The sequence below is a fragment of the Camellia sinensis genome, chromosome 8 (genome assembly GCF_055761805.1).
Source record: "Camellia sinensis isolate YWXY chromosome 8, ASM5576180v1, whole genome shotgun sequence".
Taxonomy (NCBI): domain Eukaryota; kingdom Viridiplantae; phylum Streptophyta; class Magnoliopsida; order Ericales; family Theaceae; genus Camellia; species Camellia sinensis.
Window position 1 is genome coordinate 140,102,159 of NC_138968.1, and position 72,089 is coordinate 140,174,247.

At 36.9% G+C, this 72,089-nt stretch overlaps 1 protein-coding gene, 1 long non-coding RNA gene and 1 pseudogene across 2 annotated transcripts; 2 read left to right on the forward strand and 1 right to left on the reverse strand.

Moving 5' to 3' along the window:
- Positions 1-11,010: 11,010 nt before the first annotated feature.
- LOC145798123 (putative LRR receptor-like serine/threonine-protein kinase At3g47570 pseudogene) lies at positions 11,011-11,590 on the forward strand (annotated as a pseudogene).
- Positions 11,591-21,763: 10,173 nt separating this feature from the next.
- Positions 21,764-22,252, forward strand: LOC145798124 (uncharacterized). The gene has a single exon (XM_082885603.1). The coding sequence runs from the start codon at positions 21,764-21,766 to the stop codon at positions 22,250-22,252; it is 489 nt and encodes a 162-aa protein (XP_082741729.1).
- A 28,589-nt stretch (positions 22,253-50,841) lies between these two features.
- Positions 50,842-53,403, reverse strand: LOC145796688 (uncharacterized). The gene is made up of 3 exons (XR_014337180.1): positions 52,660-53,403; positions 51,832-51,984; positions 50,842-51,101 (listed from the first exon to the last, which is right to left on the reverse strand). It is a non-coding gene; the product is annotated as an uncharacterized LOC145796688 (long non-coding RNA).
- Positions 53,404-72,089: the final 18,686 nt, after the last annotated feature.

The window sequence follows — 72,089 nt, forward strand, 5'->3', positions numbered from 1 at the left end:
TAAAAAATTAAAAAGACCCAAATAGACTATAGATTATTATTATTATTATTTTATGGGAAATGTGGATTAGTAATGAATAACAAAAAATAGAAGTTAATTTAAAAAGCTATTTCACAGTTTATTTAATAAACACTATTTAGCAACTTAAATTTATAATTTAGCAGTTGCACCAAACAGATTAACAACTTCAGATTAAAATTATAATATATAATCTGTTAAGTTATAATTTATAATCTGTTTTAACAGCCGCACCAAATACCCCCAATATCTTTTTCATTTTCAATGTTTTGTTCTAAGTTAGAACTTCTAACAATGAAATTTTTTTTACAATACCCCTCATTTTCATATGCATCTTTATTTTTATGAGAAGGTAGTTCTTGAAAATACAAACCAAAACAAAAAAAAAACAAAAAAAAAAAGAAAGAAAAATATTAAAACTTTATCAAAAAAATAATTTCAACAAAACAATTTATCGAATAATAATAATTATTATTTTATTATTTTATAATTAGAATGTACTGTCCACATCATAAAATTTTCAACCTCAAACTGATCTATACGAGGCTGACATGACGAGGATCTCTTACTTTTGAGTTTAGATTTACCAATGTTGAAAATTGTAATTTCGTAGTTAAATTTCAATTTATCTGAACCGTTCATCTCATATAATAAATTAAAAAGAACATGAAAAAAAATTAGATTGATCAAATATAAATACTTATATGATCAAATCACATATATATTATAACATATTGATGGTTCATTCTTAAGAGCATATAAGTCATATAGATCAAAATGATCTAATAATATGACAATCGATATTGGATCAATTTAATGTTTTGCATGAATAATTTTTTTAATTTTATAAAACAAACGATTTAGATCACCAAAATTAGTTTAAATTAATTCGATTATAAATTAACTTTCTTGTGAAATTGAGATATTTAATTTTAACAATTTTTTTTCTCCGTTGTGTTATACTTTCCACACCCAAAATTGATTGAAAAGACAATAAAACCAGCGAAATCGTCGACACATTAGCTACGATTTTTTTTCTCCTTTGTGTTATACTTTCCACAACCAAAATTGATTGAAAAGAAAATTAAACTAGCTATGTCGTTGACACTTTGGATACGGTTTTTTTTTTTTTGGAAAAATATTTGACAGCTCTAGAGGAAGAGGTCTAGAAAGCTTTAATGAGGGTGGGCCCCACAATGATGTGATGTTTAAGCTTGCTTTTATATATCTATACTATATATATAAGCAAATGTAGTTGTTAAGTCGAAAGACTCTAAAACTTGAATCCTAAATTCTTATAATTTTGAAAAAAAAAAAAATTATTACGTGGCACTTCCCTTTATCTCCCTTTCCACTCTTCAAGCCTTCTCACTCCTAATAATACTTATCCCAAAATAATAAAATATTCATCTATATCCATCACTCACAATAATATCTATCTCACTCTCAATCTCAATTTAAAACAAAAAAAAAAAAAGAAAAACAAATCGACAACTCCTACAACTTCCACACACACATTTCTCTATTCAGTTGATTCCAGTCATCTTTTATTTTGTCATAATAACTCATCTTCTCCATTGTTACATTTTGCAAGTTTGATTATTTGCAAAAAAATCATTACAAGGTCAGTATAATATTATTTTTTACTTTATATGCATTTTTTCAGTGTTTGTTACTTTGTGTGTATATATATTTTTAAATTTTTTTAGTTCATCTGCATATCTTTTCATTTTCTTCATTTTTATGCTCATAAAATTATTTCTTACTTTATATGTATTTTTTCAATATTTATTACTTTTGTGTATATATATATATATTTCTTTTTTCCATTATTTTTCAGTTTATCTACATATTTTTTCATCTTCTTCATTATTACATTTCGCACGATTTGGGCTTGCTTACTTTTTAATTTGTAATTTGCTTTTGTTTTTCAATTTAATCAGATTCGAAACTCATCAAGTCTTGAATTTAATTTAATTTACTTTATCTCATGTCTATCACAGCATCACACCTGTTAATAGCTTTACGTAAACTCTCGAAATCAAGAAGATCAGCTCTGCATAAAGTTAATCTCACTTTTGCTCCTTCAAGTTCTCTCAAATAAGAGTTCTTCGGATCATCTACAACCAATATGCACCCACTTAACAACACAAACACACACAACAACTTCAAACCTTAAATACAATTTCTCAATTTTAAAATTTTTGAAAACAAAATTATATTTGGCTTAAAGTGATTGGTACATGTAACAATATTTAATTTTAAAATTTAATATCTTTAAATTTTATCTTTAAAATTTTAAAATCTTTAAATTTTATCTAAACATATCTAATTTAAAATTTTGGATTTTTGTTACAATATTAGAAAAAAAATGACTCAAATCTATTAGTGTATTATCTAAATTTTGAATTATTACACATGGCATAATATTACTGGATTTAACATTTAAATTTTAAAATTAATTAAAATATTTAACTATATGATTTGTGGAATTCCAATACTTTTTTTTTTCTGAATTTTCCAATTTTTTTTTTAAATTTTTACAAAATTTAAGTTGCTAAGTATTGATTTTTTATTGGCTATCTATGATTTTATCCAAAATTATTGGTTAATGATTGACCACTATTAAATTCTTTTTGGCTATAATGATAACAATTGACTACCATCAATTTTAAAATTTTCTATCAATGTATTTTAAAAAAAAAAAATTATCATCAAGCATGCAATTTAAAAATTAAATATATTTTATTCTATTACAACTTTATTAAAAAAATAAATTTATTTTGCTACTATTCAAGAAAATATATATGCCTTTATTTCGATATAACAAAAATTAAATTATCTTCTACTCATACATAATCTCTCATAAATATCTTATCTTTTTAAAAATTTTGATTATCAACAACTGAATTCTCACATTTCTCTCTCTTTTTTTTTTTTTTTTTTTAAGGATGTTTATTTTACTTTTATCTTTTTTCAAATTAGATTTGATATCTATCTTCTTACCTATATATTTATATCTATCTATCTATCTATCTATACTATCTATAAAAGCAAATGTAGTGGAAGCTCACAGGCTATCAATTATTTAATCCTAAATTCTCATAATTTTGAGAGATTACAAAAATGAGGTGACACTTCTTCCTCTCTCACCCTGTTTTTTCTAGCCAAAATAGAGGAGAGACAAAAATCCACATGAAATATGTAAGAAAAAATATATATTTATCACTTTAGATAAATTAAAAATTTTAAAACTCTCTTATCACCTCTTTCCTTTATCTCAATTAAAGTAACCTCCTTTCACATGACTTCCTCTCTCACATGTCTCTCTTCCCTCCTTATATATAGTTACATTTTTGTTTCAATCTCACACTGCTTCTTATAAAAAAAAATAAAAATATGACTATATCTCTCTCCCAAAAAACTTGCCTTTATTTGTCACCATCACCTCCATGGTCATTTCATAAGAAAGTGAGATTGGTATTGCCTAGATGGCCATTCCGTAAGAAAGTTAGAGATTGATATATATGATACAACAGAGGTTGCCATTGCTTTATTTTTATTTATTTTTTAAGCCCCTTTTCAAGTTTTTGAGTTATATGTTTCACTTATTATGTAGACAAAACAATTGCTTTACATAGAATTTTTGTATGTTTGTATTTCATATCAATAAAGCAATCTGTCAATTTTTTTTTTCCTTTTTTTTGTATATGTTTTTCTTTTTCTTATATTTGAGAAAATTTAGTATTTTACAAGTTACAATAATGCTGAAGTTCAAACAATATACCTAAGTCACAAGGAGAACAAACAACAATAAATGAGAAGGATAATCGAGAATTACTGGAACGATCAAATAGATGGCTTTTATAGAGGAATTAGAAAGTTTTACCATGAGGAAGAAATTGTAGTTTGGAAGCACATATGGCCAACGAGTCTTAAAACAATATGTCAATAAGAAACTTATCAAAGACTACTATGTAAAGAGGACACTTCTGTTTTTGTTGCCCTTTTCTTTCTTTCCATTTTTGTGTTTATTTTTTGTTTTTGTTTTTGTGTTTTTTTTTGTGTGTGTGTGTGTGTGTATAACTAGAATCTTGAATCATAAAAATGGTGTGTATGGGATGGAGAGTTTTTCTATTTGAGTGTTCACGGTTGTTAATTTTATTTCAATTTTTTTTTTGGCACAATTTTTTCATAGTCCAATAGATATGAGCACACCATTGTTTTTTCTTTCTTGCTAAAGTTTTAGCTTGAGGTCATGTGTGACAAATGGCTAAAACATTAATCTTAGATGATGATGATAATAATAATAATAATAATAATAATAATAATAATAATAATAATAATAATAATAAATAATAATAAAAACTAAGGACGAAATAAGAAAGACAAAATTACTTATATTAATGTGTGATTTTGGTACATATGAAAAAATAAAAATAAAATATTTATAAGATGTTCAGTCCCTTCCTTTCCTTTTATCATCTTATATATTATAAGAATGTAGTATAAAACATGAAAGGCCTTCAAACCCTTAATACTAACTCTTCACTTTCTTTCCTACTGGAATTCTCTCAAGTCCCCTTTACTAATTTTCCTAATTTCTATTTTTTTTAAATAAATGTAAAAAAAAAAATTGATATACAAATAGATAAAGTTAACAAATTTGATCTATCTCGCTTCTGTTAAAATCTTTCGTAATTAAAAAATTTGATCCTATATGTTCAGTTAAAATCTTTATTTTATCTCTCAATATCTAATTTTAAATTTTATTTTTTTTAAAGTCTATCTAAACAAATCTAATTTAAAATTTTGATTTTTTTTATTTGAATTTTTATTTTTTTACAAGAGCTTCAAGCATTAAATAGAAATTTTCAATTTTAAAATTTTTAAAAATAAAAAATATATTTGGCATAAAGTGATAAAATAATTACAAACCCACAAATATTTATAACCGTATATATAAATCAAAAATAAATATAAACCCATAACAAATATAGATAGATAGATTTATGGCATTCAGTTTATTAGTAATTCTTTTTAGCATATATATGTTTTAGACGTTAGGGTTATTGAGAAACATCTTATTTATTGTTAGTATTATTTCATTAGTTAGAAATCAGGTTTATTATTTCAAGAAAAATAGATCAGTTGAATTATAATACCATTTTGTGCATATCTGCTTTTTAAATTATTGTCTTTACTTATGAAATTTGAGACGATTATCTTTATTCATTATGATTATAATTTTATGACAGAATTTAGAACTTGATGCATTATTAAAAAATTTATATACTATAAATCAGTCTCGTGCATAGCACGGATTTACCACTAGTATATATATATTGCTATGTCACATCACTAGAGTTGGGTTTAGAATCCCAGCTATAGAGCTCTGGATCATTACCCTTTTTTTTCTCTTTTGTGTTATACTTTTCACAAGCAAAATTGACTAAAAAGAAATTAAATCAGCAAAGTCTAGACGCTTTGGATACGTTTGTTTTGTTTTCCCACTTGGCAGGTGGGTGGGTTACACCATGACTATAACTATAACTATGGCTATGACCATGATCAATGAATGGGCAATGGTTTGTTTGGGCCCGTTGTACGATCAGCAAGTTACAATCTTATCTTAGATGTGGGTCAAGAATGGGATGTTCGGTGAAGATTGAGAATTTTTGTATTCTGTGGCACATTTATAAAATGAATTTAAATTACATATTGATATTTTTGATTAACTTTTAAATAAAATTTCTGAGTTTATAATATTTTTACTAAACGATTGATGTTAATCTGCTGTGAAAAATGACAATAACAAGAATGTAAAAAACTTGTCAATAAATTTATCTCAAAATGTGATGTGTGACTTAAATTTAGTTTTTGTATAACAAAATTTATAATTGACATGAATCTCCACTCACCTTTTTTTTTTGGCATAACTGTGAGGAAAGGGAGAGGCAAAGTGTGGAGGATGATAGCAAGATGGTGAAAGAATTTATAGCGACCCCGGTTTTTTTCCCATTTGATTATTGTATCCGGACTGTTCCGTAGATTCTGTCATTGTATAATGGTTGTTGTTGTTGTTCCTTATTTTCTCTTTTGGAATTATAGGATGTGTTGGGCAGGTTTGTTCAGGTTGGTTGGGTTTAGAAACCAAGTGTTGCTGTCCAGAATTTTGGTTATTCGCTCGAGCGAGGAGTTTGTCGCTCGAGCGAGATGTTGTTTTGGTTCTTCGCTCGAGCCGGGGTTTGGTAGCTCGAGCGAGAGTTTGCGTCTGGGTTGGACCTGTAGCTTTGCATTCTTGGCTCGAGCGAGCTTTTCTTCGCTCGAGCGAGTTAGTTTGTTCTTCGCTCGAGCAATAGTTCCTTCGCTCGAGCGTGAGTCTGGTTTCAGACCTGAGGGTTTGAGTTCTTCGCTCGATCGAGCTTTCTTTCGCTCGAGCGAGCTTTTGGGTTGTTGGCTCGAGCAAGGCTTCCTTGGCTCGAGCGTAGATTCTCTGTGTCTGGTCGCTCGAGCGACCAAGTCTTCGCTCGAGCGAGCCTGTCCAGTTTAAATACACAGCAACGGGATTTGATCAGTCTTTTTCATATTCTTTTGATTCCAAACCCTAGGTTCGACCTCTCTCTCTCCCTACTCACCTTCTCTCTTAGGTTTGATCTGTTTAGAGAGTGTTTCAACCCTAGTTGCTTTATTAAAAAGATAGAGGGAGTCGAGAGCTTTCATTTAATCTGAACATTTGGCAATTTGGAGCATTTTGGTCTTTGGGCACTCATCTCTGTCTTCACCATTTGGGTTGTTTTCTCTGAGGTAGGGATTTCCTACTCCAATTTATAGGTTACGTTCTAAGTTTTGGTATTTTAATATGTTGGGAATACTTTGGTAAATTTTGGGAAAAACCCTAGTTGAATTATTGAATTGATTTGTATAAGTAATTCATGGAATTGGGAAAAGATGGTTAAATTCATGGAATTGGGGAATTCATTGATTAAATGGCATAATTGGATAATTTGTATCATTTGTCTATTGAATTGTGGACATAGTTATTTTCAGTTTAGAAATAACTGTTTTGGGCTATCGGTGGAGGATAGTCGTGATTGTTGTAGACATTGCATGTGGATTAGGATTAACTAAAACTAATCACATTGGTTAAGTCATAAATTTTGACTATTGCATTGATAGAGAATATGTGTATTGATTGAGCATTGCATTTGCATATATTGTTTTGTGTGTGGGAGGAGATAGGGGATGTACTCCACGGTTTAGGGGAAGATAGGGGATGGACCTCTAAACCGGATTTTGTTTGGGAGGAGATAGGGGATGGACTCCATTAGCATCACTTTTATGTGTGCTTATTTATATAGAAGTGTTTTATTGATACAGCACTAAAATGTGTATCAATCTGGAAGTATGAAGTGTTTTGATTTATTTGAGCTTGAGTCTCATTTGTTTGTTGATGTTGGAAGGATGTGAATACGATATATGTAATTCACTGTTGTAAGTTTGGCCAGGTTCTAAGCCATGTTGATAAAACTGGGTAGTAAAACGTATCTTGGACAATAGTGTCTTGAGACTGTAAAATGAAGTAATTGATTATCCTGGTTAACCATCTGTTGAATGCTATTGCTTTATTCGTTACTTATATGTGGTTTAGTATATTTCTACTGGACTGTGGCTCACCCTTTATGGGAACATCATTTTCAGGTTCAGTGGATAAGCTACCTCCAAGGACTTAGCTTGGAAGGACTTGGATTCTGAAGACTATTTTTCTGTTGTTTGCTTTTATTTGTTAGTACATGTAAACACTCAAGCCTAGGGCTTTTCTTGTAATGAGTTAGAACTCGTATTTTTTTGTATCCAAGTATTGGCTTGGAAAGATGTAAGCCTGTAGGGCATTTTATTCGATTATTTAGTAATACTCTGATGAATGAATTAATAAAATGTCTTCTTTAAATAATGCATGTCAATGATATATAATGGGTTAATTTTTAGGGCGTTACAACTTGGTATCAGAGCGTACCGGGTTTGAATACTTTGGGTACGTGGGAAGTGATTAGTATCACATTGGGTTCGTCTCGTTTGATAGAGACTTAGTGTAATGTTATATGCTTACGTGATAACATGTTTATGTGATTATGTGAGTATGGAATGTAGTTTCTAGGATGTTGATTGGACCCTTGAGTTTCTAGTAGTCTTGTTGGAAAGGCACTTGATTTTCAGGCTTTTTTGGTTATTTTAGCCACAAAAAACAAAATAGGTTATTTTAGCCATAACAAACAAAACATCACATCCAACCTATAATCATTACATTCTTCTCTCACAAAAAAAGTCAAAAAAGCAAAAAAGCCAAAAAGCCCTTCCCAAACCAAGCTTTTTAGCCCAGGCTAAAATAGCCAAAAAAGCCAAAAAGCCAAAAAGCCAACCTACTTCCCAAACCAAGCCTGAGTAATTTCTCCCTCAATTAAATCTAACTTTAAGTCAACAAGTCAACTGAACAAAAGAGAGATACAGAGAGTTCAATGGGGATATGTTTGGTGTCGCTTGTTTTAGCCAACTTACGAATAAGTGCACATGATCGGCTTTCTAGGTGGAGAACCACCCATTTAATTAGACGTTTAATAATTGCCAAAAATCTGTATATATTATTTAACTATCTCTTAATTATTTATTTATTATTATTTTTTTACTTGTTAGCATTTTCCTAATTCAAATACTCTGTTTACTGTTCCCATAAGTTTGACATAGACTCTTGTCAATATAATGGAAACACTGAAGACAATATTATATACTATACTCACTCAAATTCAATAAGGGTGTCCAATCCTCATATGGGTTTAATATTAGTGTCGTCAATGTCATGGACTCTGTTTCAATTCATGCATGTTGTTGTTTTTGTTTTTGTTCTCATGGGGTGTTCGTGTTTGGGTGGTTCAGACTCTAGTACTCATCGTCATCATGTTCATGTAGCCGGGAATGAGACGGATCAGCTAGCCTTGCTCGCATTCAAGGCTGAAATAACCGGTGATCCCTTCGGGGCTCTAAACTAGTGGAATGAATCCATCCACTTCTGTCAATGGGCTGGCATAACATGTGGCCGACGACACCAGAGGGTGACTAAGTTGAAACTGGATCATCAAAAATTGACAGGCTCAATTTCGCCTCACATTGGAAATCTGAGCTTTCTTAGGGAACTGTGGTTGCGTAACAATAGCTTCACTCATCAAATCCCCCCTGAACTTGGCCATCTACGAAGACTACAAATATTGACACTACTCAATAATTCTATTGGTGGTGAAATTTCTGCCAATATATCTGCTTGCTCTAACCTTGTTGTCCTTGTGCTTTCTGGCAATAGTCTGGCTGGGAAAATTCCCGTGGAGCTTGGTTCTCTGTCTAAGCTGGAGCGGTTGACCATTTCAAAAAACAATCTAACAGGTGGCCTACCTCATACTTTAGGGAATCTGTCATCCCTTATTGAATTCTATGCAAGTTACAATAATATCAATGGGAGTATACCTGAAACCCTGGGCCGATTGACAAACTTAAACACTCTTGCATTGGGGGTTAACAAGTTGGTTGGTACTATTCCTTCCTCAATCTTTAATCTCTCTTCCATCACAGCTTTTAGTATAGGAATGAACCAAGTTCAAGGGAGACTTCCCTTAGATCTTGGAATTTCTTTTCCAACTCTTCAATGGCTTTCAGTTTCATTGAACTTGTTTACTGGATCCATTCCTATTTCAATATCAAATGCAACCAACCTGTATCACCTTGACTTGGGAGAAAATAAATTAATTGGAAGAGTGCCTCCTTTGGGAATGATGCACAATCTTTGGCGGTTAAACTTCGCATACAATCATCTTGGAACAGGGGAAGCTGGTGACTTGAATTTTCTTAGCTCATTGCCCAATGCCACCAATTTGAACTATTTGAGGCTGGACTCCAACAACTTTGGAGGGGTGTTGCCAGAATCAATTGGCAATTTGTCCACTAATCTTGGTATCCTTGTTTTGGATAACAATAAAATAGGTGGGAGCATCCCAACTGAGATGGCGAATTTGGTCAATTTGCTGGGTTTGGGAATGACAGATAATCATTTCATCGGTAACATTTTTGCTGATATTGGGAAGCTACAAAAGCTACAAATTTTGGATCTCTCAGGTAATAAATTCTATGGGAAAATTCCATTGTCTTTGAAAAATTTGACTTCACTAGTGTCTCTTCATTTAAATGCAAATAATTTGCATGGCAACATTCCTCCAAGTCTGGGAAAATGCCCCCTTGAAGATCTGTATCTTCATGGAAACAATCTTAGTGGTACCATACCCAAACAAGTTCTAACTCTCTCATCATTATTGAACTTGAACCTACATGATAACCATTTGGTTGGGTCCATACAACTAGAAATTGGGAATTTAATAAATCTTGAACAATTAGATGTTTCTTGGAACATGTTGTCTGGAAAAATTCCGAGCACTCTTGCTAATTGTGTAAAATTGAGATTTTTATCTGTAAGGAGCAATAATTTCTGGGGAACTCTTCCTTCATCTTTAAGTTTTTTGAGAGGTATTGAGGACTTAGACCTTTCTCACAATAATTTATCTGGAAAAATCCCAGACTATTTAGGGGGCTTTGTCTTCTTACAATTCTTAGATCTATCGTTCAATGATTTTTAGGGTGTAGTACCAGAAATAGGCATATTTAAAAATGCAACGGCTATTTCTATTAGGGGAAACAACAAGCTTTGTGGTGGTATACCTAAACTACATTTGCGCAATTGCAGTACCAAGGGATTCAAAAGGAAAAGATTCACACTCATCTTGAAAATAATAATCCCCACATCATTTGGGCTTCTGGGACTGTAATAGTGTTGTGTTTACTATATCTTTGTTGCTTTAGAAAGACAACAAAAGCACCCTCTTTGAGATTTTTAGGGAAGTCATATGTGAAATTGTCCTACCAAAGTCTACTCAAGGCAACTGATGGGTTCTCTCTAGCCAACATGATAGGCATAGGTAGTTTTGGTTCAGTCTACAAAGGAATTCTTGATCACGGTGAAAAAGTTGTTGCAGTGAAGGTACTAAACCTTCAATTCCGTGGAGCTTCCAAGAGTTTTGTTGCTGAGTGTGAGGCCTTGAGGCGCATCAAACATCGAAATCTTGTCAAGGTTTTCACAGCCTGTTCAAGTGTTGACTATAATGGTAATGATTTCAAAGCTCTGGTTTATGAGTTGATGGTCAATGGTAGCCTAGAGGATTGGTTACATGCAAATGAAAATGAAGATGAGGTGCATGTCGAATCAAGAAATTTAAACCTCCTACAAAGGTTAAATATTGCCGTTGATGTTGCTTTCGCACTCGATTATCTTCACCATCATTGCTCGGAACCAATAGTTCACTGTGATTTGAAGCCGAGCAATGTTCTTCTGAATGATGAAATGATTGGACATGTAGGCGATTTTGGGTTAGCTAGATTCCTTCCAGAAGGCACCTATAATTCTTCTGCAACTCAATCAAGTTCCATTGGCTTAAGAGGGTCAGTTGGTTATGCTGCTCCAGGTAAATGTATCTCTTAGGCCCTCTTTTGATATTCTTTTTCACCTTCATTTCCCAATGTACTTTAGAGTCTGATTTGCATATCCATCAAGTATACTCCTTTGATCAATGAAGTAAAGCAGATGGTTCTTTGGTTTTATTTCTCGCAACATCATTTGCCCTTCAAATGCATGAAAATCAATGTTTGGCAAATACTTTCCAATATGTTATTTAAAAGTATTTTTTTTTCTTTTCTGTTGCAAATAATTTAGTCTGAAAAATATGAAACTCAAAGGAATGCAGGTTCTTAATTTCATTAGTTTCTTGCTTATAATATACAACCTAATATACAATCCCATTTTTTAGAGGATTTTCCATACATCTCCTATCTTGTTGTCTACAAATCATAATCCATATAATTGTATTTACGTTTATTTTTGCATTCAATGGAAATGTACCAATATTGAGAAATCTTAGTATTTTTCTTGGTGCAAAATGTGAAAGCATAACAAAGTACAATATCTAACTTTTGTTCATCTCCTATGTGTGTAGTCATAGGATAACATAAAGAGAAGATTAGAAATCCTTTTTTGCTAATTTCAATTATCCTATCTATTTCTTTTAAGTTAATAAGTTTGATGAATACAAATCTAATTGGATAAAGTTAAACTGTCACCCAAGCTTCAACTGCTTATTTCTTAAGAAGATATTGAACCATCAACTGTTTGGTTTCATAAATATCACTGGGAAACAATCAAACTTGTTTCAAGTTGGGCCTTTCTCATGACACAAGCAGACAAACCAAATATTGTTATCCCACCAAGAAGAGACATAATTCTTTCCTATATTATTTTAAACAGTAAAGTTTTTTATGCTGTAAACTTATTTTCTAGAAAGAGTTATCTGTAGAAGGTACATTACTATTACTATTATTTGATATGCTTCTGGCCAAGCATCTTTACAATTGTATTTACTTTGAATGATGCATTAATTGCAGAGTATGGTATGGGAAATGAGGTGACGACATCTGGTGATGTATACAGCTATGGTATCCTCTTATTGGAAATGTTTACGGGGAAGAGACCTATTGATAACATGTTTAGTGATAGTCTAAGTCTCCATAACTTTGCTAAGATGGCTTTACCTGAACAAGTAGCGAGCGTTGTTGATCCAACACTAATTCAACAAAGAGAAATTGGGGAGGGAAGCTCAAGCACTGAAAACACTCAGAATCAGAGCTCTATTGGCAGTCATAAAATTTATGAGTGCTTGATTTCAATACTTAATATTGGAATCGCATGTTCACAAGAGCTACCAAGAGATAGACCAACCATTAATCATGTTGTTACTCAGTTGCTTGTGATCAAGAACAACTTTCTTGGAACTGATGGAGTTCATGGAGGAAGAAGAGCTAGAATTACAGTGTGATTATGAGTAGGTATGACCTTGTCACTTTCTTAGTAACTAAAGAATATACCTGCATTTATTACTGAAACTGTCGCAATTCTACACTAGGCCGACAAACTTTAGTTTGTCTTGTGGCATATAAATCATAACACCTTAGACATGCTATACTTCACCCAAATGACCACATTCCTTTTTTCTTTGGTTTTTTATTTTCTGTCTGTCAAAACTATGGTTCTTCTGCAAACTTGAGCAAATAATTCAGCTAGATTCACATTACAAATATGACTAAGAATAATACATAAGCAAAAATCAATCAATATTAAGCAACGTCTATTGCCAAAATCTTATTCCACGAGACTGGAGCCTCAGCTCTCATAACTTCAGAGTTGCAAAGTTCTTTCCCCTATAATCCCGTCCAACTTAATCTGGAAAACAAAATCAGTTAGAAATTGGAAGCATTTGAATGTCTTGACACAACTATGGTGGTCAGTGCACTTTGGCTATACACATAACGAAATTAATGGAAATGTAACTTCAAGTTTTTTAATCTACATATTGCTAGCCTTGAAAAATATACCAACTGATGGAGTATTGTGCAACTACTTTGTTTTAATCCCTTGCAAAGCCTTTGAGGCTTATCTATTCCTAAGGAAGGCAGCGTTGTTTAGATTGCACTAGTTGCTGAAAAAGAAAGACAAAAGGCAAACTGACATTTTGTTGCATGTATTATGGGTTACACTCATTCCATGGATTTTGCATTCAATTAAGCTTGAAACACGACACTAGATAAGGGCAAGTGTTGTTCTTTACTTCTATGTTTTTTCATTTTCCTTTTATGATCTTATGAGTAATTTGTTAACAATAACATATTTGTAAACATTTTTTCAGTAAGGTACCAAAAAAAACTGATTTTCAAGTTGCTTCAGCTTCTTTTTTGTGTCTTATTTTAATTGTTTATCATTTCTCATCATACTATTTGAAGTTTTACTTAGTCATTTTTCTCTTCTCCTAGGTACTTGAGGTCTGATTGGAGTTCAAGATCTTTGTTGACTCAGCAACTACGTTATATTATCTTATGCTTTAATTTCTTTTTGGTTTTTTTCCCCCCTTCTTATATGTTTTTAGTTTGTCTCAAGCATGTACTTTTCTCATCTAAATGTACTTCAGGAAGGCTATGGCTTGCAATGGCTATCTATCTTGTTTTATACTCTAAAATAGGTTCATGTGACTTGCAATGGTTCCTGTTGTTGTTGCTATAGAACTTATAATCTTTGTTATGTTTGTTCGAATGTATAAGAGAATGGGATTAGATTATATATTCTGGCCAATCTTGAGGTCTGATTGGACTTGAAGATATTTGTCCACTCCACAACTATGTGATGCTGAAAATTATTGTTTTGGCCGCGTGTTACATACATGATCCTATCTTTTAATTTCTTTTCTTTATTTATTTATTTTTTTAATGATTTTATGTTAGTCTCAAGAAGACATTCAACTTTTCTCATTTAAATGTACTTTTAAGAAGGCTATGACTTGCAATAGCTATTCTAACATTTACTCTAAAACAGGTTCCATAATTATAGATATGACTTGCAATGGTCTAAACAAGATGCAACCGTAAAACTTCTTATAATCTATATATATGTGGTGTGATATAAACTAAGATATGGTTTTATGTATTATGTTTGCTTGTAATAATTAGAGAAATGTGAAGAATACTATCTAAACTGGATTAGCTGGGATGAAGAACATTTTATTTTGCTTTTCTTATGATTTTGTTGTCTTAAAGCTGTTATAGACTTGATTGTTTGCTGTCTGTTTTTTTAGTTGGTAAGAGTAGTTTGTTTGCTTGCAAGTTTCACGACCAGTTGATGTATCCTTTTTAAACTCTCTACTTGTTTGAAGTTTATATACTTTGGGCTAAATAGCCTAGATTTCCTTTTCAAATTTATTGAATTTATTAAATACTTACATAATTGCATTCAAGTGCATTGATATTCATAATATGGTAAATCTGACATTACATTGGTTCTTATAGTTCATTTGGATTAAAAGGTTTGGTGACTAAAACAACATAGTTACATTTTATATATCGAGTGTTTTTACATAATTGCATAAATTTAATCAAAACCAATTACATTGGTGCACAAGCAAATACCAATTACCTTAGATCAACAATTTAATGTCACCACACTAGTAATCCCATACATACATTATCCTAGTCAACCTAATCTAATAATCAAACAAAACTATAAGTTTAAAAGATTAAAGGAATAAAAACTGCTTGTTACTATTAGGATTTGGAATGAAAACTTCCAGCTTTGGGCACTAGTACTTAGTTCCAATGAAAGTAAGTTTTGTTTACTCTCCAAAACTAGAGAATTCACACCCAACAACAGATCTATTAACTTAAAAACTAGAGAAATCGATTAGGTTAATTACAAGAATCATCCTCTAAAGTCTAAAGTCTAAAAATCATTTTAGAATATATATATTGGTAGTTCCTGTATATATATATATGTTCAAGTTCTAATTTTTTTAATATGAGTATAATAGTGTTTTTAACAATTGATACCACAAGAGCCATTGTTTATGGGATAAAGACTTGACTTATGGCAACCTGCTGCCATCTTTTTTTCTCTTTGGATTATAACGAGATAAGGCTTCCAATCTAACTAAAATTTATTGACTAATGTCAACTTACATGAAAATACTATTAACACTACGCCAAAATTGGGCTTTAGCGGCGGTTTTTTACCGCCGTTAAAGGCTATAAAATCGCCGTTAAAGCCTTTAACGGCGGTATTAACCGTGTCGAAAAAAGTACAACCGTCATAAAAAGGTAAATTACCGTTGTTAAAAGTCGACCAAAAACGGGGGTTCTTTACCGCCGTAAATAGGTTCGAATTTTTCAAAAAATAATTCTTTCTTCTTGCACTGCCCAAGTCTTGAACCCTCAACCTCTCATCCACCCACACCAACCACTCCACCATAGCTACTTTTCATGAAATATATTTCCTAAATAAATATTTAAACATTACTTTTACTTCATTGTAGATGGTCATGTTCAATCCTAGCCGCGCGTGGTCACCACTCACCGGAGCTCCGCCGAAAAAGACCGCCATCATTAACAGCGGTAATGAGAGGGCTTTAGCGGCGGTTTCATTACCACCGTTTAAAAATGGCTTTAGCGGCGGTTTTTTAACGGCGGTTTCATTACCGCCGTTAAAGGGTCATTACCGGCGGTTTTGTTAATGGCGGTAACGAAAACCGCCGTTAAAGATACATTAACGGCGGTATTAATGGCGGTATTCGTTACCGCCTTTAATAGTATCTTTAACGGCGGTTTTCGTTACCGCCGTTAAAAAAACCGCCGTTAATGCCCTGTTTTGGCGTAGTGTAATATAGAATTTTTTAACAAAATGATATAGTAGTGACAATTTTTTGTATAACTAAATGTTATTTTAATAGAGTTTTTTAATTTAAAATGATAAGTCACACTACAATCCTGTCATTTTAAATACAAATTCTGTAAATTTTTCATGTTTGTATACAAATTGTGTAAACTTCTAGAAAAATCCCAAATTAAGTGGGTTGGGTGGGATGACCATGAATGGGCAATAATGGATTTGGGGGCTTTAGTTATAATGACTCAAGACATTTAGGGTCTTTTATTGGATATGAATGGATATGAGAGGTGATTGTTGAAATGTTAGGGAAGAGAGGTTGTTGTTGTATTCACGAGGCATAGTAGTTTGTTCTGCGGTCTAGTGTGGGCTTTTTTTTTTGAGATTATTTTGATGATTTAAATCGTTTAAATTGTAGGATTTTTCAAGTAAATTATTCATGAAAAAATAGATTAATCGAACACTTGTAGTCACATAACAACATCACATGTATTCAAAAAAAAATTAACTGCAAGCAGAGGTGGAACTAAGATGACTGTGCAAGTAGAGATTAAATTTAAATTTACCTTACAACAAAAAATAAGAAGAAGATAGTTTGCAAGCAAATTTAAATTAATTTTTTTAAATATACTCAGGGGTGTAATTGATATTTTTTTGGATAGTTCAAGGGGTAAAGTGAAGTTTCAAATTAAATTTTGGTGTCATAGTAGCAACTTCCATTTGATTATTGATGTAGGTGGGCCTATAGGAGCTTTTGGCCCACCACTTATGGCCCAATCCATGATTCAAATACCAAAGCCCAACTTTCCTGGAACCCGACGTTACACTAAGAACCAATGACATTTAGACACTTGTCAAGAGTAGAACCAGCCACATCAACAGACAAAGATCCTGCAGAGTTATTGCACCACACATCAGCCATTAATGAGTTCTCCTACAGCATTTATTACGATAACCCCTTCACGTCGGAACAAAACAGCCTCACCACGAACAAAGCAAGCTAGAACATAGACTTTCGGCCAACATGACAGCTCGGAGTGGACAAGGAAATGATGAACAAAGGACATAAGCAGGTTTCTAAGACAAAGAGAAGGTTAAGTTCTCTATCACCACCCTATCTCTACATTCCATCACCCTTACTTATCTAACTTGCTCGTTGGAGGGTTCGCGGGGGGACTCCCTATTCCCCGTTGAACTCTTGTGTAGGTTTCTTTGTGGGCTCAACACTCGCAACGGTTTGGGAAGCGTGGATCAATCCGACCCGTTCCATCTGGAGCACGCAGTATCATCAGTTGGCGTCGTCTATGGGAACCTTTTCGCTCCGTGTGGCAACTATGCTCATTGTCGTCGGAGACCCATTCCCGATAATCCCTACCTGCCACCCACCAACGTGGATGGTCACAACTAGATCCATGGCTTCTCAACACAACGTTGCTGACCCCCAAGCCGACCCTTCTAACCCAAACAACCTACCACAGTATTTCACAGAACTCACCAATAGCATTAACCACCTAGCTGAACAAAACCAAGCTCTGATCAATGCTTTGCTTCAAAGAGACCTTCCTATGCCTCCTCTACCACCTCAAGATATCCCATCCAACCGAGAATGAGCCTCGAGCCATCCCATCCAACAATCCCACCCATCCAACTTGGAGGGCTTGCAACCCCCTCCCCAAGATATGAACACGCCACCTCGGGCCACACATCCATCAGTCTAAGCACTTGCCCCCGAGGGAGAGGCCAGTAGTGTCCAGCCTCCTTTACATTCCAGTGGTGACAATGCTCCTCTTTAGGATTTCGAGCCATAAAACTCCAACTTCAAGGAGTCATGCAGAACATACAGAATAAGCCCTCTACCACAGCCAACTCACCATTCGTTGCCTCCATTAGGGATAAACCCCTATCTCCTAAGTTCAAAATGCCCTCAGTCGACTCTTTCGACGGTACAACGGACCCAGTCGACCACTTGGAGACTTACAGGACCCTCATGGTCCTTCATACATTCCCTGATGAGATCAAGTGTCGGGCTTTCCCCATAACGCTTAAGGGGTCAGCCCGACTGTGGTTTAGTCTGCTGCCGACAGACTTTGTCTCTACTTTTCAGCACCTAAGTGACTCCTTTCTCAGCCACTTCATTGGTGCCCAGCGCCAGCGGCATCCGGCAACTTAACTCCTCAACATCCATCAGACGGAGGGGGAGTCGCTGCGCAGCTTCGTCACCCGCTTTAACCCCGAAGCCTTGCAGGTGGCAAAAAATGATGACAAGGTCATTCTCACGGCTTTCATGGCCGATCTACGATCATCCGATTTCCTTTTCTCCCTCTCCAAAAACCCTCCAACCTCCATGGCAACCCTCCTCTCCAAAGCCCAAAAATACATGAATGCCAAAGATTCCTTAGCCGCTCGACAATATTCCACAACCAAAAACCCGACCCCCAGAGAGAAGAGAAAGGACTCTGAAACCAGAACCACCCAGTACACACAACAAACACCTCAGTATACCGACCGACCTGCTCGAGCCGTCCAGTCGGCACCTACCCAACCGCCCGGCCGGTTCAAATGGTACACTTCCCTCAATTCCCCCATGGAACAAGTCTTGAACATAATCCAACGAGATTATCCTTTCAAATGGCCACAACCATCGCGGTCTCCTTTCAACTGGCGAGACCAGTACAAATACTGTCGTTTCCATCAGGACCACGACCACAATACCGAGGAGTGTGTTAACCTTAAAGGCCCGGTTGAGAGCTTGATACGCCAGGGGCGCCTCAGTTGGTTCACGACAGCTCGTCCTCAGCAACGACCAAGGACTGAACAACCACTGACACACCCCTCATCGACAACCCGCACAACCTAACCAAGGCAATGATCGACCCCCACAACAACCCCGAGCACAAGGCAGCCCTGCCCCCCCAGCTGGAGAGATTAGAGTTATTGCCGGCGGGCTAGCATGTGGAAGACCATCCTGTTCGGCCCAACGAGCAGAACTCAGAAAAATCAAGCAAGGCTCCAATAAAGAGGTCACGACATTGGATCGGCTCTTCAAACACCCCAAGCAGTGGATAGAGCCTATCACCTTTACAGAGGCAGATTGCACAGGCATCCGTTACCCCCATGATGACCCCCTCGTCATCTCTGCTCTCCTGTCCAATTACAAAGTCAGACGGGTGCTTGTTGACAACAGTAGCTCTTCAGACATTATCTTCCTAAACGCCTATCGCCAGCTCAAGGTCGGGGAAGAAAGTTTGTCCCCTCTTCAAACCCCACTGGTCGGCTTCATTGGAGATCGGGTGACCTCCGTAGGCTCTATCAATCTTCCCATCACCATTGGAGAATACCCACGGCAGACCACTAAGTTGCTCACTTTCCTCGTCGTCGACTATCCCTCTGCTTATAACATTATCCTCAGCCGCACCGCCTTTAACGCTTTTCAAGCTATCACTTCCACGTACTATCTGGCCATGAAATTCCTTACCGACCTCAGAGTCGGCATCGTGATGGGGGAGCAGACTATGACCAGAGAATATTACGTTGCTTCACTCAAAGAGGTCAAGCTAAAGGAGACTATGATCATCAAAGGACTCGATGTCAGAGACGAAGATGAGTTAGTCAGAGGGGAACCAGTGGAAGAACTTGTTGAAGTCCCCATCGACCCCACCAACCCAACAAAAATAGCCAAGATCGGCAGCTAACTATTCCCCCAAGCTAAGGCCGACCTTACAACCCTCCTAATCGAGCACAATGATGTGTTTGCCTGGGCCCATTCCGACATGTCGGGTATCGATCCCTCCTTCATCACTCATCGTCTCAACATCGAGCCCCATTTCCGACTGTTCCGCTAGAAGTAGTGTATCTTTCACCTGGAACGCAACGCTCTTATTGTTTCTGAGGTAGATAAACTACTAGAGGCATGGTTTGTCAAAAACGTGGACTATCCCAAATGGCTATCAAATGTGGTCCTGGTTCGTAAAAACAACGGTAAATGGCGACTCTGTGTCGACTACTCCGACCTCAATCGAGCTTGCCCCAAAGATAGTTATCCCCTTCCTCGCATAAATCTGTTTGTCGACGCCACGGCCGGACATCAAATGCTCAGTTTCATGGACGCCTTCTCTGGCTATAATCAAATTCTGATGCACCCGTCTGATTAAGAACACACCTTCTTCATCACTGACTGGGGAACCTACCACTATCGTGTCATGTCATTTGGGTTGAAAAATACCGGAGCAACTTACCAACGGTTAGTCAATGTCGTTTTTCATCACCAGATAGGTCGGAACATGGAAGTGTACGTCGATGACATGCTTGTCAAGAGCAAACTCTCCTCTGATCATCTAGTAGACTTGCGGGAGTCCTTCGACACCCTACGTAAGTATCAAATGAAGCTGAATCTGGAGAAATGCACCTTCGGCCTCGGATCTGGGAAATTCTTGGGTTTCATGGTCAGTCAACGGGGTATCGAGGCCAATCCCGAAAAGATCAAGGCCTTGATAGAAATGCAGTCACTCAGAACGGTTAAAGAGATTCAAAGGCTTACTGGCAGAGTCGCCGCCTTCAACCGTTTTATTTCCCGCGTAACAGACAAGTGCCTCCCATTTTTTAAAGTCCCTTAGTAGGCTTTTGAGTGGATGACCGAATCCGAAGAAGCCTTTCAACAATTGAAGTAGTGCATGGCCAACCCCCCTACTCTCTCAGGCACTCACGGGTGAGCCCTTTTTTCTCTACTTAGCCGTATCGAACACCGCAGTCAGTGCAGCCCTCATCAGAGAGGACGACCTAGTCCAGCGTCCGGTTTATTACATTAGTTAGCTCTCAAGAGAGTAGAACAGAACTACCCATTATTGGAAAAAATGGCCTTGGCCTTGGTCATGGCCTCAAGACGACTTTGACCTTACTTCTAAGCCCACTCCATAGTGGTCCTCACTGACCAACCTTTGAAGAAGATAATGCAACAACCAGAGTTGTCCGGCAGACTTATGCAATGGTCTGTCGAACTCAGCCAGTTTGAAATCTCCTATCGACCTCGAACAATGATCAAAGGACAGGCTGTTATCGATTTTATCTTGGAATTCACCAATCCCACTCCAACCACGGCCCCCCCGCCCAAGCAGTTCAACACTGAGGCGGAAGATCCCCACTCTTGGACCCTCAATGTCGATGGATCATCCCGCAAAGAAGGTAATGGGGTTGGTCTCATCCTCACCGCCCTCGAGGGTGGTTATTTCAAGTGTGCTCTCTGTTTCTTGTTCGACGCAAGCAATAATGAGGTCGAATATGAGGCCTTGATAGTAGGCCTTCGCCTAGCCAAAGACATTAGTGTAAGCCATATCCAGGTGTTCAGTGACTCTCAACTAATCGTCGGACAAATTACGAGGGAATTCAACGTAAAAGGAAGACACAATGCGAGCTTACAGTGATATTGCACTTCCCCTTGTTCGCCTTTTCAATACTTTCCACATCAAACACATCCCTCGGTCAGAAAACTCCAAGGCAGATGAAATGGCTCAATTAGCTTCGACCAACCAGTTAGACCTCAGCCGTGGCATCTGCCTTGAATACTTGGCTTACCCAGCTATTTTGCCAAACCAGCAGGAGATCCACTTCCTCCAAAATGAACCTATCCCATGGGCGGCGGACATCCTTCTGTTTTTAACAAATGGGGAGTTGCCTGACAACAAGCAGCAGGCTGCCAAAGTTAGGGCCTGGTCGTCCAATTACATCATCATCAGTGGCCTCCTGTACACACGTGGATTTTCACGACCATACCTCAGATGCCTCAATCCTACTCAAGCGACCTACGTGATGAGGGAAGTCCACGAGGGTGTATGTGGTAATCATTCGGGTACAAGGTCACTAGCCCATAAAAACATTCGCACTAGTTACTTCTAGCCTACTCTCAACCAAGATGCCACTAAATTTGTGCTTAAGTGTGATAAATGCCAGCGCTTTGCCAACATCCCCCATGCTCCTCCTATAGAACTGATCACACTTTGCAGTCTTTGCCCATTCGCCAAATGGGGGATCGACTTAGTTGGCCCATTGACTACCGGTAAGGGCCAAACCAAGTTTGCTATCATCACCATTGATCACTTCACTAAATGGGTGGAAGCGGAACCCCTCGCCACAATCACCGAACGGAACGCAACCAGATTTATCTGGCAGTCGATCGTATGCCAATTTGGAATCCCTCAAGCCATCGTCTCAGACAACGGCAAGCAATTTGACAATGCCAAGTTCAAGAAATTCTGTGCAAAGCTTCACATTCAGCCATGTTTCTCTTCCCCAGGTCATCCCCAAGCTAATGGGCAAGTTGAGGTTACCAACCGCTCTCTCCTGAAGATCATCAAAACTAAGTTATAAGCCGCTAAGGGACTCTAGGCTAAGGAATTACCAAACGTACTCTGGGCCTATCGCACTACCGCCCGAACCCCCGCTGGGGAGACTCCCTTTCACTTAACATACGGCGCTGAGGCTGTCATCTCAGTGGAAATTGGTCTGCCAACCTTGAGGGTTTTGCACCCGAATCTAGAACTAATCGAAGAATTGCGTCGGACTGACTTAGACCTGATTGAAGAGCTCCGAGAAACCACTGCTGTCAGACGGGACCCATATCAATAGAAAATGAGAACACACTACAACTGCAAAGTCCGACCAAGGGAGTTCGCAGTTGGGGACCTAGTTTTGCACGAAGCAACTCTTGCCACCAAAAATCTTGCCGAGGGCAAGCGGGCAGCCAACTGGGAAGGACCATACGTTGTTAAGGCCAGACCTTGCCCGGGCACTTATTGACTCCAGGATATGAAAGGCCCTTCCCCCACCCGTGGAACGCCGAGCACTTGGAGCGTTGTTTCCAGTAAAGTGCCATGTCCTATTTTTGTATTGATCAATTGTTGTATGTTCTTTTTGACAATCTACACACTTGGTTATTTTTGTCCTTTTCATACATGGTGTAAATTTGTGATCAATAGGCTACGTCTTAAATGACAATGATTTTATATCTCTGTTATCTGCGTTGTGTTTCAATAATGACTTGTTAAATAGAGTTAATTATAGCCTCAGCTAGACTGAGCACGAAAAGCTCAACCAGACTTAGCTAATTAAAGCCTCAGCCAGACTGAGCACGAAGGGCTCAGCCAGATTGAGTTAATTAAAGCCTCAGCCGGACTGAGCACAAAAAGCTCAACTAGATGAAGAGCCTTCCCAGTCTTAGTTAGAACTTGAATGAAGAATTCGGCTGGTCCATTTTCGTAATTTAATGTTACAGCGTGGTTGCCATACTTAGTTAAAATACAGGCCCATACTATAACATTTTTTAAACATTTTTTACATTTTTAATTTAGTTAAAATCTAGGTCCATAGTCGTCCAAGCCAATCTTTCATTTTTAACATTTTTAACATTTTCACGTATGCCCATTTTTAACGATTTTTGCATCATGGTTTTCTCACAAGTTAGGCTGGCTGCCTATTTCTAAACTTTTTACATCACAATCTACTAGCAACTTTCACAATTTTTCATTAAATTCTGCTCTGCCATTTTCATTATTTCCAAATTTACAACTCACAAGACATAACGACAACAATAATACCAAAAAATTTTTGTTGTTTTATTTACACACTTATGATTTCATACACTTCGCTGCAGAAATTACACACACACACAAAAAAAAAAAAAAAAAACACACAAAACAAAACAACAAAAGTAAGATTTTTACACTCAACTGCACAGTTCACTCCTCCTCACTGAAGGCAAGATCCTCCTCTTCAATGCCTTCGTCAAGGGGGGTCTGGGCAGCGTCTTCTTTGCCTACCTTCACCAAGTTGAAATCCACGTCTGGGAACAGCTCCTGCGCCTTATGCTTAAAGTCATCCAGCCGCTGTCCCAGAACTCGCTCATTTCATGCTTGTAAAAGTCAGACCGCTGGAAGTTTTGGATAACTTCCTCTTCGCTTCTACCTCCAACGACCGCTCCCGACGGCCCAGCCCCCCCTTTCCCCTCTCTTACCAAGTTGCTAGCGATAGCGGCATCTATGGCCATCTAGAAGTCGGCGGACCCCTTGAATTGCTCTACGGCCGCCATGCACATGTCGGGGTACGCCGCCCTCTCAGATGCCAATTTCACCATCTCTTCTACCAGGGCCTTCTCTAATGCCACGATCTGACTATTGGCCTCTTCCTTGTCTTTGACCGCCTGATCCCGCAGATCTTCGTCACTGGTCATGGCCTCCTCCCACCTCTCGTTGGCGGTGGTGCAAGCTTGCTGGACTTCCTCTAGTCTCCTATTCTCGCCCGCCAACTCGAACTCAAGCGATATCGCCTTGTGGCGCTCCGCTTCTAGCTCTGACTTGGTTGCGAGGAGCTTGGCACTAGCTCGTTCTGTCGAGTAGCTCTGCACCAGCGCCAACACCTCTATGACCTTCACCCTTTGAGTATACTCCAACCCCTTCGCGCACGCACTTCAAGCGACCTTCCTCCACCTTGTTGTCACAACCCTTAGATTGTGCAACTGTAATTTTGACTGTTCCAATTAGGTCCTCAGCGGCTCCACCTCCATCTTCGAGAGCGCTACTTTGTTTATCAAGGCAGTCACCAGGGTCGCTGCCTCCATCTGGGCTGAGCAAAACCCCCTTAGGAGGTCGGCCTCTGTCAACCGCGCCATGGACCGTATGGTCGCATCCTCTACCACTCCAATAAGGCGGTTGGCTGTGACCCTGGCTTCCTCTCCTTCTACTGAGCCACCTGCTAGCGCACGTGTATGGTACAATGCAGTCGCTAGCGCGTCACTCGTCTTTGGTTTGCTGATCCCATTTTTCCCGTCACTGGGACTGGGGGTTATTTCTGGGGTAGGTACCATCATCATTGCCATTTGGACACTTGGGCCCAAATGTTCGCTCAGTACTTGGACGCTCGAACCCTTGTCCTCCTTCGGCACTTGGGCGATCTCCACTTCTGCAGATGTCTCCACCTTTCCCTCATTCATCTTCTCCACCATAGGGGCAACCTCCCCCCAACCTTTATCTTTTTCAAGGAAGGGGCGTCTTTTCCCCCCTGTACGCCTCTCCTATTCTTCCATGACTTCTTTAAAACTGCCTCCACCTTCTGCTTATCCCTCTCCTTCAACGGGTCTACTGGGGGCGGTAGTGAGGCAAACCCAATTAAATCTTTATCACCTAGCGGCTTGGGACGCGGTCAGACCCGCTCCTTCATCACCAGCTTAAGGGCAGGCCCTAATTGTGTCTCCTTATATTTATTTGCTCTGGCAAACAATCTTCTCTCCTCCTCTCCTCCTCCGCCTTCCTCTGCACCTCCAATTCTTCCCTCGCCGGATCCTCCTCCGATGGTTGCGGTCCGAATTTCAGGGCAAACAAGATTGAAGGAAGGACTAACTCATCCCACCTCACCCTCTTCTCCTCCCTCCACTCCTTCACCTTCTTCACCTTGTCTTCGGCTGCCACATCCAACTTTGGCTCAATCGATTTTGTGGGGACCTTCCATGTTATGCGAACTCCCCTCCCACCGTTCGCTGACACGAAAAACCATCTCGGTCTCCACCCCTTCACCGAGGACGGCAAGCCTGCCACTAGACCCTGGCCCGCCACAGCCTGCAAGGTCGCCCACGTCTCCTATTGACCAGAGGCCTTGTAGCAGGAGAAGAATTCCTCCACCGTCATGGCCGCCCCTCCGGTCGCCTACGCCCAGGCGGTCGCACAGGTCATTAATATCTTCCAGATGTTTGGCATCAACTGCCCTGGTGCCACTTCTAACCTGTTAAGCACGTCCACCATAATTTGGGGAAGTGGTAGCCTCAGACCCCCCCGCAGCGCCTTCTCGTATAGGCTAAACTTGTTCGACCGTACATCCGACGCCCTCTCCTTGGACGTGGGCAGCCTCAACCCTATTTTCGCCAGAATTTGGTACTTCCTCCATACCCCCTCCAACTTCTCTGCTGTAAACATGGATCTGTTTGGCTTGGTGTGCCAGTGGTCCAGCTCCACTTGGCTAATGGGCCTTGCGGCCGCAATCATCGTCGTCGGACGAGCCCACACCGCTTGACCAGCCCCCCTCCCCTTCCTTCGCTCCACCCGATGCTGTTCCGCCAATTCCACCGTGTCATCATCACCTAACGAGTCAAGCATTGCGGCTGGCACTTCCTCTCGGGCCATTTCTCCTATGTGTCTACGTATTGCTTCTGACGCTGGCACAAGGAAGTTCGCAAAGTGTTGCAGAGGTGTGTCACACGAGACAAATGAGTTCACTTCAGGTATGTGTTGGTTTTTGGCGATAAGGTAGGTAAAGCGAATAACTTCAAATGCCCACGGTTTGCCTATATTCCAAGGGCCACGATTAAATTTCGCCAGTTTGAAAATTTTCAAAAAACTCCCGCCATTGCCTTTTCACTGCCCTATATTACCCTGTCCTTTCACTTCTTACTAACGCGTCACCTCCCCCATTAAAGGATTATGCCACATGTACGCCCACGATCCACTACTTTCTTCCACGTGCCCCGCCGTTCCTCGAGTCCCGCGCACCGCTATTTTCCCTTCTCACTCGGTCACCCTTCACGGTCGGTCCGTCCACTCGGCCACCCTTCGTGGTCGGCCTCACCACTCGGTCACTCTTCGTGGTTGGCCCTTCCACTCGGTCACCCTTCGCGGTCGCCCCTCCTCGCGGTCAGCCTTCCCACTAGGTCACCCCTACCGGTCGACCTTCCCACTCGGTCACCCCTCGCGGTCGGCCTACCTCCCAGTCGGTCCTCTCTCTGTTGACCTCTCACAACCCCTGTTTTCTTCATTATTCCCTTCGTTGGACTGAAGCTGCACTTGGGAATAGGGGACTACTGACGTAGGTGGGTCTATAGGAGCTTTTGGCCCACCACTTATGGCCCAATCCATGATTCAAATACTAAAACCCAACTTTCTTGGAACCCAACGTTACACCAAGAACCAATGACATCTAGACACTTGTCCAGACTAGAACCAGCCACATTATCAGACAAAGATCCTGCAGAGTTATTGCACTACACATCAGCCATTAATGAGTTCCCATGCATCATTTATTACGATAACCCCTTCACGTCGGAACAGAACAACCTCACCATGAACAAGGCAAGCTAGAACATAGACTTTCAACCAACATGACAGCTCGGAGTGGACAAGAAAATGATGAACAAAGGATATAAGCAGGCTTCTAAGACAAAGAGAAGGTTAAGTTCTCTATCACCACCTTATCTCTACATTCCATCACTCTTACTTCTCTAACTTGCTCGTCGGAGGGTTCGCGGAGGGACTCCCCGTTCCCTGTTGAACTCTTGTGTAGGTTTCTCTGTGAGCTCAACACTCGGGCAACAGTTTGGCTAGCGTGGATCAATCCGACCCGTTCCATCTGGAGCATGCAATATCATCAATTATACATGGTAGCTAACGGTGAGGGTGAAATTAATATAAAATGGAATAGTTTAAGTATAAAATTATTATTAAAAAAATCTGGATTAAATTAATTTTTAAATGATAGTTTGGGGAGTAAAATGAAATTTCATTTGATTTTAAATTTAATAAAAAAAGTTTAAGGCTATGTTTAGATTATAGATTGTGATAGGAATTTGAAAACTAAAGAAAAAAGATATAGATTGTGGGGTGAAGATTAAACCGGTAGTGTGAGTTCTAGAATGAATTTAAACTATAGATTGATGGCATGTGCATGATCTTGATCATGATTATGACTTTTTTTCGGCAAGACTGATTGACTTCATTGTTGGGTTCTTGAATAAATGCAGTGAGAGATGGGATTGATCGAGAAACCTTTAAGCCTAATAGAGAGAGAAAAAATAAATAAATAAATAAAATAAAAATAAAAGGAAGAAGAAGTGATTTAGAACATTGAAGACAACACTATTCCCTAGATGAGTTTAATATTAGTTTCAACAATGTCATGGACTCTGTTTCAGTTCATGCATGTTGTTGTTGTTGTTTTTGTTCTCATGATGTGTTTAGATGGTTCAGGCTCTCCTAGTCGTCATGTTCGTGTAGCCAGGAATGAGACAGATCGGCTAGCAATGCTCGCATTCAAGGCTCAAATAACCAGTGATCCATTTGGAGCTCTAAATTTGTGGAATGAATTTGTCCACGTCTGTCAATGGGCTGGCATAACATGTGGCCGTCGCCACAAGAGGTTGACTGTGAATATTGACAAGCTCCATTTTGCCTCACGTTGGAAATCTGAGCTTCCTTAGGGAACTGTGGTTGCTTAACAATAGCTTCACTCATCAAATCCCTCCTGAACTCGGCCATCTACGAAGACTGTGAATATTGAAACTAGGCAATAATTCAATCACCGGTGAAATTCCCGCCAATATTTCTGTTTGCGCTAACCTTGTTGCTCGTGAATGTTATCGCAATAGGCTGGCCTGAAAAATTCCTGTGGAGCTTGGTTTTCTGTCTCTGCTCAATCAACTGTTTATTAACTTCAAGAAGCTAACAGGAGGCAAGATATTGTTTCCCATCATACTTTAAAGAGTAAAGTTTGTCATTCTCTAAACTTGTTTTCTACAAAGAATTATTTGTAGAAGGTACAGTACTATTTGTTTATATGATTCTGACCAAGCATCTTTACAATTGTATTTACTTTGTATTATACATGAATTATAGTGGAGGGAGGGGGTTGGTGGTTGGAGGTGGCAACTATGGAGGTCCAAGGTGGTGGTTGGTGTGGGATAGAGTTAGGGTTTTAAAGAATAAAGGTGTAATGAGACGTTGGGAAATTAGGGACGAGGGTATGGGTGGAATTATGGGGGGTGTAAAGAGATAAAATGAAAATTTTAAATTTTGAAGAGAAGATTAATTAGAAAATGGTTGTAAAGAGTTTGTATTTTGGTGCAATTAAAAGCTCCATAGGTATGCCTCCATGCCAATCAGCTTAAAAGTTTGTTAACTATGTTAGAAAAATGTGCTTACAAAAGGAAGTAAAGAAGTTGCTTCCGTATTTTACATCATTTCACTATGAACTGAGGTACACAGTCATTATAAAGATACTGAATGGAACCAAGCTTCATTGTAATTTGTATTTAGTCAAACAAGAAGTTGATTCCTTCAAAATCACCACACAAACCCACAGAATATCATATTGGGTGGGATATGCCAAAATCATTATTGTAAATAATAGCCATTTGTGGCTTCAAAGACCATTAAGAATGTCATTAAACATCAAAACCCACATAAAAAATTGTTGAACTTCACAGATAATCATTTAATTTTCCTGGCCCAACAAAACCCATTAAAAATTCAAGTGAAAACACAAGAATTCAGAGCTAACTTCACAAACAAATACATAATTGAAGTGTACTTTTGCAGACATGGATGATGGATATACATCAACAAGCATACACATGTAGATAAATACACATACAAATACAAATATACCAATATCCGAAAAAAGCAAAATTTCAGAGAGAGAAGTGTCCCAAATTTGAGCTTTGATGACCATGCCATCAATGTTGAGGCCTTTGGTAGCGAACTCAACCCCAATAGTGGACTTGGATTCCAGATTAAATTCGTTCCTCGTAAACCTCGAGAGAAGGTTCGATTTACCCACACCTGAATCACCAATCAAAACCAACTTGAACAAGTAATCATATTCATCTTCAGCTCTATAACCTGCCATCTCTCTCTCTCTCTCTCTCTCTCTCTCTCTCTCTCTCTCAATTTGCGTTGGTTTAAGGGCTGTTTGGTTTGATTTTGGGCCTTTCTTGCTGGGGCTAGGATCCAGTCCGGCTCATTAGGTCAACTTTTTGGGTCATTTTTCAATAATTTGAACTGTTCATATTTAGAGTTTGCTGAGTACATTATCCCTGTAAAAAATCATATCGATTGGATAGCAGATATTATGTATTTAGATCACTTTTTTATGAATTATTAATTTTCTGACCGTTTATTTTTTTTCAGATAAAAGTGATCCGAATACATAATATCAGTTATCCGATCGACGTTATTTTTACAGAAATAATATACTCAACAACTCGTAAATTATAAACCATTCTGATTATCAAAAAGGGGTCAAAAAATGAGCCTAATAAACTGAACTAGACCCGACTATCTAGATCTAAACTAGAGACCGTCAGTATCCTTTTTGAAATTTGTTGAAGTGGAAAATGGTAGGGACTTTTGTGGGGGTAGCTAGATTCTTGGAGTGACTGGTGTAAGGGGTGGTTTGAAATGTTCTATTTTTTATAAATAAATATATACAATAGTAGAAAAAATAGATAAAAAAGTAGAGAGAATATATTGATATATATTGATTGATGTGATCCAAATAAGTATATGTATATAAAAAAAAGTATATTTTTTTATTACATGCCAAACACCTGCTAAATCTTGGGATGAATGCTCCAAATAGTAATTACACCTAATAATTTGGGTCTTTTTAGTGAAATTTTATATTTTAAATATAATTATTTATTAAAATACTGTACTTATCAAATTATTTGTGAAATTCATCGCTCCTTAAAATATGAATAATTTACACTAAGTTTTTTTTGAAATTTGAAAAAAATATAATAAATTTTATAATTTTGACATAATTTTATTAAGTTTACTTAAACTATTAATTTATACAACATTTGACTTAATTTTTATTAATAATTTGTTAGTTATATAGACAAAAAATAATATTATTATTTCTTTTATATAAAAAAATATATCATATGTTGTTAATTTTTATATTTTTTCACTATTTGTATTAGTTTGAATTCATTAAATTTTACTTAAAAGAGATAAAAATAATATATATATATATATATTATTTATTATATATATTTTTAAAAATTTCAGAGTTGGTCAATGTAACTTACCTTTAAAGGAAAACTCTAATATACACCGCCTTGAAAAGAATGTAACGTGTGCACTTCTAATTATGTTATTTTTTTCTTTAATTATGACATTATTTTAGTTATGACCCATGAATTCTTTAATTATATTTCATATTATGTTTAGTTATAATAATTTTTTTCTTTTAGTTATAACTTAAAAAGTATGAAATTATATTATTTTTATTTTTAGTTATAAGGTACATATGATATACACATTTTAAAAAGTGAGTACCGTAATCTTCCTCACCCTTATAACTATTGATTAGTAGTAGAGGTGTTCGCGGTATGGTTGCGGCCGGGGAACTTCCAATCTGCCATCTGTTCGTCAGATTGGCGATTGAAAAAATTTAATCCGCATCTGTCTGCCGGATTGGTAGATGCAAATTGAGCAGCTTGGTGGATTGGCGAATGAATATGAATCAGTTTGGCGGTTTAAATTTTTAAAAATTTTGAACATAATACAACTTGTGAACATTTTTTTTTGTGTGGATAATAATCAAACTCAACATAATCAAAAGATTATCAAGTAAATTATCAAATACCAATAATAAATACATATAAGAAAATCATGCATTATCAAAATTATTTCATTACTATTTTTTATTCACAAACTATTTAATTTGATTTTTTTTTAAATGACAATATTAAACCTTGTATTTTCCACACAAAAATATCAAATATCAACATTTGCCATATGATAAAAAGATTTTCAAATTGAAAATAAATTGAAAACACAACAGAATATCTAAACTCTTTTTCAATTGAAAACACAAACAAAATATCTAAACAAATTGAAAATACAAAATCTTACAAATTACTAAGGGTGCTCATAGTTTAGCGATTCGGTTGTAGCAAAAGGAATCTCAAATCCGTCATCCGTCCAAAACTAGGCGGATTGAAAAAATTAATTTGCAACTATCTGCCCGCCATCACGCATCCATCCAAAATGCGACAGATCGGTTTGGTTCGGTTAATTTGAAAGAATCGGAATATCCGTTGAACATCCCTAATTAGTAGTTATGTTGGGAGTCAAATGCTAGCTTGACATTAAACCTAATGTGATAATCTTAAAATTACAAATTAAATACCCAATTTTTCTTCAAATCTTAAATAATAATAATAAAAAAGCATAATTTTTCTTAAAATCACAAGTTGAGCATAAATCATAACTATAAATAGCAAGTTTAATTCACACATCTTTTTTCTTACTATATTTTTGTGCTGGAGTTTTTAATCCTTAACATTACTGATTCACTATACACAAAATCCATAAAAGTAGGTTAAATTACTATAAAATTCAACAAAAAAGTGAACTGAAGCTAGGCAAATAGAGTCTAAAGTTTTTTACTAGTAGAGCAACAGGATTAGAATACAAGTAATTATGGAAGTGGAAATATTGATATATTGACTGTAGTTTATACGTTGCCTAATTTTTAGGTTATTTTATTTTTAGTGCTTTTATTTTTATTTTTAGTTAAAATATTTTATTTTTAGGTGAAATATCAATAAATCTCAAAATGTGATCTTATGAATTGGTTAGTCATCCCTTTTTTCTTATGAATCCAAAGGTCTCATTAAAATTAAAATTATACAAAAGGTAGTCACGTAGATATTTGGGTTAAAATTTTGAAGTATAAAAGTAGGTTTTTCTAAATGTGAAATTATACATTTGGGCAATTTACATTATAGATGTTTTGAATTTTTTCTCATTCTGGAACAAATTCTACATTACGAATAAGGACGTAACATTCCAATGTAACATTCTAATAACGTAACTATTGGCTGCATATTTTGTACAAGCCAGTTACAATTCAACGCGTGGCAAAGTAAGGGTAATATGGGGAGACCATTCAAGCCTTCGATCCTGATCATACACGTGGCAGTTGATATTGATTGTTATGAGATCTGAGTAGCAGTGAATCAACAAAGAGATGCAAGGTGATGTGGCATCAGCGGTTACTCTTATTTAAATTCAAATTTATAAGGGAAGCTTAACTGCAAATGATAGCATAGTGGAGCTAATCTTGAGGCTACATAATCAGCAATCATGGGGGAGCAGTTCGACGGTTAGAAATACAGTTCGACTGTCATCTTTGAGCAGTATAAATAGCAGAGAAGGCCCTGAAAAAAGCCCTCGGACTCAGATCTAAAAAACCAGTTTTATTCTACTTTACTTTTACATACCCTGTTCTTTACATTCTAGTACTTCAAATTATGCACTGCATTTTCATTCATAGGAGTAGTTTCAAATAGATTGTCGCTTCGAATCATTGTAAATTTTTCATTCTAGTGAAATGCTTCAGATTTTCTTTATTTGATTGGTATTCTGTTTAAATTCTCCTAAATCAAGCCACCAGTAAAAATCCTCTTCATTGAGGTTGAGAGAACTAAAACACAGTCATCTGATAATTGGTTGGCAATTAAATTTCTGTAAGGACTAAATTGATCCTTGCTGGCATGCTCGCAATCACAATAAAAACCTTCGAAAGCCAAAAAACCAACATATATTTTTGGCATGCCCAGTGGGACTACATTTAAAATGGCTAGACGTAGGAGACAAGGAGAAAATGAACGCTTGGAAGAAGGCGTGGAAGGAGAGGTAGAGATACCTAATCCAGAGGATAATGTGATAACACATCCTGTGGAAACTCCTATTTTATCGGAACCTATGGTCGAACAGACCAGTACTTCAGAACAAATACCATTTGTTCGTAATATTAGACGAGACCAAGGAATTGGACCATCCACTGTCCCATCTACTCAGCCAATAAATCCATGGGGTGGCTTAATAGATGCAATGGAACAACAATTAATGAACGCAATGGAAAGGTGGGCAACATCCTTTTTGGATCGAATGAATAACCACCAACTAACAAACGCAAGACACATGGAGGAAATTTCGAATGTCCCTCAACAAAAATTGGCTAGAGATAAGCAGCCTATGCAAGTTAATGGACATTCTAATAGACAAACTAGTAATCAGAACCATGAAAGACCATCACCTCAGTCTTGGTATGAACCTGTTCCAAGGCCCGTTGTAGGTCAAAATGTCTCAGTACTTAACAGTGAAGCCATGCAATTTGGTGGAACTGGCCCAGTACAAGGAAATGGCATAAGAATGGTTTCGAATCCCATGTTCGAAGCCATGCCTAACACAAGGGGGTTCACTAATCCCTTATTCAAATTTATACCCGGGGGGTTAGAAGGTTTCCTACAAATGGAAGAGACACAACACCAGTTCCAGCACCTTTCGTAGGTCTTTTCGTAGGACAAATTCAAAGGGGTTACCCATATCCCCAACAACAACAACCTACACCACAGGAACAACCAGTCCCAAATATACCACCTTATGGACCAAGAGGACCACAAGCACAAGTTTGTCCACCAAATCCTGTGTTTGTTCCTTCGGCGGTGATTTAGTAGGCACAAAATATGGTCCCTAAGGACCAAATTGCTGACATCATTAGGGAGATGTGTGGACCAATGGCTCGGGGGGTCCAGACTCTTGTATACAGAAAACCCTACCCAGAATGGATAGATAGAGTATATGAATACCCAAGAGGTTTCAGGATACCAGATTTCACCCTTTTTATGGGAATGGAAACCAATCAACAGTAGAGCATATCGCTAGGTTCGCTGCTCAATGCGGTGAATTCACTAATAATGATTTTATGATGCTGAGGTTGTTCCCAAATTCTCTAACTGGGGGAGCATTTGTATGGTACATTAACCTTACACCTGGCTCAATCCAAACTTGGCAACAAATGGAAGAGGCATTTCATGCCAAATTTTTCCAATCGGAGCCAGAAGTTTTCATGGCAGACTTGGCAAGGTTGAGTCAAAGGCCTAAAGAAAAGGCTACTCAGTTTATTACCAGATTTAAAAGGAATCGAAATAAATGTAGAGTCATTTTGCCAGAGCCAGAATTCGTAAGATTGGCTCAAAATGGCTTAGAATTTAGGCTTCGAAAGAAGTTTGACTCAACAGAGTTCAGGGACTTAGTGGAACTGACTTACAAAGTATCTAGATACGAAGCATTACTAGAAGAGGAGCAAGATTGAAATAATGTATCATATAAGACATACTACAAAGATACTAACTATGAGATTGATGTAGCAGAGATTGTGGGGAAAGAGCCTATGATCTGTGAAGCATTAATTCATAAAGATAAGACAATTGGCCAACAATTTAAAAAGAAAGATCTCCACAGGAAACATTCTTTCGATTTAACTAAGGCAGATGATATTTTTGATCATTTGCTTGCGGCCAACTTCCTTAAGTTACTAAAAAGGGTTAAAATTCCATCTCTTGATGAACTTAAAAAAAAAGTATATTGTAAATGGCATAATTCTTGGTTTCACTCGACTAAAAACTGTATTGTTTTTCGAGACAGGATCCAAAAACAAATTCGGAAAAGGAGTTTGAAATTCCCAGCCAAAGTTGAAAAGGCCATGGGGATCGACAGTAATCCATTTCCATAAATTAGAGAGGTAGAAGCTAATGTCATTATGCCAGACTTTCAGAACCTGTCTTTGAAAGAATTGGAAGAAGTCAATGTACAGATGCATGTGGCCAACCAGACAACAATCAAGAAAGACACTAGAGATCTACCAGTTATTGGACAAGGTTTCTCACACCAGAGGGAAGACTCTGAGGAAGAAGCATTGGATGACGATTCCTTCGAAGCAGCTGTAATGCAGAGGATGTGTCCTAGGTGCAGACTAAGCTACAAATGGTTGAAAGGACTCCCGACTGATGGGAAGCAGTACTACAAGGATGTGCAGAGACGTCCTAAACCAACCAATGCTTACAATAAGAGGCCATATCCATCTAGCGTCAGGCAGCAGCCCTTGAGGGTTGAACCAACAGTTGATAGGATGCATTTCAAAGGCAAGAAGCCTTTACATGAATCCAGGCCAGCTAATTATTACAAAACGGAGAGCAGCCATTCTGGGAGGAGATTGGAGAGAAGTCCAATTTATAGGATTAAAACCAGAGATTGGTCCCCTAAACTAGCCTCACGCAAGACAGAAAGTGGACACCTTCATCGAAGGCCGGAGTTAGGCCCAAAGCATGAAGTCAGAACCAAGCAGTGGCCTTCGCGGCTAGCTTCGAGGAAAGCTTCGAAGGAAGAAGGAAGTAGTTCCACGGCAGGGTCAGTAAGTTCGTGGGTACCTGGGGTCCCAGACTGGTTTGTAATACGGAACAAACCTAGAGAAGTGTCTACCCAGAGAGATGTTGCTGGAAACCAAGGTAGGATGGTCAGACCGCCTTTGGTGGCTCCGAACAATTGGGTCTTCCTTAAGCACCCAAAAACAAAGGAACCAAATATGGTCCCCGTGATTTCTAGATCACAAAGGAGAAAAATTCAGTGTAGATACACTCAGTACCAACGAGACCTGAAAGAAAATGGAGAGAATTCTTTATTGGCACAGACAGAAGGAAAGAAGAATCCAAAGTCAGACCCTACTCCAAAACCAACTCTACAAGGCAAAATGGGTTACAACAGAAAACAGTTGGCCAAAGTTCATTATGAACTAAGAGCCAGGGAGAAGTCCAGTTTAGCGGGATTAGAGAAGGCACTAATGAAAAGTGACAGCGAACCAGAGACGGAAGTTGGTTTAAGCCAAAAGAAAGAAATGGTTGAGGAAGAAATGTTCAAAGCCTTCATGGCTGAACAAACGTTCCTGGTTGAAAAACCAATCGTGACAGACCATTTAAAGGATAAAATACTAGAAAGTGGCATGGAGGATGCTTTTGGAGTGATTGAACAAGGTGGCCAAAAGGAGAAGCAGACACGACCGGCCATCCAATTTGGCTCGGTGTCAGTAAACATGGTACACATACTACCTCATGAATTCCAAGCTGGAGATGAGAATCAAGAGGGGCAAGGAATTGGCCTAATTCCAATCTCTAGTGAAGACTCACAAGTGAGTATAGTACAAGATAATTCCGGAATGATTACCCTAATGGAAACTGAGTATGAGAGTGAAGAAGTGGTAAGTATTAACCTCTCGTATCCTTTTGAATATCCCTCGAATCCTATGACACAACATGTTAAGCCTTTGTATATTAAGGCCTTCTTCGATGGGATACAGTTGAACCGAGTCTTAGTGGATAATGGGGTAGCAGTGAACTTACTACCGAAATCTTCCTTGAAGAAATTAGGGAAAAAGAATCCCAGGTTAATCCCAACCAGTACAACCATTGCTGGTTTTGCAGGGGACAAACAGATGGCCCAAGGAATTCTACCCATCAACCTGAGTGTGGGAACCAGGGACTGCATGACGGCGTTTTTCGTCATCGACAGCAATGCGAAGTACAATGCTTTACTTGGTAGAGATTGGATTCACACTAACAAATGAGTGCCTTCCTCTTTGCATTAAAAAATGATAATGGCTCTAGGCAATGGAGAGACGGAGGAAATTGATGCGGATCCTCAACCTTTCGTAGCCTGCGCAGACTTCACAGAAGCCAAGTTGTATGTTGAGGAAGTGACACCGCTTAGTATACTGATAAAATCTGATGGCTCAGCCGAAGTAACGGCTGATGAGGAAGTGACACACCTGAAGCACTTAGTCCAGGAGAGTGCTGATGAAGAGGTAGTTGTTAAAGATGACAATGATGCCTGGTTATAGGCAGCAAGATGAAGCACCAGAAGCCAAGTCTTTGGCTTTAATTAAGTTTTCAATATTGGATGTAAAGTTAATAGTCCAGAAAGTGCGGGAGCAAGAGAAAGAAGCCATGATAATTGACTACAAGCAGGAGCAGCAACAAGCCAGAGTTTTGACCTTTGATAAATACTATGCATTGGACATAGAGACAAAAGTCCAAGAAATACAGGAAGAAGAAGCCTTGTGGATAGACTTCGTCTATGAGGAGGAAGGTAAAGAGGTTGAATCAAAGAACCTGGGAACAGAACGCAGCAAGGAGATTGCTTCGAAGCCAGAAGGAATCAAAGAAGGAGTTCCAGTAAGTACTCAGATACAAGACCCCTTAGAAGAAATGAATTTAGGGGAAGGTTCTGTACAACAACCCATTTATATAAGTGCTCGGTTGAATACTCTTGACAGGAACCAGTTGTTGGTTATACTGAGGAGATATAAAGATTGTTTCGCATGGTCTTATAATGAACTACCAGGATTGGATAGGTCATTTGTGGAACATAGGCTTCCTATGAAGCCTAACTTCAAGCCATACAAACAAAAACCAAGAAGAATGGGTCCAGAAGTGACCTAGAAAGTTAAGGAAGAAATTCTTAGACTACTCAAGGCAGGCTTTATCAGGACAGCCAGGTATGTTGAATGGCTATCTAATATTGTGCCTGTAGTTAAGAAGAATGGCAAAATGAGGGTATGCATCGATTTTAGAAACCTAAATCCAGTAACTCCAAAAGATGAATATCCTATGCCTATAGTAGATTTGCTGGTGGACAGTTCAGCAGGGCATCAAATTTTATCAATAATGGATGGACACTCTGGTTACAACCAAATCTGCATTACGGAGGAGGATATCCACAAGACAGCATTCAGATGTCCTGGGAATATTGGGACCTTCGAATGGGTTAAAATGCCATTTGGCCTAAAAAATGCTGGGGCCACATATCAGAGAGCTATGAACACTATCTTTCATGACCTTATTGGAGGGTATTTAGAGTGTTATATTGATGACATTGTAGTTAAATCTCAATCCATGGAGGAACATCTGTTTCACCTAGAAGCAGCCTTTGAAAGAATGAGAAAGTTTAAATTGAAGCTTAATCCTCTTAAGTGTACTTTTGGCGTATCATCTGGAAGCTTCTTGGGCTACGTAGTACACAAGAAAGGAATACAGATTGACCAGAATAAAGCCAAAGCAATCATTGAAGCCAGACCTCCATCAAGTAAGAAAGAATTACAAAAGTTCCTTGGACAGGTTAATTTTCTTCAAAGATTCATTTCTAACACTGCAGGGAAAACTAAAGTATTTTCTTCCTTATTAAGGCTGAAAGATGAAGATGAATTTATGTGGACAGCAGAGCATCAAATTGCTTTCGAAGGAATCAAAGCCTACTTGGCCAACCCTCCAGTACTGATGCCACCAAATAGCGTTAAGCCTTTGAAGTTGTATATAGCTGTAGCAGAAGATTCATTGGGAGCTTTCTTAGCCCAAGACAATGAAGAAGGAAAGGAGCAAGCTGTTTATTACCTTAGTGGGTTTTTAAATTCTTGTGAATGTAAATATTCAGCTGTAGAAAAGCTTTGCCTTGCGTTGTATTTTGCTGCAATGAAATTAAGATATTACCTTTTGCCTACAACTGTCTTGGTAATTGCAACCACAGATTTGGTTAAATATATGTTATCTAGACCTATGTTGAGGGAAAGAATTGGCAAATGGGTATTAGCCTTGTCAGAATTTCACTTAGAATATGTTCCCCAAAAGGCAGTGAAATGACAAGTTTTAGCCAATTTTTTGGCAGACCATCCATCTCAAACAGAGAGTCAAGAGATAATGGAACTTGGCATGGCTAGTGTCGAGCCATGGCAAATGTAGTTCGATGGATCGAAAGCCAATGGCTTAACTGGAATTGGTATAGTGATTAAGTCACCACAAGGAATAGAAACCACACACGGTTTCAGAGTGGATGAAACTACTTGTTCTAATAATCAAGCTGAATATGAAGCCTTGATAGTGGGATTGGAAATTCTTATTGGATTACAAGTACATGCAGTTGACATATTTGGAGATTCTCAATTGGTGGTTAACCAAGTGAAAGGGATTTTTAAATGTCAAAGTATAAGCATGCTGCCATATTATGTTGTCGCATTACATTTGCTCTCTCAATTTCAAATAGCAAATGTAACTCATGTTCCAAGATTCTTGAATAATAGAACTAATGATGTGGCTCAAAAAGCCTCGAATTTCAAGAGGAAGGAAGGTACCCAACGGGACATAAGCCAAACAACATACCAGAAATCTATACCACCCTTAAATAAAAGGAATGCGGTCCTGGAAATCAATCATAATGATTTACAAGAACAAAATTGGAGGCATCCAATAATACAGTACTTGGCTGGCCCATCCTCAAAGGCCAGCAGAAGAATTAAATTGCAATCTATGCAATACATCATATATAACAATGATCTCTACAAAAGGGGGGGAGATGGTCTATTGTTGGAATGTTTAGGACCAAAAGAAGCATTAACAGTTATGGCTGAGGTTTATGAAGGCATCTATAGTGCACATCAGCCTGGTGTAAAAATGAGATGGATGCTTCGAAGACATTCCTATTATTGGCCAACTATCCTTAAAGACTGCATAGAATATGCAAAGGGTTGCCAGGCATGTCAAAAGCATGGCACAATAAGGCATGTGCCCATAACTGACTTGCATGCAGTAATAAAGTCTTGGCCATTCAGAGGATGGGCCATGGATATGATGGGGAAAATACACCCACCCTCTTCGAAGCATCATTGTTTCATTTTGGTGGCTACTGATTATTTCACCAAGTGGGTCGAAGCTAAGCCATACAAGGCTGTAGACCAGACTGAGGTCAATGGGTTCATTAGGGATTTGATCCATAAGTTTGGCATCCCGCAAACCATAACTGTTGATAATGGGACTGTGTTTGATAGAAAATGGTGAGGTCTTTTGTGGCTGAGTTTGGAATTAGCCCTTTTAATTCCACCCCCTATTATGCACAAGCTAACGGCCAGGCTGAATCATCCAATAAGTCCTTGAAGAAAGGAATACAAAAGGTTGTGGAAGACAATCCTAGGGATTGGCATAACTTGTTGTTGGATGTATTGTGGGCTTATAGAACTTCTCCAAGGTCAAGCACAGGAGTTACTCCTTATGCCTTGGTGTATGGGCATGATGCTGTATTGCCTGTGGAAATTAATGTTAAGTCTTTGAGGGTAAGATGCCAAGACCAACTAGATTCTGAGCAATACCATCAGAGTATGTGCTTGGAATGAGAAGGAATAGATGAGGCTAGAATTCTGGCATTAAATAGCATTTTCTTTCAAAAGAAGAAAGCAGCCAAAATTTACAATAAGAAAGTCAAGCACATTGGCTTTGATGAAAGTGATTTGGTGTGAAAAACTATACTCCCAATAGGTATTAAAAGCCATAAGTTTGGTAAATGGTCACCTAACTGGGAAAGACTATATCAAATTCATAGAGTCCTGCCTTTTGGGGCATACCATTTGAGAAATTTGAATGGATACATACATCCTAAAAAGATCAATGGCAAATATTTGAAGCCTTATTTTCCAACTATTTGGGAAACACAAGGAGTAGAATGAATGTCAAGCAAAAGAACACAAGAGTACTCAAATGATAAATCAAAATTTGTTTTTCTTCATAAAGAGTTAAATACATTCTGCCATAAATTGGCCCAAAAATCATTACAATGCCTTAATTGTTCTTTTACAACAGACTTCCTATTCTTAAATGAGGGAGCCAACTAAATGGCTGTGGTCATTTCTTGCTTTCGATCGGCCAATCCTTGGTTGGTAATCTGTAGTTTTGTGTCAGTTCGAATTAGGGCTTGATTCACTGCAGACAGCTCCTCCTCAAGTTGGGCTTTCTTCTCTAGTAGTTGAGTTCGAAAATGGGAGACAGAAGAATGTTGTTCCTTCAGCACTGAGACTTCAGAATGTACTGTAGAAACAAAGCTCTAATCTCTCGCTAATCTCTCCTCTGCAACCTTGGCAGTATGACAAATGTTGATATAAAAGTCAATAGTAGCTGCTGCTTGAGATAGATGACTTGAGACAGTCATGCTAGATTGCTCAACAGCTTTGCAGCACTGCAGGAAGCCATTTCTTATTATAGGCCTTTGTAAAGCCTCGAAAGGAATCCTTGAAAAAGATATCAGTAATTCCAGATAGCTGTCTAAATCCATCAGAGGTGCAGAAGGCTTCCTACTGGAAGAAGAGGAGCACTCAAGAATTTCTAACAGGGAGTCAGCTAGTACCAATAGCTCAGCCTCATCATTAGTTATTGGAGAGGTAGAGGTTATGTCGAAGAGACTAGCTAGTCTTGCTTTGAAGACATCTACTTCGTCCATGAACATGAGGGGTGCAGAAAGAGTAGTGGTAGAAGACACAGAGGATTGCATAGGGATAGGAGAAATGGATGGAACATTTTCAGCAATCTCTATGGTCCTAGCCACCAATATGTCAAGGGAAGAAGGGTTGGAAGTAGATAAAGGTAATAAATCATGGGTTAGAGAGCCACCAACACCCTCTTTTGGGGAATCAGCTATCATCTGAGATAGAGTAATAGTTGGAATTTCCTTAGGGGGAAGGGAAAGAGCAAGGCTCGGAGAAGAATCGAATAAAGGTAGATCCAAAGATAAGAAAGGGAGATATGGATTAAATCCAAAAGAAAGAGATGCAGGAATGCTTGGCCTCAAGGAGGATACATTGAATGTAGGCCTAGGAAGTGGTAGTATTATCTGAATGGTCTTCACATTTTGCATCTGATCAGCCTCAATTGAAACTGAGAGAGTTCTCATTGAAAGAGTAAGCTCAGGATTTGTTGCTGCAAAAGAAGAGAAGGACAAAGTGATGTCAAAGCTCAATACCCACAAGATTAACAAGGAAAAACAGTGGAGGCTTTAAAGAAGTTACGTGTTTCAGAAGTGACAGTAGCAGTAGGAGAGCTTCGAAGAGAGTAGTGATCAGCAACGTGCTGTCTTCTTGCAGCATCCCTTTGAAGTGCATCAGCAGCAGTAGCTTCGTCTCTTAAGAATTACTGCTGCCATCTCTTCTCAGCTCTCTCAAAGACAATTATGGCCTTGGAATGCTCTCATTCCACTGCCTTAGCAGCTGTCTCATGTATAGGGTCTTCAACAAAATCAGAAGGAGAGACAGTCATCTTCCTTCTCTTTTTTCTTTGTGCAGGCATTGAATGTTCTTCCTCAACTTCTTTCTCTCCAGTTTGGGATTCAGATTCTTCAGAAGTGAGTTCCTCCACTCTGACCATTGTCTCATGCATGGGATCTTGAACCAAGCCAGAAGAATGGATGGCCACTCTTTTCCTTCTTTTTAGGGAAGACTCTTGCTCCTGGGTTAACTCTTCTTCTTCTTCTTCTTCTTCTTCTTCTGCTTGCACTTCAAAAACTTCCTTCTCAGGCTCAAGTAAAAGTCTCATTTTCTTTTGTTGCTGTTTGCTTTTGAGGAGATTTAGAGCTTGAATCTTCTGAGGAGAATCTCCCTATGAGGTACCTACACCACCTTTACAAACGGAAGGACTAAAGATAAGACTGAAAGCATTATAAAGAAGGTAAAAGAGAAGAGATGGAAGTATATACCTTTCTTCGATGTGACCTGAGTAACTCTAGGAATAGAGGCAGACACAGGAACTGGAGTGGTCAGAACAGTAGAAGAAGTAGCAGCTCCAGCTCCTTTGGGCTTGGGTACATCTAACACCGTCAGTAGGTCTTGAGGGGTAAATGGCCAGGTGCACTTCCATATTGGTCACCCACCAATTTTGGTATCACTTCAAAATGTTACCTTAGGGAAGGAAGGAGATATACTCAAAATCGATCAAGTCTTGTATAAATTTGGAAGTTGCCTCTTCCAGTCTGGACCTTCAAACTTTCACATCCCTTGTGGTAAGACTTAGATTGGTGTTACTACAGAGAGGTATTGGGACCCCCTGAGTAAAGCCAAATTGTCTAGCAAATTGTGCAGGACAACAGGGCTCAGCAATGCATTTGTAAGCTCTGGGGTTCATGGTCCCAATGAATAATTTTCTGGGAATTAAAGTGGAGGCCCATATATCCTTGTGAATAGGTGAAGCACAGAGCCTATCACTTAGGAAATTCTTCAACCAAAGTGGGCCAATAGTAGTGGGTTCGAAGAGATGAAAGCAGTAGGAAAGAGGAGAAGCTAAAAGTTGGTGGAAGAAAGAGAAGTAAAAAGTAAAAGTAGAAGGATAAAGAGAAGCATTGGCTAGCCTTATGCCATGAGTAGGAGGTTCTGGTTCAAAAAATTTAAGGCATTTGGATTGTAACTCGGGGAAATAAGCAAAAAGGCAAAGCTGAAGAATCCAAATCGGTCCCCCTTGATTGACACCTAAGGGTTTCTCACAAAAAAAGAGAGCAGGCTCTGTATACGTGACCTAGAATGTATGGGGCTAAAGCCACCCTTTTCTGTAAAACAAGGGCTTTGGCAAGAGGGGCAAATTTAGGCATAATTCTTTGAGAAGAAGTGCAGAAAAGGAACTTGCAAAGCCAATATAATAAGAAAGAAAAGAATTCTCTATCGGTCACAAGACCCTCCCTTCTATTCTCAGCCTTGACAAAGTCACTATAGGATGAGTTAAGAGAGGAAAGGGAAAAAGGGACTGCTAGGTCAGGATAATCTGGTCCAATGAGAGTTCCAATGGGAGATAATTCTAAAAGATGGCAAATGTCAAGCACAGTAGGGGCCATCATCCCATATCTGAATTGGAAGAAATTAAAAACAGAATTCCAAAAGCACAGAGCAGCAGGAACTAAAAAGGGGTCCTCTGAAATGGTTAACCTGGATAACCGAAGGACATCGAGGAGGCAGAGTTCTTGAAGGTCTAGGGTCCTACTAGGGACAACTCGATCATACCATTCTTGCCACTCCAGTCTCACCGTGGGCCAGCATCGGTGGGGACGATTCGTCTTCCAGTTCCTCTAGTCAAGGCCACCTTCGTAAAGGAGACAATGGTCTTCCCGACGAGGGTATAGAGCTGGAAGCTCAATAGGAATCTCCTTGAATATGGGACCAAGCACATAGTCTTGTTGCGCATGACGACGAGGAATGAAGATGCGTCCGTCAATGGCACTTTTCTCCCCAGCTTTGTACTTTTCACATTCTGCATCAATAAGCCTTTTCAGGGCTACAGATGGGCTCGCACGCTCTACAACTGGCACTTTTAATGAGGAAGCCATTGATAAAACGTTTTCTCAAAGGACGAAGCTGAAAAAGGGAGTAGAAAGAAGTGGGAGACGAATAAGAGGTGAAGGGTTTTGCATGTTGAGCGAGCAAGTGATTTCAGAATGTGGAATAAAAGGATTTCAAAAGCCTTTATATCTGAAAGATACATCGCGTAAATTCGTTAAGTACTAAAAGTACGAATACGAAGAATTTCCCTCAATATTGATACTCTTGGAGGGAAAAAAACATATCCCAGATGTTGATACCAGCTTCGAAGCACATTCCATGCTTAAGAATGTAAGAATACTCAAATATTCATTTACTTAGAAGGGGATTAAAGACCTGTTTTGGGCTTCTTAATGAAAACGATGACCTTCGAAGTGAAACTTGAGACCCCGTGAGGATGGAAATTGGTGTTCAAAACATAACACACTAGATTTTGGCGCCAAAAGTCCAATAACAATGGCTTCGAAACTAAGAGCCGGCTTCGAAGCGCATTCCGTACTCAATGGATATAAGAATGTTCAAGTATTCGTTTACTTCAAAAGGACTAAAGACCTGTTTTAGGTTTCTCAATGACAGTGATGTTCTTCGAAGTAAAATGAGAAGTTCCTTGGGAAGGGAAATTGGCATTCGAAACATTGAAACCCATAGTTGGTTTATATATATATATATTCAGAAAAGTTGACTTTTTGAACTAAAACAGTGTAGCCCTCAAAACGAGCTTCCATATTTTTGAAAATATGGACTGTTGTTCAAAACGAAAAGATCAATTTAGAACTGATTAATCTGCATTCCCTTAATTGGAAAAGTTCATGGTCGTGTTGTTAGTATTCATTTTAAACGATCGAATCCAGGTTCAAAGGAAAAGATTGTTTAGTTCGAAGCTCTGAAATTGCTTTTAAAGACAAATAGAGACAAGATCAAACCATATCAAACAAAGAGAAGTCTTGTATTAAAGCAAAAGCAGTTACATCGAATGGCCCTATTTGGGTACAAACTCAAGCTCATAAAAATAAGGAATGGAATAAATAACAAGATCATGAAATTTAGTCCAGCTATAATCAATGAATTTCTGTTCTTTCTTTATTCTGTCCTCTATTTTCTTCTAACATTGGCTGCATGAGTTGATGAGCTCTCACTTTGTAAAAGAGTTCTTCAGCCTTTATTTCAAAAGCTGTTTCTCTCAATCCTTGTTCCAATTCGTCCATCTCTAAGTCATCCCAGTACGCAAAATCTTTGTTCTTAAAATTATCGAATTCTTCAATGAAGTTTTCTGCTTCGTACTGCGCGTGAATTCGAAGGGACAAAAGTACCGCTAAAGATCGTGTAGTGGCCATAGAGGTCTGATGCCAGTAGAGAAGCAACGGAAGCTGGTCCAAAAACATGTAAAGTTCTGCTTGGGCAAGGAGATTGAGAACATGACCCCGAGTCAGAATATCACAAGCCCATCGAAGGTTCTTGAGAGGAACTTCATCCTCAAGAACATTGAAGGGCAAATGAGAGAAAGCCGCGAGCAGAAGTAGAGCTTGTTTCCGTTCAGCAGGAGTGAGAGAAGGTAGAGGCTTGTAAGGTGGAAAGATCTTATCTACAGAGAGGGCAAGCCTCAATCTCTCTATCTAACGAGGATTGGGCAGGGGAGAAGGTGTGGATGCTTCTATTTCAGGAGGTGGAACAAGGGCATTAATATAATCAAGCTAGTCAGAAGAACAAATCTTCGCCTTCTGGGCTAAGAATGATGGATTGTACCCTTGTGCCTCTTCTAGGCGTCGGGTGGCGTGCACTATCTTTGTAGGCATGGAGGATGTATACCATGCCACAAGCAGATTCTCCTCCAAACTGCGTCGATGGTCAATGGGCACGTAAGGATAGACCACCAAGCTTCGTGCATAAGAAGGGAACTTCAAAGGGTCAGTAAATTCGACAAAGTGATGGTTAATTCGTTCCCTTAAATCACAAGACTTGGGCTTTGACCAACTTGTCCAGTCGGAAGCACCAGAAGAGGAAGAAGTCGCAGCCTTGTCCCATGCGGAGGATTGTGAAGAAGAATTTCCCATGTCTATATTTGCAACTTTCTGAATTAAAGGATTGAGAGCTATTTGTTCGTAGTCCAAGGGTGAGACAGAAGAAGAACCTCCCATGTCCATATTTGTGAGTTTCTGGATTGAAGGATTAAGGGCAATATGTTCGAAGTCCAAGGATTGATAATTTACAAAGGCATCCATGACCTGAATATAGAAAGGTGGGTAAAGGTGGCTAATAAATGCATGGACGTTCTTTCGAGGAGGAACAGCATCGACATATGACTCTTCGTGTGCTCGATCGTTGGAGGAAAAAATTAATTCGGCCATGAAATGCATCAGTCTGTTCGAATGCTAAGACGTTAGAAGTGTTCAAAGGATTAAACGAGAGTTTAATACAGATGGTGAGTGACAGTTGCATTTCTGGGAAGATGCAAAACCCATGCACGTTCTAAGACGTGGGAAAAAGACCCTGATCCACTAATATCACCAAGTCTTGGGTATATTAGTGCGAGGGGTAATGTTGGCTGCATATTTTGTACAAGCCAGTTACAATTCGACGCGTGGCAAAGTAAGGGTAATATGGGGAGACCATTCAAGTCTTCGATCCTGATCGTACACGTGGCAGTTGATATTGGTTGTTATGAGATCTGAGTAGCAGTGGATCAACAAAGAGATGGAAGGTGATGTGGCATCAGCGGTTACTCTTATTTAAATTCAAATTTAGGAGGGAAGCTTAACTGCAAATGATAGCATAGTGGAGCTAATCTTGAGGCTATATAATCAGCGATCATGGGGGAGCAGTTCGACGGTTGGAAATACAGTTCGACTGTTATCTTTGAGCAGTATAAATAGCAGAGAACGCCCTGGAAAAAGCCTCCGGACTCAGATCTAAAAAACCAGTTTTATTCTACTTTACTTTTACATACCCTGTTCTTTACATTCCAGTACTTCAAATTCTGCACTGCATTTCCATTCATAGGAGTAGTTTCAAATAGATTGTCGCTTCGAATCATTGTAAGTTTTTCATTCTAGTCAAATGCTTTAGATTTTCTTTATTTGATTGGTATTCTGTTTAAATTCTCCTAAATCAAGCCACCAGTAAAAATCCTCTTCATTGAGGTTGAGAGAACTAAAACACAGTCGTCTGATAATTGGTTGGCAATTAAATTTCTGTAAGGACTAAATTGATCCTTGTTGGCACGCTTGCAATCACAATAATAACCTTCGAAAGCCAAAAAGCCAACAGTAACACTCCAATATAATAGTAAAAAAAACTTTTGAGTGTACTTTTCCCAAAGGTAACAACGTAACACTCCAAAAAAATTTCTTACTATACTTTTGTCAAATGTAACACTCCAATATTACACTAAAAAAAACTCTTTAGTGTATTTTTTTTTTCCAAATGTAACACTCTAATTAATGTAATCACAAACATAACACTTCAATCAATGTAATCCCAAATGTAACACTCCAATGTAACACACCAAAATACTAAAAAATTTCTTAGTGTACTTTTCCCAAACGTACATTTGCCCAAAACTTACTAAAGATTTTTTGTACTCTTTTTGGAATGGTTTGAAAAATCCCACATTCTTTTGGAATGATCTGAAGAATCCCACATCTTTTTTTTTTTTTTTTTTTACTGTTACGTTTGGAAAAAGTATACTAATGAGCTTTTTTGTGTGTTACATTGGAGTGTTACATTAAGGAGTTTTTTTTTTTGGAATGGTATATTATGTTGCGTTTGGAAAAACTATACTAAGAAGTTTTTTGTAGTGTTGCATTGGAGTGCTAAAGTTTGAAATTATACATTTGCCCAAAACTTATTAAAGGTTTTTTGTATTCCTTTTGAAATATTTGAAGAATTTCGTATTTCAAGAAATGTTTGAAAAATATCACATTTCAAGTCATTTCATATAAAAATATTTCCATATAAAATTCATCCCAAATTTGATTCTCTTATGTTGTGTATTTTACATTTAAAACAAACAAACAAACAAAAAATAGAAAATAAAAAATGAAACTTAGGGCTATTTTGGGAAGATGGTTAAAAGTCATCTTCCACCTTTTAACTTATTTTAGGTCACATCATCTCTCATATTCTTTACACTTTTTTTCAAAAAAAAACTAAAAAAAGTCAAAAGTCAGCTTTTAACTATCTTTCCAAAATAACCCAACAAGGGTATAATTCAATTTTTAAATAATATATTAAATCTACCTTTCCAAAATCAATGGTACTAATTGGTCTATTCTTGGGACCAAACCGATCACCATTTTTTAAGATAAGATTTATAGGTAAATTTTGTTAAGTTTGTTCAGACTAGACAATCTTTTGAATTTAAAAAAGAAAAAATCAGTAAAGATGAAAATAGTTCAATTTTTTTTATAAATTTGACTCATTTTTGTCTTTAGTAAAAAAAAAAATTTAAACAAAATTGATGTTATTCCCACTGGTGTGTGTGTAAATTAAATGTATAAATAAAATAAACAAAAAAATAAAATAATTCATAAACTAATTATATTAATTAATTTCCGAATTAATTGCACACATAAATTATAAGTTGAGGCTTGTGTTGGACACAATCTCCTTCAAGAAGATTTTGCCCTCGCTTCAGTGCTTCGAGATTTACCGGCTTCTACTTCCTAGGATGCAACGACTACTACTTGGTTTGCAGTACTAAAAAACCAAGTCTGGCGAACCAAACAATGATATAGCTCTCTCTTTCTTTTCTTAGAAACTAAAATGGTAGACAGATGTAGGAGCACAAGAGGACGAACAAAAGAAGAAAAGAAAGAAATGGAATAGCCGGGATCATCTAGACTGGGATAGGGAATTTGATCAATTTGAAGCTTCTTGACTTGTCAAACAACAATTTCATATGTAACATTCTTGCTGATATTGGAAAGTTTCAAAAGCTACATAAATTGGGATCTCTCAGGTAATATGATTTATGGGGATATCCCATTGTCTTTTGGAAATTTAACTGTGTTGACAAATCTTATGTTATGCAACAATAATCTTCATGGCAGAATCCCTTGAAGTCTGGGGAAATGCCAAATGTTACAGGAACTAAGACTTGTTCAAAACAATCTTAGTGGTACCACACCTAGTGAAGTTCTCAATCTATTATCTTTATTGTATCTATACATATCTCGCAATGATTTGACTGATTCCCTTCCAATGGAAATTGGAATTTTAAAAAATCTAGAAGAAATTGATGTTTCTGAGAACATGTTGGCTGGTGAAATTCCAAGCACTCTTGGTAGTTGCTTAAAAGTTAAGATCACTACATATAGAGAGCAACAAATTTTGGGGAATCTTTCCTTCATCTTTAAGTAATTTGAGAGGTATGGAGGAGTTAGATCTTTCTCAAAATAATTTCTCTAGAAAAATCCCAGATTATTTAGAGGACTTTCCCTTCTTACAAAATTAAGTCTATCATTCAATGATTTTGAGGGTGCGGCACTAGAAAGTGGCATATTTCAGAACATAACATCTATTTCTATTAAGGGAAACGACAAGCTTTGTGGGGGTATACCTGAATTACAACTATACAGTTGCAACTTCAAGGGGTTCCAAAGGGAAAAATTTACTCGAAGCTTAAAATTAATAATCCTCATATCTTTTGGGCTTCTAGGACTAATTCTAATATGTTTCCTATATCCTTGCTGGTGTAGAAAGATTAAAAAAGTACCTTCTTTCAAATATTTAGAGCTCTTATTTTTGAAATTGTCATGCCAAAGTCTACTTAAAACATGATCTAATTTTCCCATAAAAGATGTCAGTAGAATTATACCCTTATACTTCACTACATTCTAAATGTTTAATCCAAAACATTGAAAACAAATGCAAATCATTATTTTAATAGCCAATTACCGTCTTTCACATGAAATTCAACTCCCTTCTAGTGTTGTTGCAACCATAGCTCCATCATCCAGCCTCACTTGATACTTCACTGCATCAGAAACCAAAAAAAATCCTTGAATCATTGTTCTAACAAGAATAATAACAGTTGAAAACTGCAACCTAAACAGGGAGGCCCTGACTTTTTTGGGGCCCAAGGTGAACTCAAAAAATGAGGCCCAATCATCATACATATTTTAATATTGAGATAAATTTTAAACATTTTTTATTGTTAACATTATTAGTTTATTCACACTTTTTCCTGACGTAGTAGATTGAATTGTAAAATTTGATAAACTTCAACTTAAAAAATATATATTTTTCTAAAGACAATTATAATTGGTATAGTCAAACAATATTCTATAAATAATTCATGCATTTGGCATACAACCATTCATTACTTTTAAATAATTCACGAATTCAATTGTTTAAAAAAAGTTTTTAAATTTCATTTTTAAACTACTAATACTATTATGTAGTGTTTGGTTCATTGAAATGAAATGAAATTAAATAGAATGATCATTTCTTATTAGTCTATTTGGACATTATGTTGGAGCGATTTTCATTTCATTTTTTTTTTTAAATTTTAATGAACCAAACATAACTTAAGATCGAAAATTATTTAGGGGCCCTATTTTTTAGATAAAATTTGGGGGGCCGAGGCGACAAACTTGCTGCCTTGCCTCATGGCCAGCCCTAAACAACCTAAAAACATAAAACTTGTCATCAATGAAAATCATATGGAATCAAATAATTAATAATAAACAAACAATTTATATTACCGAGAACTTCATCTAAATCACTGGGTGGACCAATTTGGTCTCCCTTTTCCATCACTTTCTTAAAAATTCCACCATCCTTGCAAACATCTATGATCCTTGAGATGAGATCCACTTCAAATCGAATAACACAATTGGGAGGGACACCATTTCTGCCTGTGGTTTATAACCCAAATCAAGTTAAAGGAAACCCAAAAGTAACTCCATGAAAATAAAGAATTACAATGAAATACTTTTGCATGTAAAAATACTAAGTTTTCAATGCTTTGTTTTTGAATTTTAATGTAATGTCTTTAAAGCTAGAAATCCATCAATTTTGTTAGTGGAGATAGAAGTCTTTAGTATCGTTAATATAGTTTCTGAATATAAGTTCTCTAACTTATATGAGTATTCACCCATTTTCAATGGGTTGTTTTGTGAGTAAAAAGGTTATGCTCATTTGATGCTCACAACAATGGCTCTCATTGATTGCATTTATTTTGCATTGTTAAGCATAGATGGGGTTTTATTGCAAGCTTGAATATATATATATATATATATATATATGATAATGTTAGTAAGTTTTCAATTAGGGAAGTCCTCTAATATTTTAGTCTGTATATTCAGGCATATTGTCGAACAGTTGGTGTGCCTAATTTGTTTATGCACTAACAGGCAACCATGAGAACAGAAGCATGCAAATCAGATATCAATATATCCTTATATAGCAGAAAATGAGTAGAAAACCACTACATTACATACTAGATTTTGGAGTTTGGGCTGTAATATGGGAACCCAGAAACAACGAAGTTCAACCAAGATAAGAAGTGAAAAGGAACAAAGAGTATGTACATATATATGGTTTTGCGCACTGACTGACCAACTCTCTTTTCCAACACACGTAGCTGCACAAGCACACAAAAATTTCAGCATATCCCAGCACATGGCGCCCCGCAAGAACTCGTGGATGAGAAGCTTTGAGAACACAACAGAAACATCAGCTTTAGAAATGTTACAACGCAGCTTCTATGCTTTTTATATAGGTCATAGATAGATACGTTAGACATCAATCAATTTGTTTAGCTAGTTGTCTTGTCTTTGTCTTTATCTCGGCGAGATAGACCGGTTTGATTTGAGAAATTCTATTCTCTAATTAATTTTATGGTCATCAAAATATTGTGGTCTAATACTAGTTTGATTGAACTCTTGTATGTCATTAAAAAGTTGAGAATTTGACTCTCTAATTTTTTGCTTTAGAGTTATGAGATTTTTCCAGTATTTTTTCGTAAAGACCCACAAATTGGCTTAGATTATGAGGTGGCTCCGCTCGAGCAAAACATCGTCCAACACAAAATCAAACTATTTCTGCAAATCTCCACACTCCTCCCTCGAGTGTATCTGCTCCACTACTAATCGCTACCAGCAGACAACTCAACCACTACGGCCATTGTCATAGCTAACCACTGGAAATCGCAAATCCCATCGTTGCAAACCACCACCAATTGAAAATTGCTTCATCACGAACCACCGCTCTAGAGGAATTGGATTTGTTCTGTAGATTGGGCATAAATATGTATATACTAGTGGGTGGGCAATTCAGATAAGTAAACATAAAAATGAATAATAAGAAAATTAATATTATAATATGTATGTTATCTAAATAGTAAGAGTGTTTGCTCATGCTTTTGAATAATATTTTTTCATTTTAAAGTAGAAAAATTTGTCACGTGCCAAAATGAGAAGTCATCACATTATTAGATAACAAGTCATGTGCCTACATATATAATAGTATAGATATATACACATAAGTGGATAATTTATACGTCTATAGTTTGTTGATTTAGGTCTTTTGGATACATATAATAATAGTACTCCGATCTGTTGTGCGCGGAGGGATTTGATCTGGCCTAGTGGTCTGTAGTTGTTGTGCCAAGTGTGAATGATATGATATGAGTACGGTTGTTGACATGGCGGTGGCGTCCGGTGGAGTGAAGCGGTGGTGGCTTTTGATTGGTCATGGAGTAGTGGTGGTTAACGTAAATATGACAGGGCTGGTGGGCTTGCGCCATGCCGTGGGTTGGTGGGGCATGGGGCAATGGTTTTCAACATTATCTTTTTTCTTTGGAAATTTACAAGTCAAAAATAATTATGGATTTATGAAAAATTTATGATCTTAATTAAGAAAAACTAGTAAAAAATTTGCTCTAATAATTGTTTAAGGCATTAGGTTCAATGATTTTTTTTTTTATTGGTAAAAAATTCACATTTTGTGAAATAATTTGATGAAAAGTTCCGAAGGATATTTTATTTTTAATTTTATCTTTTTTTTATCTGTTTGACTTTTTGTTGAGTATCTGTTCATTTTTTTTTTTATTTGTACAAATTTTCATATCTGTATAATTTTTGTCTGTACAGGCTAAGTAATCTTCCATTGTATCTCTCTCTCTCATTCTTATCTGTTTAACACAAACAAAATCAAAAAAATTATTGTTTCATCATCATCATCATCATCATCATCATCAACAACAACAACAACAACAAGATCTTGGTGGAAAGAGAAACCCACAGATAAACATAAATCAAATTAACCAAATAAGCATAAACCACAATAATGCAAAGCACAGATAAACACAAATCATGTCGGCCAAACCACAGATAAGCACGTTAAACATTCTTTGAATCAAAACCCCCCATGAATGAAAAAGTTGTAGAGAGAAAGATGCTTGTATTTTGTTGTTCTATACAAATACACAAGTATGTATGTATATGATTTGCATACAGAGTTAACAAATCTATATTTTAGTTGAAAGCTTTCTCAAATGTGCATTATCAGATTGGGATGGCGACTGCGGTGACCCAGACAGTGTGCTTGGATCTAGATCTCACGGCGGAGAAGGAGCGGCAATGAAGAAGGAGGAGCGGCGAAGAAGCAACAGCGATAGAAGAGAGAGAGAAAGAGAAAGAAAAGCTACAGATCTAGCTATTGCAGCGGAGCAGCAACAGAGGAGGAGTAGCGGCGACGTAGGAGAAGCTGAGGAGGAGGAACAAGCAGTGGCAGATAAGCTGCAGAGAAGAAAGAGAAGAACAGAGAGAAAGAAGAGAGTATTTTTTTTGCTTTTCAAAACCGTGTATGCGATATATATACTAGGGATAACCCGTGCCTAAAGGCACTGTGAACAATTTTTGTTTGATACGTGCTACAAAATTCAATTATAATAAATTAATTTAAAATGGCAATATCACTTCAATTTAAAATTTCACACAAAACAGGAACAAAAAATATAAAGAAAATTGAAATAAATAACTAATAAATTTCAAATTTTTTATTTTCTACTGAATTTATCATGAATGTAGGCTTCCCACCTCATTCACATAATTAGGGTGACGTCTTCAAGAATTCCCACCTCATTCTCTAACATATTTTCAAAATCAACCCTATTTAAGAAATAATTCAAATCAATCAAATAAAACATCAAATCAATAGGAATACTTCAAATCCTTCAAACTTTTTCACAGTTTCAACTAACTACTTATAAATAAATGAAATAACACTAACCCAAGTTACTTTAAAGACTAACCTTATTGTTAATACCAGAATATCATGGATGATACAACAAATCCAAGCTAATTTCACAACCAACTGTGTTGGAAAGTCGAAGGTTTTGAAAAGAAAAATGAATTCAGAAACAAACCATGAAAATTCATAATCATGATAGAGGGGAGGGGGAACTAAAGTATATAAAAATTAAGAGGCAATAATACTATAACATCCTCCTCCAACCCACTAATAAATTATTCCTACACAATAGACACTAAATTTTCACAAAAATCAATGTCAACCAAACGTGACTTCCACCAAAATATGCAAAGATACTAAATTTAGTGAATTTTCAAGGGCACTTTACTGTCCACACTCAATAACCATCCATAAGGTCCAATCTTTTACATTGATAAGACACTTTGCAAAAATATTAGAAATTCAATGAAGTACATATTAGTAGGAAGCTTTACAAAAGTGGTTAACATGAAGGATATACTTTACAAAATATTTGTCAACTTTACAAAATGTAAGCCGTATAATGTCTTCAAACTTATTCTTTTACAAAAAGTATTTGCCCACCTCTAAAGCGCTTCGACACCTTCAAACTTGTTCTCCATCACATTTTGAAATGTCCATGTATCAACTTATGTGTACTTTTTCCAATGAAGAGCATGCACAACAATCTAATATTTTAAAAACAATAACATTAGCATATTGAAACAATACAAAAAATTATTGGTTCAAAAGATTGGTATTACTGAAATTGGTTTTTTTCTATAAATTAAAATTAAACAAAACTAAGATAAGCAATATAGAGTAGGGATGAGGTTGTCAATTAAAATTTTATTCAAGTCTAAGCAAATGCCCAAAAAAAAAAACACAAAAAACAAAAAAGGAATCTTAGTCAAGAGTTTAATTTTTTAATTTAGAAATTGTTGATCAGTCATGCACTCAGATACTTTGAATAAGGCAAGAAAGTGATGTCCTCAATTTTGATTATGTTCACAAATTAAACTTGTAACGCCCTCGAAATAATAACATTAAACCCATCAATATAGACATGTATTGATATATAAAAGCTCCACTTTCTTCTATTCATCAGAGTTTCATTACCAAAAAGTATTACATGTTAACGACAAAAGCAAATGCCCTACGGGCTTACAGCTTTCCAAGTTAACACTTGGTTACAACAAAAGAGTGCTAACTCATTTACACATTAAGCCCTTGGCTTGAATATACATGTAATACATCAAAGAAGCTAAACAACAAAAGTTCGCCCGCCTCTAGCCTCCCAAGCTACGTCCTTGGAGGTGGCATGCTACCTGTACCTGAAAATGATATTCCATATAGGGTGAGCCACAGCCCAGTAGAAATACACTAAACCAAATATGAACAATGACTAAAAGATTAGCAATTGATAGATGGCCAACACTGATACTTTCCCTTATCACACTTTACAGTTTCATGACATACAAGTCCATGTTATAATCCATTTTCCAATTCCTTTCAATTCTCAATTTAAAACCATGGCTCAGAACCTGGCCAAACAACTCATATGAGACAGTAGCTTATATTAAGCACTTTCCCATTTCATAATAGACAAGCATACTAGCTATATCACACACCAACAGATAAGCATACAAGCTATATCATCACTTCCATAAATATGCATAAGAGCACTATCACACTTCCAAAGACAAGCATATGAGCTCTGTCAACACACTACTAGATAAGCATATGAGCTCTATCTATGGAGTCCATCCCCTATCTTCTCCCAACAACATCCGGTTTAGAGGTCCATCCCCTATCTTCCCCTAAACCGTGGAGTGCATCCCCTATCTCCTCCAACACAACACAATGCATATAAACAATAATTATACACATCATCACACAACACATAAATTTAATGTATTCTTTCAACCGTCATACTCAATGACACATTCCAGTGATTAGTTTTAGTTTGCCTAATCATCATGCATTGTCTACAACAATCAAGACTATCCTCCACCGATAGCCCAAAGCAGTTATTTCTACACAGAAAATAAATGCAACAATGGATATATAATCAACATTTCAACCAGGTGAACGATAAATAATCCAACTACACCCTTTAATCCCTTCCCTTTCCAATTTCCACATTCTCAATTCAATCCCCCTTTTCCAACAATTAATTATACAAATTAATCAATCAATGTAATTAGGGCATTTTCCATAATTAACATTACAACCCTTAGGTTCCATTTTCATTAATGTTTCAACATTAATTTCACTTTTCCATGCCAAACATGCATTTAGGTTTTATATAAATAAAAACCCTAACTTTCGTAAAATTACACAAAGGCCCAAAGTCTCTCAAAATTATCCAACAACCCCCAACATATCAAAATGCAAAAACATTAAAGACAAAGCTCATAAAGAGGAGTAGGATATCCCTACCTCGAAGTTAGAGCTCGGATGGAGAAGAGACCAAAACCAAAGTGCTCCAAAGACCAAGATTTTCGGATCAAAACGACGCCCTCGACGATCAACACAACTTTTACAAAAGCCGAAGAGAAGGAGGACACTCTAACTAGATCAAACCCTAGAGAGAAGGGAGTTTCTAGAGAGAGAGGCTCTCAAAAATGGGTTTTAGAAAAAGTAGGAGAGAGAAAGAAAAGCAAAAAGTGATTTAAAATCACCCAGCGGATAACTCATATACGTATGACCCGCTCGAGCGGAGAACACAACGCTCGAGCGCCAAGAACAAAAATCTGGACACGCTCGAGCGCAATAAGGCCCGCTCGAGCGCAAAGACACAAGAATAAAGCACTTCCGCTCGAGTGCGAAAACCAGTCCGCTCGAGCGTAGATTTCCCCCTCCCAGAACCTATACCCAGAAGGTACTACCCGCTCGAGCGCCAACACACCCGCTCTAGCGCTACCACTAGAGCGTAAACAAACCCGCTCGAGCGTAAAAATCACATCTGCAGAAGTTTTGCAGGAACACGAAATACTGGAGGTGTGCAATCCCCGCTCGAGCGCAAGAGGACCCGCTCGAGCGGATCGCCTAAAATCTGAACAACAAGAAATTGAAACCAAGGCCTAACCAACCTGTAACAACCCTGCTCAAAACATCCTAAAACTCAATCAAGTGGAATTAAAGGACGACAACAAGATAGATACCACTACCAACTTCACGGAACCGAGTCCGGAATACAATAGAACAGTAAAGGGACAACCAGGATCGCTATAAAACTTGCAACTCTGTTATTGTTCAATCACTCTTCTTGGACAAATGATGGATACACAAAAATGATGACAGGTTATCTAACAAATATATACATAACAAAAAAAAACGCAAGAATGGTGATTACAGAGGTTATATACTCTATATACTCTAACTAATCATTATGATTGTCTATTTGCTTTAGTTTCCATTGGCCTTCTAGCCAAAGCAGAAGAGAACAAACCTACTTTGCCTTGTTCACCAACTAATAAATTGTAGTTTAAATCATGAAAAGAGACATGAAACCATATAAGTTCACCAACAGTTTTCTTTACTTCTTTTACACGGCAAGACATGATTTTTAGGGGAAAAGAGACCCCCCCTCAAAAAAAGAGAGGGAGAGAGAGAGAGAGAGAGAGAAAGATGAGGTAATTGAAACCATAAAGCCATGAACAACAACAAACAAAGCCAATCCTCAAAGATATCTTAATGGCACTTCCAAACACAATCAGACTCCAATCAAAATTGAGTGAATTCCTGTAACAAAGCTAATCATTTTAAGAACTTGACACATCTTAATCCAAGAAATTATTCATGAAACAAACACAAACACAGCCCGTTATTGGCCAAGAAATTGAGTGAAGTATCTTATTTCTATTTTTTTTTTTTTTTTTTGTAATTATTCATGAAACAAAACTGTATAAGAAAAAATGTAGTGAAATCAAGCTACAACCAAACTGCAAAATCATTTCACCAAATCCAAAAAAATCAAATAAAAAAAATTAAAGACCAAACAATACACACCAGCTAGTGTTCTGCAATCTCAAAAAAATTAAAATTAAAATGCACACCAGCTAGTACTATTACTGCCAATCAAATTATAACCACGTAAGCAAAACAAACATTGTACTGCCATACACCTAAGTTGATAATATATGTATGTTTTTACAAAAAAGTGGGTTAAAGTTTTACAAAAAATGTGTATGCTTCACAAAAAGTGGATTAAAGCTAAACAAAATATGTATGCTTTACAAAAGATGTGTCAATAACATATCTTCAAACATATGTTTGCCCAAACTTCATCCTCGTTACTTTCCAAAAAGTTTTTGTATCAACTTGTATATATCTCCAATGAGGAACATGCACAACAATTTGGTAATTTGTGGAAAACAAAATATATATATTAGTACATTTGTTGAAAATATACATATTAAAACACTTTCAGATTGAAATTACTTTATTACCTTATCACCCATTATAATCATAGGCATTTTGATTTGATCATAGAAATATATAAACCCATCAATGTAGAGGGAGAAATACGTAAAAAGAGAAAATGTAAAGCCATCATATTTGCAACTCCAGAAAACTTGTTTAGATGCCCCTAATTTCTTTGGTAGCCTAATCTTTCCTTCCAAATAGCAAGTTTTGATGGTTAATTCATGATTCATAGTTTTGAAGTTTCCCAATTTGTATATTAATAGCACTAATTTTTTCTATTTAAAAAATAGCAATAAATCATCACCGATGGCAATTCTTTGATGAAATAATCTGGGTCAATCATTGTCAACAAACTTGACAGCCACCATTTATGGAAATAAGTTAAAAACAATTCAGGGGTAATGAAGTTCACCATTTAAAAAAGAAATTTATGCCAAAAAAAATATATATTCACCAGAAAGGCACATACAAGTTGATACATGCAAACCACGGACATATATACATGCAAACCATGCAAGCAAAGCATCATTGAGAGGCATAAATTTCACCAAAAATTGGGAAACATTTAAGAAAAAGAAAAGGATAACCCAACATCTAAAATAGTTTTTTTTTTTTTTTTTGGTATAAAACATGCATTAAGAATCTTAATCATTAATTTATTCAAGCTGGCAAGATGACAATTAATTATTAATCAAAGCTAATTAATTAAAAAAATAATCATGTTGGGATGCCATGGTTTGGGGCATGTGAAAAAACTCCGGCAGTTTTTGCTATTAGTGGCCTAATCAGCATGCCAATGAAATTCCTCTATTTTTTATATGATTTAGGAAAATGTTCACCATAAATTGTTTTTTATCTGATTTATATCTAATCAATTAATTAATTAATTTCATGCGTCCTCAACATTTAATTAATCATGGGAAACAGGAATATATTAGAAAAATTGTATGCTACCAACACACATAAGCCAATCTTCTTTGAATAATTTTAGGTATCATTAAAATTTAGGAAAATCTACCCCCCCCCCCCCCCTCAAAAAAAAATAGAAATTGTTTCACCATAAATTATTATCACCAAAAACAGGGTGCAAAATAAAATGGACTTAATTCGGTAAACAGTTCTTGCAAACAGTCACAATGCAACAAAATCAAACCAAAAATAGTATGCTAATGTTTCAATCCCAAAGTAGAAACTCACTTCATCAGCAATCACCCATTTACTCATAGAAATCTTACTCAATAATTTTTTGAAATCCTCATGGGTTTAGTTGATGAAACCCACAAATATGAAATCAAAATTGAAATATAACCCATTTCAAAATACAAAACCAAAATACAATTTTATAGAAATCAAAACCAAAATACAATTGATAAAACCCATCAATGAAACAGAAATATATAAACCCATCAACTCATTTGATGGAATTTTATGAAATCCATCAAATTTTCAACCCATCACATTTCAGAAATAGAAATAGAAACCGAGAAATAGAAATAGAAATAGAAATAGAAACCCATTTCAATGACATCAAAACCCATCATATTTGCAACCCATTTCAATATTTACAGAAACAGAAACCCATTTCATAAGTTAGAAGAGTGAAAGGGCAAAGAAGAATAGGAATGTCACCTGTGAAGAGTTGTTGGAGATTGCAGAACCGAAACCGAGAGAGAAATCGAAGCTAAAACCAGTGAGGAAAATGGAGAGTTGCTGGAAAATGGAGAGTTGCTGGAGTTGCTGGAGCTAAAACCAGAGAGAGATATGTGAAAAGACACATTTTGGGGGGAAAGGCAAAAACAAAGAATTTATCTTGACCCTTAGATACTTGCCAAGTATAATCTCAACCCTTCATTCAAAATGTATCTCTTATACATTTTAAGACATTTTCAAAAAGCCTCTTGCCTAAGAATATAGATAATATACATGCATAAGAAAAATTAACAAAACCCATAAAAATACTATCAATGTAACTGAATTGAATAGGGCATTGTTTTCCTATGCATTTTGTTAGTTTCTTTAGACCAAGAATCAAACCATCTAATTCAAGCAATCAATCAAAACCATACACATATGCAGATGCCAAAGTAATAATATAAAATTTAAGCTAATGATGCACTTTTTTATGTCAATATCAATAACCTACCAATCAATAATACCAAGAACAAAAAGAGATTAGATTCCACAATAAACATATTTAAATCATTACACTATGAAAAAAATAGAATTTGAAAATCAAATTGAAAGCAGGCTAACAAATACCAGGCCAATCATTAACACAAAGAAGTAATGAATTTGAAATCTTAGTAAACAAAAACTCGAACTTAACTTCTATAAGTATAAAACAAATTAAGTCATGAATTTACCTTTTATATCTATAACTCATGCCTCAACCTGAAATTGCTTACATTGGTAAAGTTTCAAATTCCATGGAAATTGAATACATTTGTACCAATTAAACAAAACCAAAATTTTATTTAGATTCAACTGAGATAGCGGATGGGAGTGAGTGGGAATTATTCCATTATGAATCTTCAGCCTCAAACAAAATCCAAACACACGTGGGCTCAACTGGTGCTGTATGATGAGATTACAAATGTACATTAAATATTGGGGGGAAAAAAATAAAGGTGAGAAAGGTTCAAATGAAAACTCTTCGTACAATAATACCATAACAACATACTAAAAACCCCAAAATCCCGATACTAATATACCAATAAAAGCACGAAATAACAAACCATTCACATGAAAAATATATCTAAAAATCTAAGTTTGGGTGCTCACCATGAAAAAGTTATTGAACCCATTAAATATAAATCTTGAGAGAGAGAGAGAGAGAGAGAATTACCACAAATCAAAGATGTAGAGCATGTGTTGGTCTTCAAAATTAAAGAATCATGGAAGTCAGAAATTATTGAATCAAGAGAGAGAATTACCTTTTATTGTGTGTGCACCAATAAAAAAAATTATATTTATGACAAAGTATGTTTTAGATGAAGTTTAATCTCAGTTTTTTCTTTTTTTTCTTTTTTTGCGTGTGTGTAAATTCCATTGAAACATTTTAACAAAGACTTAATAAGCAAGGAAGATAGAATGGTTATCAAACATTTTAGTAACAACCAAACGATAATAAGGGCACAACAACCATTCAATAGAGTAACTCAATACAATAGTCCCACAAATTCCTACTAAATCAAAGTAAATGGGTTTCGTGGAACCCAACTAACTCTTTATATATGTGTGTATACATACATAGATAATATATATGCATAAGAAAAATCAACAAAGCCCATAAAAATATACCCAAAATCCTACATGCATCTAGAAAAAAAACAAAGGGAAAATCCTCACAGTTTGATTTTGGAAAAAAAAAAAACTATAATCAATATATATACACACAATAACCCCCATTTGATTTGATAGAGAGTGAGACTTTGTTGGTGATGGTGGGGATGATGGGATGGAAAAAAAAAACAGAGTATCCAAATTTGTAGGGAAAAGATAAGTTAATTACTAATTCTATTCACAGATAAATTCAGCATTAACAAAGTATCCTAATTTCTAAAATTTTGGGCTGAGATCTAAGTACCGAAAATTTGAAAAGAAATTTTAAATCACAGTAAGGAAAATGAATGGGAATTGGTAATTATGATCAATGAGATTGCAAAAATAAAAAATGAATGAGAATGACTTTATCTCTATCCAATTGGTCATTTTTGACAATTGCTTTTCGTGTACAAAAAGCCTAAGTTCAAGTTTGATTTGTTTTTGTATAATTTATTTTTTTTATTTTGACCCATAATTTATTTTGACCCATATTTTTTTTTAATGCATTCTCTCGTCTAAATTAATAATGTCCACTCTTAAAAGGATACACATCATTAGACATATATGAATTTTTATGATAAAAATTACCAATATTTGTGGTGTGTTAAAGTTAATTTGTGGTAAAATTATAAATTACCAATGTTTGTGGTATGTTAAACCTAAGAGGTTTCGATCCCTGAACCCTTGGAGGGAGCACACCCCAAGGGGATCTAGACATACAACCACAACACTTCATATATATGAATTCGCCTTGCCTCAAACTTTTCTTTCCTGGAAGATACCCATCCATCCCTACGTTCCTCCCTCCTCAAAAACAAATCTAAAGCACTAAAATAACACAAAGAAAGCCGTCAAGGTCTCAATTTCTCTCAGTCATGCAGCACTCTATGGCAAGTAGTGCCCCAAACAATACACTTGCATTCCCATTCTTCAATGCAGTATTGTCCTGTCTCTATTCATTCCATTAATCATAACACTACCAATATTACATAGCTTAAATCACTCCTCACACTAAATAGGCAACCTTTTTCATTCTATGAGAAAAATCCATATACTCGCCTCCCCAATACCCATCCCAAATTGAAAACAAAAAAACAAATAAAGAAGTAAGCTTTAAAGTTAAATTCATAGTTTTTTTTTAAAAAAAAATTATTAATAAAGCAAAATAGAAAGCTTAATTCTCTTTTCTTTTTTTTCATTGCTAATAAAAATGAAAAATTGGGGACATACCAGTCGGAGACAAAGAAGGAGAGGCCAGTCAAAGGGTGAAGAGCTTTGGGAGGAGCAAGCTGAGGAGGTGGGAGGAGCTGAAACCTCTCCACGAGAGCCCCAAAGTCTTCTTTCACCACCTGCTTCAGCTTTCTCGTCAACCCCAAACCCAGCAAAACCCATTAAATATAGATTATTGTTCGATTTTTATTGCTCAAAACAGAGAGTGGTAGAGAGAGGATAACAGAGCTAACAGTAGTGAAGCAACACGAAGAAACCTAGCACTGGGGCCAGAGGCTTCAATTCTGGATTGTAAATCCTAGCACTGGGGCCAGAGGCCAATCAAAGGGCCAGAAACTGATGAGGCCATGACAGTCGAATTTCAAAATCCTCCCCTCCAATCTGTGAGCCCTGAGAGTGAGAGATGAGAGAGACAGCCGAATTTTGAATTTTGAATGAGAGAGAGAGAGAGCTAGCTAAGAATGTATATCCACAGTAGGATGTGAACAAACAATCTCAAACATTGAAAGATAATTTGTGTCTTGGACATTTTGTAGCAGTTGGATTGAATTAATCTAAGGGTTCACATTTTGACAAAGGAACAAAAGTCCCATCACAATTCAAAAACAATCCTTCCTTATTATATAGATATATATATATATATATATATATGTATAGGAGTATTTTGGTCATTTTATCTAAGTTTGTCCTTTTAGACAAAGTATTATAGCGCTTGGACCTTTGACTAAATAAAATTGAGATTTGGACTTTTGGCTCAAGTGCCTTTTTAATTATTAAAGGAGAAACGTTAACTAAAAAAAAATGACATAATTTTAATTTTCTGAGTTATAATTAAAAAAAAATGTCATAATTAAATGCAATATTATACATAACTAAAGAACTCATCAGTCATAACTACAATAATATCATAACTAAAGAAAAAAAATGACATCATTAGGGGTGCATATAGTACATCTTATTTAAAGAAGTGGATATTAGAATTTCCCATATTAAAATGTGTATACTATATAGTTTACCATGAATCTATAATTATTTTTTAAAACTAACATTGATTTGTTATTTCTCTATATTGTTTCATAGGGTAAATTTCACTTTGCCCCTTTTATAATTGGCTACTCTCCCACTTTGGCCCTTAAGTTTATTTTTTCACACTTTGTCCTTTCATGTTTTAAGTTTTTTTTTATTTTACTATTAAAGTCAATTTCTGTTCAAAATTAGATAAAATGACACATTTAAACTCATATGGCATAAAAATATTTTATTATTTATAACTCGCACATCTGACATAAACTCCACTATATTGTAATAATATATTTTGTATGTTATGTGACAGTTATTGTGAGATTTTTTTTGTCTAATTTTGAGCAGAAGTTAGCTTTAGGAGTCAAGTAGGAAAATTTTGAAAAATAAAGGGCCAAAGTAGGGGAAAAAAAAACTTTAAAGGCCAAAGTGAAAAAGTGACCAAACATAAAGGGGCAAAGTATAATTTACCCTTGATTCATACTATGGCTGATTGTAATTGTCAGCAGAACCCAATGTACTAGGTTTGCTATTGTACTAGCTAACTCAATTAAATCACATGTCTATGGTAGCTAATAGCTATCTCAGTAATTATCCTGACTATACTTAGCTTGAGATAGTCTCTCTTATTACCTTTGGTTTTACTGGCATGCTTAAGTTAAGGTGGGACGAATATCTCGCTAATGATATGCGCGAAACCATTCAACATGCATTACAAGTTGATGAAAATGAATTTCCTATCTTCAATGAAGAAATAGGCATGAGCAAACATGATGGAATTAATACTGGCACTGTTTGCTGCTGTGAAAGTTCACATGTTCTGTTTTTTGCTTTTGGTGGTGAGTGACTAAAAAGACAATTTTTAACTTCTTTTTTTTTTTTTTTTTTGGGAAAAAATGGAGAGACATGACTTTCATAGTGACTGACTGACATTGATTAGTATAATTATTATGTTCAATAACATTTTTTAATTTCAAATTCATCACCAGGTATTTTAAAAGGAGAAGCATTAATTGTTGATCCTTTATGCTCAATCAGGATTGTTTCTAGAGGAGGATGACTTGAATCAATGTAAATCTGGACATGACCATGGTGATTTACTTTTACTAATGATTTTATTTTTAAGCAAATCATTGATTTCTTTTAAGTTACTCTCTTTTCCATAAGTCCATAGAGATACCCGTGAATTTCCTATCTTCATGGTCATTAACTTGAAGTCCTCTCTATTCACCCGAGAAAAAAATTCACGGGCCAGAAAAGCCAAAGGTAACCTGTGAAGTCACATGGGCTTTGTTTGCTATTGTGAAGGTTCACGGGTTCTATTTTTTGCTTTTTGGTGGTGAGTGACTGAAAAGACCATTTTTTACTCTTCTTTTTTTTTCTTTTTTTCTTTTTTTGAAAAGCTGGAGAGGCATGACTTTCGTAGTGAATTTCATAGTGACTGATTGGGAATTTGAATATATTCAGAAGCAGCATTTCTCAAAAGGAGATTATTGATTGAAGCTTTTGAATATATTTAGTATCCAATGTTGATGACTGTGTTAAGCATATGGGTTCTAAGCATCTTGGTATTGGGAACCATAAGGATCATGGCTAGTAGAAGCTTCAGAAGAGGCTGATCGATCTGAAGTATTGTCTTCATCTTGTGACTTGGCTCGGGCAAATAGTAATTTCACAATCTGGATGAGTTCTTCATTCCTTGTTTTTTTACTTGGACTTTGTTTTGGGCTTTGATTTGGATGACTTGAATTTGGGAGGCCCAGAGCTGACTGTTGGGCTTCCAAGTCTGACTGTTGTGAGAGAAAGTGGGCTTCCTTGAGTGACAGAAGCAGTTGGGTTAAGCTAAGAAGACTTGACCATTTGTAATAACCTGGCCTTTTTTTTTTTTAATGCTTAAAATTCCCTCATTATATGTGTGTTTATGTGTTTGATGTGAAATTCCATGTTTGAATGTGTGAATATATGTTTATAAATTTGTATCTATCAATTATGAGAAAATTTGTTGAAATTGTAACTTTTGGACTAAAAATTTAAAGCTTTAGAGGCGCGATAACCAGAAATTGATTTTACAGTTATGATTATCATGATTTTTAGTATGTAATATGAAGTTTTGTAAACATTTGATTCGTAACATATTAATTGGGTTTATTTGGCTAAACTCTTAATTAAGCCTAATTTTGGACTCAATAAGTTTAGATAGATATAGATATGTATACTTGAGCCTTAATGTTAGGACTTAGACTCAACAAAACACTAAAAATATATCCTGGAGAAAAGTGAGAAAAGAATAGAAAAGGGAGAGAATGAGAGAACTCGACCCAAGCTTGGAGATTAAAAGATTTGAAAGAGTAACTCAAAGACTAGCTTAAGGTAAGTGTTAATCAACTCAAATACTTGAAATATCTCTTCAATTAGTTAGAATCAAATCTTAAATTGAAGCTTTAGCACTCATGAAAGCTAGGGTTTTGGCTTGTGATCTAAACTTAACAAATCTCATGAAATGAGCATGTAATTTTTGGGTTTGTTTAGTCAACGGGATGATTCTTGTGTTTTGAGCTTGTGTTGGATTAGATTGTGAGGAATTGTTTCCTACTTTTGCCTATTTACATGCTTTGAGCTCATGTGTATATATATGTATATCTGTATGAAAAGATGAAGAATAATGGAAGTTAGGGTTTCTATTTGAAATTTGAAGGGAGTATTGATCTAATTGAGTTTGAGTTTAATGTTTATTATGCTCATATATCATGTTTTTGAAGTGAAATTGCTTGGATTAGACCTTAAAAATGCATATGGAAAGCTTAAACTTGTTATAGATTTTCGGACTGAAATTTTCAACCCAGATCGTTCGTGCGGCCTGGTCCACCGCAGGAGTAGCCAACCCTGTTTTAGATAAATTTCGATTCTGAAGTCCGCCCACTCTTGCGGCCAAGGCCACCACATAAGCAGCCAAGCCACCACACGTGTGGCCAACAGGGATGATTTTTCTGGTTTTGTTTCCTTTCCGTTTTCGGGCTTTCGGGCCTCCAATTGCATGGTTTTCAACTAGTTTTATGTGCATATGTTGTGTATCAAAACAACAGAAAATGAAGAAACGAATGAGAATATTTTAGAGTTAATTACAGAAGGTAAGAAAAGAATGCATTGCTTATCATTTTATGTATGTGATGTGTAGGTCACTCGCCGAAAGGGACCACCGCATGACCAGATCACTGTGCGTAATAGTAATGTAACAATATGTTGAAAGTTGTGAATTTTATACTTTCGTTCATGAATGATATGGTTTATACAACTTGTGCTTTGGTTAAACTAGTCGAACACTTGACTGCAATGACATATGAAATGGGGCCAAGGCCGTTCTGTTAATATTGGGCCCGAGGCCGTTCTGTCATTATTGGGCCCGAGGCCGTTCTGTTACTATTGAGCCTGAGGCTGTTCTGTTATTATTGGGCTCGAGGCTGTTCTGTTATTACTGGGCCTAAGGTCGTTCCGAAATGTGTTGATGCAAAGGACATACATGTAATACGTACATATTCTTCAAGAAACATGCTTATTTACATGCCTTCATACATTATTATTATTCACTGAGCCTGACTCATTCTGTATTCACGTATGTTTTGTAGGTGGTCAGCTTGGAGGCCAGCCCGTGGTCAGCTTCAAGCCCCTTTTGTGGAAATTTTTTGTTGAGTCCTACGTGGAGTCTTTTGTCTCTCAAGGAGTTCAAGGCCACATTTTTGTTAAATTCTTGGTGGTGGTTTTTGTTACATATTTGGTGACTATGTAGCTTTTGAGGTTCTTAACTCCTTATAACTACCCATACTTGAATTGTATTTATATTTGTGCGGTACATGTGAACTTCTCCGTCTAAGAGAAGATATGTAATGATTCTGGCATATAGACACTGCTCAATGGACATTCTATTTGTGCGGTACATGTGAACTTCTCCGTCTACATGCATGATGTTCTTCTATGTTGTGAATTTCCTATAGAAGATTACTAATGATCATTGTCTATATCCACTTGTGTATCTTTTTGTGTGTATTATAATCCTTTGATATGTAGATCATGGTGAGAACAATAATGGATGATATGGAAGACTCTACCTCTGCACGGCTTGATCGGTTGGAAAGGATGATTGCGGACATGACAGAAACTATGAGACAGCAACAGGAACAATAACAACAGCAACCACCACGACCACCACCACCAGTGATGCAAGACCATTAAGCCGAGGACCGAACCATTACACCGACAAAAGAGTTTAAGAAGATGAAGCCGCTGTCGTTTAAGGGGGGCAGTGAACCAATGAAAGCTGAGGCATGGGTACAAGGTATAGAGAAGTTGTTTAAAGTTTTTCCTTGTACTGAGGCACAGAAAGTACAACTTGCAGCTTTTACTCTCGAAGATGAAGCACGGAGGTGGTGGATGCTCACTTATAATGAACATCAAGGTTTGACTTGGGCTTGATTTTTGGAGCTTTTCTATAATAAGTATTTTCCACAGTGCATGCGGGATAAGAAAGTGACAGAATTTGAGACTTTGAGGCAAGGGAACAAGATGATAGTAGAGTAAGAAGCACAATTTTCAGAGTTAGCTCATTTCGCACCACACATGGTGGATACGGACTACAAGAAAGCAAGAAAATTTGAAAGACTCTGGAATGCTATTTTGGATCGGATCAATGTGTTGAAATTGCCTACCTATGTCGATGTGTTGGACAGGGTGATAGTAGTTAAAGGTAATATAGTTGCCCAAAATCGGTTCTCTGAGTGGAAGGGGAAGAGACAGAATGCGCAAGCACCAAGGGGACCGATGGTATTGCAAAACAAGAAACCGAACTTGGGCACCTCTAGTACTTCTGCCTCTACTCAGGAATCAGCACCAATTTGTCTGGACTGTAGTAATTTGAATAGACCCCAGGAATCGTTGCATTATGTGTTATGTGTTTCATCACCCTCGGGGGGCTCTATGTTATGCATATTTGTGTACACTGCTTATGAGATCATGATTGGGGATGTTCAGTTATATGCCAACTTGTTGCCTCTTGACATGGCTTATTTTGACATAATTTTGGGGATGGATTAGCTAAGTAAATATTATGTGACTATTGATTGTAAGTACAAACAAGTTATCTTTTGACCCCCGGGACAGTCTGAATTTACTTTTGACGGGCATGGGGTGATCCCTCCACCTTACCTGATTCCAGCAATAAAAGCGTACAAATTGTTACAAAAGGGTTGTCGAGGTATTTATGTAGCATTTTGAATGGACAAACAGTGGATGTGTGTGTTCATACAATTCCAGTTGTCTGTGAATTTCCGAATGTTTTTCCAGAGAAGTTACCAGGAGAGCTAGTGGATCGTGAAATTGAATTTACAATTGAAGTCGTACCGGGAACTCAACCTATTTCGAAAACTCCTTATCGAATGTCACCGGCTAAAATGAAGGAATTGAAGGTACAATTGCAAGATCTGCTTGATAAAGGGTTCATCCGTCCGAGTACTTCTCCTCAGGGCGCACCGGTTCTCTTCGTAAAGAAGAAAGATGGAACACTTCGGTTATGTGTTGACTACCGGGAGCTTAATAAAGTAACTGTGAAGAATAAGTATCCCTTGCCTAGAATCGATGACTTGTTTGATCAACTACAAGATGCACGAGTTTTTTCGAAAATAGATTTGAGATCCGGATATCATCAATTAAAGGTAAAAGCCGAAGACATTGAGAAGACTGCTTTCCGCACCCGATACGGACATTATGAATTTATGGTTATTCCATTCGGAGTTACTAATGCACCAGTGGCGTTCATGGATTTGATGAATCATGTTTTTAAACCATACTTGGATGACTTTGTAGTTGTGTTCATTGATGACATCCTCATTTATTCAAAAAACACTGAAACTTATGAGAATCATGTATGGTTAATTCTTCAAACACTGAGAGAGAAGAAATTGTATGCGAAATTAAAGAAGTGCGAGTTCTGGTTACATGAAGTGGTGTTCTTGGGACATGTAATTAATAATGAGGGTATTTTTGTGGACCCACATAAGATAAAAGCCATTGTGAAATGGCCAACTCCTACGAATGTGACGGAGGTGCATAGCTTCTTGGGTTTAGCGGGGTACTACCGAAGATTTGTCCAAGACTTTTCTAAGATTGCAATACTACTTACCCAATTGACCCAAAAGGGTGTTCCGTTTGAGTGGACTGAATAAAGGGAATCTACTTTTCAAGAATTGAAAACAAGGTTGACTATAGCACCAGTTCTTGCCTTATCGTTCGGTACCGAGGGGTTTGTTATCTACAGTGACGCCTCTTACAAGGGATTGGGCTGTGTACTTATGCAGAATAGAAGGGTCATTGCCTATATGCTTCTCGCCAACTCAAGCCTCGTGAAAAGGATTATCCTACACACGACTTGGAGCTGGCCACAGTGGTATTTGCTTTGAAGATATGGCAACATTATTTGTATGGTACCACATGTGAGGTCTATACCGACCATAAGAGCTTAAAGTACTTCTTTACCCAAAAGGAGTTAACTATGAGACAAAGACGGTGATTAGAGCTTATCAAGGATTATGACCTGCAAATTCGTTACCACCCCGACAAAGCTAACATAGTTGCAGATGCTCTTAGTAGGAAAGTTATGGGGAATTTAGCGAGTTTGCTCACAAGACAAAAGAGTTGCTCTTTAAGTTGGAAAGAATGAGCATAGAAATTGTGTTACGAGAACAAGGCGTAGTGG

What these genes read in the sequence shown, in the direction of transcription:
- LOC145798124 (XM_082885603.1), top strand. Translation starts at nt 21,764, where the DNA reads ATGCGAGCTTACAGTGATATTGCACTTCCCCTTGTTCGCCTTTTCAAT.